Source organism: Meles meles, chromosome 14 (genome assembly GCF_922984935.1).
Source record: "Meles meles chromosome 14, mMelMel3.1 paternal haplotype, whole genome shotgun sequence".
NCBI lineage: Eukaryota > Metazoa > Chordata > Mammalia > Carnivora > Mustelidae > Meles > Meles meles.
In genome coordinates this window covers 84,214,428-84,273,731 of record NC_060079.1, presented here as the reverse complement: position 1 = coordinate 84,273,731, position 59,304 = coordinate 84,214,428, and the positions used below count along the sequence as shown (strand labels likewise).

General features: G+C 54.8%; 1 protein-coding gene and 1 pseudogene across 6 annotated transcripts; both read left to right on the top strand.

The window, feature by feature from the left end:
* The first annotated feature begins 26,454 nt into the window (after positions 1 to 26,454).
* On the top strand, positions 26,455 to 58,370 carry ANKRD10 (ankyrin repeat domain 10). 6 transcript variants are annotated; one of them, XM_045978506.1, is made up of 7 exons: positions 26,455 to 26,799; positions 29,528 to 29,680; positions 33,847 to 33,938; positions 36,196 to 36,309; positions 45,223 to 45,458; positions 53,543 to 53,785; positions 56,858 to 58,370. In XM_045978506.1, the coding sequence occupies exons 1-7, from the start codon at positions 26,590 to 26,592 to the stop codon at positions 57,331 to 57,333; spliced, it is 1,524 nt and encodes a 507-aa protein (XP_045834462.1). In that variant the 5' UTR covers positions 26,455 to 26,589; the 3' UTR covers positions 57,334 to 58,370. The 6 variants fall into 6 exon arrangements, with proteins under 6 accessions (XP_045834462.1, XP_045834464.1, XP_045834459.1 ...); XM_045978503.1 differs by lacking the exon at positions 26,455 to 26,799 and adding an exon at positions 28,187 to 28,872; XM_045978505.1 differs by lacking the exon at positions 26,455 to 26,799 and adding an exon at positions 28,192 to 28,872 and having other exon boundaries at positions 53,543 to 53,638.
* Positions 58,371 to 58,508: 138 nt separating this feature from the next.
* LOC123925419 lies at positions 58,509 to 58,582 on the top strand (annotated as a pseudogene).
* The last annotated feature ends 722 nt before the right edge of the window (positions 58,583 to 59,304 follow it).

Genomic DNA, 59,304 nt, shown 5'->3' with positions numbered 1-59,304 from the left:
TGTGCGCACGGAGAGCCCCGAGGGCACCAGAGCAGGCCGGGCACACCGGCCAACAGAGCCACAGGACGGGGAAAACACAGACGATGCGACATTGAAGAGCTCCGCTGCGAAATCATTTTAGACTCAGAGAATCTGGGGAAGCGGTACAGAAGGTTTTCCGTGTTCCTTCCGCCGAGCTTTTCCCAGCAGTCATGTCACGTAACGAGTGCAGAGTTACTAAAACTGGGACATGACCCTGAGGCAGCCGTGCCGGGTAACCTGCAGACCTGATCCAAATTCTGCCCATCACCTCACCAATGCCCTTCCGGGGGGTGGGAGGGGTCCATCCAGATGCCACACGCCGGTTACCCGCCGCCTCCGTGGTTCCTACCGCAGCTCGGCTTCTGTCCTTCCTGACCTTGGAGCGCCCGGGCCCGCTACGTCACAGCACCTCCCTCCGTTGGGGACTGTCCGAATTCTGCCCACGGCTGGATTCAGGTTTCGCCTGTGGGGCAAGAGCGTTCGAGCCTTGCTGCGAAGCCTCCCTCCACGTGTCCCCCCGAGGACGTGCGTGTCGCAGGCATCGCTCCGTCCTCGTCCTCGGAGCGTTTCCTCCGAGCGAACTCAAGGCCCTGCGCGCCAGCTTCCTCCATAATCAAGCTGACTTTCTCCCCTTGTGAACAATTATCGCTTTCTGGGGAAAGACTCGCAGACTGCCCAAATAGCCTATGTTTCGCCATATTTTCACCACTAATCTCGCATGCATTGCTTCTTACCTGCAAAACTTATAACTGTAGTATTTGCCAAAAGGTGATTTTTTTTCTTTTCCCCCCATTTCTCCTGCACGTGTGAGAAAGAACGGCACCTAATCCTTAGGTCTCTGTTTCCTGGTTTCTTCTGGATCAGGCAAACGTACAGGGCGGTTTATCGGCTGCTGCGGGTTATTCCGTGGGTTACAAACCACCACGACAACGTCTTCCGTTTGTCCGATTTTGTTGTCTGAAGGGCAGCCCATTGCCACGGCTTTTGAGGCTGCATCCGTTCTTACGTGGGCAGGTGTTCCGGTGCCCCCGCCCCGTACACTCTCCCTGCCCCGGGCTTGGGGGCAGCCAGGTCGGCTCAGAGCCCCTCCCGGAGAGCGGCGGTGAGAAGCCAAGGTCAGGGCTGCACGTGTTTGCGGCTCTGTGGTGTTTCCGGCCCTCTGGGGGCACAGAGCCGGGAAAGACGTGTGTGGGCCCGGATCCGTGTTTCGACAGCTCCCTGCTCAGGGCTTGGGCACCGTGAGCAAGAACCGATCCCACAGACCTGTAGCTCCTCCCTTTGACCTGCGAGAAAGCCCGCTCTCACACACCGCGTCACGCATCGGCTCATCGTGGACACACGGAAGCAACCGAGGAATTATCGGCAACGACCACCCCGTGAGAAGAGAGGCAGTAACTCGCCGGCCAGGCGTGTGCACAGACTTCCATTTTCAGCCCCACAACACACGGTCAGATGCTTGTTTCCAAAGCTCCTTTTCGGTTCTTTTCTTCCCACACTCTGCTGTGGTGGTTATTTACTTGTTCTAGTCCCTTTTGGGTCCCTTTTCATCAAGGTTGATTTTACGTCCATATTTCAGAGAATACGAAACACGGCCATGATTCTCATACAAAAAATCATGAACCCCAGAGCACCGTCTCCCCGGTTCCTGGACCACGTGCCGCGGCCCCTTCTGTCCACCTGCCGCCTCACCTCCTGTAGTGACCAGCTCATCCTCTCCTGGTGTGTCCTTCCCACACTTCCTTGAGCATCGACAAGCAGGTCCGCGTGCGTGCGCCTTTCTTTGCAGATCACACTGTTCACCGTTCTATGTCATGCGTCTCAGACGCTTCTGAGCCACTCTGGGGGGTGTGATGGCACGTATTTTCCTCTGACCTTGTGTCCGTGTGTGAAGAGTCCCACACCATAGAGATATTTGGCGCTTCTCTTTCTCGACCTAACGCCGCGGATCGTAAGTCACCCGCGTGGGCTTACAGAAGTCTTGCTCGGAGGCGTGTGTACAGCTGCTTAGTTCTGCATGCGCCACGCCCTGCAGCTGTAACGTGTCCCCCCGTCCCGCACGTGGGCCTTCGGCTTTCCTCCCACACTCAGCAAACAGCGCTGTAAGCCGTGACTCTCGCATACGTGTCTCTGTATGTAGGAGGTGTGTCTTCCGGGTGGAAATCCACCGGTGGATTGCCAAGGGGAAGAGGAGTGAGTACGTCGTCGCTTTTGAATGCCCCGATAGCCCGCAGGAGGCTGTGCCCCCTTGGGCTCCCGCCAGCGGTATGTGCGAGGGCCTCCCTCCCCGCGGCCCCGACGACAGAGCGAGTCATTCTACTTTTCCAGCTCTGACAACCCGATAAGTGAGAAACGGTATCTCAGAGTTGTCCTCGTTCCCGTTTCCATAGGTACAAACGAGCTGGAGCATGTTCTCGTGTCGACAGGTCGTTGTAGCACATTTTTGTGAATTATCTGTTAACATCTTTTTCTCACTTTTCTATACCTGAATTTTTAAGAATTCTTTATACGTTACAGATGTTAATCTTTGGTCTGTGATATGTGTTGCTAATATGTTCTTCTAGTTAGTCAAGTGTCTACTGATGTTGCCTGAAACTTTAGAAACGCGGGCCCGTGGGGGCTCCGTCCTTCCCGCAGGCGAGGCTGCCACGTGCCCGCGCGGTGCCCCCAGCCACAGGCCTGCCAGAGGCGAGCCCACCGCTTCCACGCAGAGCACACACCGTGGCTGGGAGTGAAAGCGGTCAGCAATTCACTCCAGAAGGGACAATACGTGAGCTTCCAGACGTCCGCTTCTACTTGGGAAGAAAGCTGCCAAGAGCATCGTTCCCACCCTAACAACGAAAGAAAAAGAACAAAACCACGGCTTCTCTGGAGCCCCACACAGAGCTGAAGTCCCAAGGCCACCGGGGGGGCTGTCCATGGAGGGACAGCTTTGACAGAGCTCGGTGGTACCGTGCAAAGGAAGAAACCAGTTAAGTTTTCGCTGATCCTTAAAGCGTGGACTGCACATCGGCGTGGCTGGGATCTCACCCCGTCCCCCAGCTCCTTCCCACAGGCCTCTCCTGGGAAGGGCAGGGCAGGAGGCCCGAGAACAAGATGACTGGGTAGCACGGAGGCCGTGCCAGAAGCCTGTCCACCTCCGGGATTCTTCTACGCTAGCTGCTGGGGAAGGGCTGCAAGGCTCTGAACCCCGTCTCAGACTCACACCCTCAGGACTCAAGCAAAGAGCCTCCACTGTTGGAGTTCTCCAGCCCTGGAGAACTAAAACTCTCCGCCTCCCAGAAATGAACTAGAGCCCATCCGGGGGCCCGGACTGCACACGATACTATAGACAGGAGATCTTAAACAGAAGAGCGTGTCCGTTGCTTCTTCCAGGGCTCCGCAGGACGCAGCTTGGTCCTTTATCATGTGGTCTGAGGTTTGGCCACACGTTTCTCTTAGACGTGCTCCATCAGTCTGGAAAGTTCTCCACTATTCTTATTCTACTGAGAGTTTTTATTGTGAATTCTGTCAAAGGCTTTTTCTGTATGTATTGAAATGATTGGACAGTTCCTTTTCTTTATCATGTTAAAATGATGGATTGAGTGGTTTCTGGCTGTTGAACCAACCTTGCATTCCTGCGATAAGGCCCATTGAGTCGTGATGCATTAACTCCCTTAGTTTTGTTTGTTTTATAGTTTTTGCTTTGTTCCTCCTGCAAAGATTTGCTCCACATTTTCCACCGGTTCCAATACTGTTAAGGGTTGAGCATCTGTTTTCCTAAGAAGTATCAGCCTGTCATGCTTTCACGTAATATCGTGGTCGTGACTTGGTGACAGTTTAGCCCCACACAGTGAGTTGGCCGGTGACACCTCTTTGTTTCCTCTAAAAGTCTGAGTAAGGTCCGTATTATTTCTTCCTCAACAGAATTCACCACTAAAACCACCTAGACCTGAAGCTTCATGTATTGGAAAAGTTTCTGATCAATTACAATTATTTCAATACCCATACATTACCACTTGGTTGTTGTTCTTTAGGTATTTTTTCTGCCCCAGTCTTTCTCTTATTCTTCCAGGATGCCAATTACACATACATTACACCTTTTGATATTGTCCCACAGGTCTCTGAGACTCTGCTCACTCTCTCTGCATTTTACTCTCCAGGTCCATTCCCGTAATTTCTGTTGCTCGGTCCTCGGTTCCTAGAGCCTCCATCTGCTGTGGACCCCGTCAGTAAAATTTTCGCCTCTGACATCTGTTTCTTAGCTCTGTGATTTCCTTTCAGTTCTGTAGCACAGCCATTCCCCCGCTGCGCTCAGAGAACCTCTTCATGTTCTTCCTCACCTCGTGGGGCGTGTTTGTAACAGCTGCTCTAAAGTCTTTGCTAGATGATTCCACATCTGTGTCATCCTGAGGCTGGTATTGTCAATTACATCCCCCCCCCGAAATTTGGTGCTAACACCCTGGTTCTCTCTACATTGAGGAATTGTGTGTTGAGTCCTGGACGTGGTAAGTGTTACGTCGTGTCGACCGAACCCTCTGGAGAATGTTGGTGTTCTGGTTTCAGCATGCCATTCTGTCTCGTTGGCTTTATCCGGCATACTTGATCTCACCAGCTGTGAGTGGTTTGAACCTGTGCTTCTTGGAGAGTCTGCTCGTGCAGTTAGAACGTCCTGTGTATGCAGCAGCTGCAGGGTTGGACTGGTTGGTGCGGGTCCACACACAGAACCAGGAAGTCCATTTCTGCAGGGTTCTCCCTTCCTGAGTTCCCTGGTATGCACACGGGCTTTCAGGGGTTCCTTTTCCTGAGGCCAGAAAGGTGGAGTTTCTCTCCGAGTTTTGGGGCCCATGTCACAGCCCCACAGCACAGTAAGTCTGACCCTCGGAGCAAAGCCAGGAAGGAACCAGGCACAGACGCACGAACTCCTTCCCCTCGTGGGCAACAGCTCCACTCCTGCCCGAGCTCGCTCTCTTTCCAGCAGTCTTAGCCGCTTCCTTCCTGCGTTCTGAGTAGAGGTTTGAGTCGGGATGGGTGAGAGAGCAGACTCAACTAGCAAGCGGACGCCAGAATTCCCACTTAGTGTTTTCAAAAAGTTCTGTGAAATGCCAACATTCCACCTGCAGGAGAATGCTAACAAAAATGCGGACTGAACTAAGACAAAGGGATCTCTCCTCCCCCGATGACCTTCCACCTGACAGCAGCTGTTGCCCTCCTCCTCTGTCCTCATGCCAGGCCATCTGCTTGATTCAAGAAAGCCGCAGGGGGTGTGAGTCAGCCCCCATCCCAGTCGGGAGAGCAGAGGTGGAAGGGGGGAGGCAGCCAGTCTCCTAGGGTTGGCCTGTTCAGGCTGTACCTAGACTCGGGGTGTGCCCACCCCCCGAAACCCGTCATCAGCTCTGGCTACCGTTAACAGTGGCCTTAACGTCCGTTTCCATGTGCGTGTGCCGTGCGTCCCTTAAGACCCACCTTTATCGTTTTCCCAGGTAATGACCTCATTTGTAGGGCTAGATACTTCAAGCCCCGGGATTGAGGGACACGCAGAGCAGTTTGAGTCGGTCATCTGGTCGGTGGTGTATCCCATTTCCTGGGCCAGGGACGGCTGCCATCAGCCTCCAAAATGTCGGAGGCCATTCTGCAGGTGGTTATGAGTGTTTGAGCAGAGAAAGCTTAACAAGGAAACTCTTTCAAAGAAATGCATCTCTAATGGAACTCCAGCCATTTGGGCAGATGGCTGAGACAGGCTTGCGCTTGGGGAGGGGCTGACTGCCTCCCCTCCTCCAGCCACAGTTGGTAGGTCACTTGCCAATCCCAGACGCCGCGCCTCCCAGGAAAGGAACCAACCTCCGGGGCTCTTCCAGTGTGCCTTCCCACACATCCAGAGTCCAGCCCACGGCCGAGGAGCAGAGCAAAAGCCATAGACTGGCTGGGAACGACAGTGCCCTCAGGCCATGCAGGGCTCTGGGTCCCCGTTGTAGAGGACCCGCACAGTAGAGACGTCAAAATTCAGTCCATTTTCTCTCCCATCTTGCAGGAAAGTTCCTTAAGATTTCGGCAGTCAGTGGGACAGAGGGAATGAAGGACAGGGAGGCACTGTGGCACCAGGACGCTGGGCAGGGAAGGCTGAAGGTCAGCGTGATGGTGGGTGAGAGGGAAGCCCCGCCACCCCCTCCTTGGAGGCCAAGAGAAGGGGCTGCTCTGGAAGCTGCCTCCTAATCACAGCAGCGGCACCTGGACAGACCCCTCCAGAAGACTGCTGCGCTCGCTCTGCCTGGGGGTGTCACTGGGACGCACGGAGCTGCAAAGGGGCCAGGAAAGGGGCACCTACCATGGGTTGAGGAGGTGGGGCCTGGGGCAACCCGGGTTCTGCCCGGGGGGGAGCAGGTCGAAGGTCCTTTCCAGAAAGGTTGGGGCATGCCCTGGGACACGTGGCAGGTGGCCTCCGTTAGCCTTAGACCTCGGCCCTGACACACAGGGTTGGGCCATCCAGGAGCACTTGCTACCGTGTCCTGTCAGAACACCTCCCTGAGGACTAATGGATTAGGCCGAGCCATTAGAAAGGACGGTGCAGGTCAAAAATGGTCCGACACTGGTCCCTGGGACGACTTTGGGGGCCCCTGGAGCTCAGCGCAGCTGGGGCACCCCTCAGGCTTCCGTCCTCTCCGTGCTCGGCCCTCAACCTCGGCTCTGCCGCTGAGAGCAGGGGCGCTTCCCGCTCCTGTTGCCACAGGTGGGGACGTCCCCCCCGGAGGGAACCCCTCCTGAGGCGTTCCCCCCTCAGGGAACCCCTGAGCTCCAGCCTCTGCCCCAGACAGACACACGGACAGGCTCGCAGAGGGCTGGTCTTGTGTGCCTTTGTTCCACACGCCGAGCGACCCACACGTTTTGGACTCCTCGTCCGTGGGGTACACTGAGCTCCACCACGGACCTCCCCAAAGACGTAAACGTATAGTCAACGTAACATCGTCCTCCAAGCCATGCCTCGGGATTGTGAGGCAAAGAGGGTTTAGAGTGGGCTCCAAGGAATGAATCTCTAACGTGAAATTCTGGCCCCTCTCGGAAACTCACTGACTCTCCTTCCTGGGCTGGAAGGGTTCTCTCAGGCTGCTGAGCGGCAGGACGGAACTGACCGCCACGCTTCTCCTTTCCCCGTGGCTGACCTTCTCTAGCACGGCCTTACATTTGGCTTCTTAGTGCCAGCTGTCCCACCCTGACGGTGCTGCCTGGAGAGGGGGCAGAAGGCAGAGGGAAAGAGGAGTGCACGCAGCCCTGTTGTGTACTTGTTCACAAGCCAAGTGTGTGCGGACAAAGGCAGCCCCATTGACCGACCCACCACCTTTCTGAATGGACGGGAAGGAAGGAAAGCTTCGTGGTGGGCCACAGGCCGCAGGGACTGGGGAGACAGTGCAGGGGGGAGGCCAAGAGCCTTGGCGGAACCCCGGACAGCTGGTTGGAGGGACAAACCGAGTTTGGAATTAGACCACAACTTGTGCGTCACATCTTGATCATTGTGCTTCATTTTTCCCACAGAAGAGGAGGAAGAAACAATGTTTCAGATTAAAAGCCTAGCAGCTCTGGAAAAAATCATTGACAGCCTTCGAAGAACTTTAGGTAAACGGAACTTGGGATCGTCTTGGTGACAGATAAGTGTGGAGGACGCCTGCTCCTGCTGGGACGCCCCCCGCTGTGAAGAGAAGTAAACCGTCTGCTCCAGGGAACCGCTCTCGGGAGGGGCAGGTGACTTGTCCCTGGGCAGACCGGCAGGGAGCTCCCAGTGGGTTTCCTGTGTTGTCACTGCGGGGCTCCTGGCGCCCCCGAGTCCAGACCCGAGGAGTCAAGGGCCACGTCCCGGGCGTGCGGGGCTGCCGACCTATACCCCACGGCCAGGCCTGGGAAGGTCCCCAAATCTCACTGCAGGCGGCCTCCCATCTGGGGCTGAGCCCCACACCACTGGGCATCCCTGACCCCTTCCCTTTCAGACAACTTCCTAGCTGCTGGAGTTGGTCCACGAATTTCCCCTGATGGCTTCTGCCCAGGCCCCATGCTTCTCCCTGGAACTTTCCAGAACACCTCTGAGCCTCTTCTCCAGGCCAGTCCCCTCCTCTCCTCCCAGCCTCTCCCAGGTCGACCCTGTCGTCACGTAGATGGTTCGAATCAACCCCTCCAGCCTTCCAACCACCACACACCCGTGATGCACCCAAGACTGGCTGGTCTGGGGACGCATCACACCCTAACTTCAAGCTAGTGTTCACGAAGACCTACGAGGGTTCGTAAATGTGGCTGCTAAGCCACACGCATCGGCTCCTCGTAGATCCAAGCACAGGACCAAACGTTTCAACCTGGCCAGCTTCGTGCACCTTCCCTAGTGTTTGCTGAGCACCCGCCACGGGCTGGGTGCTGGTCGGGGGGCTCGGGATGGCACAAGGCAGACACACGCAGCCCCGCCCTCGCGGAGCCCACATTCCAGGGACGGTTAGATGGCCTCTCCGCTCCAGCCTGTCGGGACAGTGCTCGGTCTCCCCCCTTTCCTCGGCTCCTCCTCCAAGCCCCCGATCATGGTCCCTGTGGCCAGCCCGCCCTCTCGCCCTCCGTGTCGATGCCGCCAGGACGGAGTCCCAGACGCATCCCTAGAGACCTCCCGGTTGGGCGAGTGGTCACCAAGCTCAGCAGGAGCCACCCTGACGCTGCGGGGCCGGAGCCAGCCCTGGGGCCTCGAGACCCCGGGCCCACAGTCTGCACCTCCCCGCGGCAGCCCTCAGTGCCGGCAGAGGCAGAACGGGCGTTCGCGGTTGCTCCACTCACGGTGGAGTCGCCGACTGGGACTGACACCCGGCCAGTTTGTGCTGCTGGGACAGATCTCTGGGAGACTTTGCCGAACTCGCAGTTCCGGGGACTGGAGAGTTCTGTCGTGAGGACACAAAGTCTCCGAGGCCCCAGATGTCTCAGCCAGGGCCCTTCCCCCCGACGAAGCCCTGCAGGCCGGCCCCGCGCCTGGATGCCTGGGGGATGGGCAGTGACGCTCCCCCAGGGCCAGGGCTCCTCCCCGCAGTGCGTGGACAGGAGGGACCAAGGTCCTTGGCCTCTGGGAGCCTGATGTCACAGGCGTGGGCCCACAGCGGGCTGCCCCCAGGGGGAGGAGGGCCCTGCCCCACCCCGCCCAGCAGCCGAGCTCCGAGGAGCCCCCCCCCGCCCCGCTTTGGGGGCAGAAGGCAGTGGCAGTGAGGCGTTAAAGGGGGCAGTCTGGCCCCCCAACTCGTCCTCCTCTCTCTGCGCTGCTCCCCCGTCAGGGTCACGGCCTCGTGTTCCCCAAGATCCTGCCAATTCTCTCCACCACCCGGCTCACTGCCGACCCCACCTGAACCCACACCTTCCTGCTCCCTCCGGCTGTGTTCCCCTGACCTCTCCAGCTCCGTCTCGTCCCTTACCATCCTCTGCGGGTCTGCAGGTTGCTGTCCATCCCACAAACTCACTGCCCCCTTCCCCCACCCCGCCCAGGACCCTCTCCACTCGCGGCTCCTTTGGGAAACTGAAGGGCTGCCACTGGGTGAACTTTCATCCAGGCACAGCCCCAGAGTCCCAGGCTCACGTCAGGGGGCTGGGCGGCAGCCTGACCTGCATTCAGATCCCCGCCTGACAGCTGTGTCAGCCTGGGGTGACCTTGGGCAGCAGAGAGCACGTCCCAAGCCTCAGGGCTTCATCCTTAAAGTGGGATCCTCAGAGCACCTGCCTCCAGGGCTGCGGGGGACAGTATGAGGTTCCCACGCACACCCACCCGCCTGGACCTGTGGGAGGGCCACACCTAGGACGCCCCGGGAGGAATGTTTGTCGTGGGCCAGGGACCACAAGGTGGGGGGTCTACCACCATGTCTGCCCGCCCCCCTCAGTCTCGCAGCCCAGGGCGGGGCCCAGTACACACGGATGGGAACAAAGACAGGCGGGTGTGAAACCGGCTTCCTAGGAACACCTAGGATTTCTCAAGAAGATCTGCTCTTTCCAAACAGGCAAAACTCTCAAGCAAAAAATAAAGAAGCACAAATATTTGTTCAGAAAAATCAAAGAGCTCAAGTGGAAGTAGGGCCTGAACTGAGAAGCCAAGACTGCCTCAGGGGACAGCCACTCATCCCCACCAGTAGGAAGAAAAGTAAAATGTAATCACTATTTTGTATTCAAGGAGTGCCAAATAAAATGAACATATTTAGATACTAAATTAGAGGCAATGTGGTTTTTTCCCTTAAATAACAACAAAAATAAAACAAAATAAAAAATAAAACAAAAATAAAAATGTATTGAGCTTGAAAAATAAGAGACTGTCTAACAGGACGAACTTTGAAGAAACGTGACCTCAGAACCTGCCTACCGTCGGGATTTCCCAAAGGCTGGGAAAGACCGAGGTCCCAGCTGAAAGGCCATCCAGCAGAAGGAATCCCTTTCAGTCGGGAGGGTGGCTCTTTGGTCTGGTCTGGCCTTCGACGCATCGGGCGTGGTCGACCCACACCAGGGAGGGCAATCTGCTTTATTCAGATTAAGTGTCCAAAATAAGAAACACCCACAATAACATTTGATCGAGTCTCTAGGCACCTCACATATTTGACCACACAAATTGTGTGACCAAACAGGTATGTTTTTGATCTAAGTGACAGTGAGTGCTGGGTCCCTGGCAGACGGCCAAGCCTTCCTTCCGTAGAGATGTTTGTACAGTGAGGTACACACTTTGTGTTTCTGGCTGATGCACAGAAAACCAGGGCCGACATCCCGTCTCGGCATGCCAGGCTGTTCACAGCCAGCGTCCTGCCTCGACGGTGATAAATATTTAGAATATCGCCCCGATGGAAACCAAGATCTCTACAGAGAAAAAAGCTTTCCAAGCCGCAGGAAATGACCCAATGTGAAGTCATTTCAATGCGCTGAGACTGCGCCTTCTCCGAACGGAGGAGGTGCCGCTCGGAGGGGACGGGAGCGCTTCAGGAGGCAGCCCAGCCTGCTGGCAAGGGACTGGAGTCCCCAGCGTGTTCTGGGAAGGGACAGGACCTGTCAGCAACCGTCAGTCTCCTCCAAGCTGTCTTTGTCCAAATGGGCTCCGGCTGCCGCCCAGGCCTACCCCCGTCTGGCAGCCTGCGGACCCCGGGCTGGAAAGCGCTGGCCGGGTTACAAGGTCAGGTGCCCCGTGGCTCCAGAAGGGCAGGCTGGCCGACGGGCGTGAATCTTGTCTTCGAGGCAGCTCTGCTTGCTTCGCCTGGTCTTAACCATGGACTGGATTCTCCCTAAAACACCATTTCTTAAAGGCAGTGTGGCTGGGACTAAACTAGGCCCTTTTGTGAGCTGCTGGCCGTCCGCTCCCGAGACGAGAGACAGAACTCAGATCCGTTCTGTCCCTGACGCCAGGACAGCCGTAGTGCGGGGGCTGGAGGGTGGGAATCCGGGCGCTGTGTGCCGGGCAGGCTCTCCGAGAGCTTTCGTCCCACCCCGCGAGCCCGGGGACCTGAGGTGGACAGAAGACACGTGACTCCCGGGTCGCCCAGCCGGCGGCAGAGCAGGACGCTGCTGCCCCTGACTGCCAAGCCCTTCCCGGTCCCGCACCGTCCCCCGCCGCGGCTGCAGCACGCGGCTCTCCGGGGCGGCCGCTGTCCGGTCCGACTCCCGCCTGACTCATCTGCTCGGTGGGGGGAGCATCTTGCCCTCAGGGCGGCTCGAGCCGCAGAAATGCTGCGTCTCACCGCTCCGGAGTCTGGAAGTCCGGGCTCAAGGGCAGGGTGGTTTCTGCGGAGGCCTGTCCCCTTCGCGTGGCGACGGCCGCCGCCTCCCTTTGTCCTCACACGTCCCCATCGCCTCTCCTGAAAGGACACTTATCAGGCCTCACCCAACAACCTTATTGTAACTTAATCACGTCCTTCAGACTCTACAAATAGCCACGTTCGGAGGCACTTGGGTCAGTGCCTCAACATCTGGACTTTGAGGAGACACAGTTTGGGCCAACATGCCCTCAAGTGTTCTTAGAGCTTTCTGTGACGTGTACATCGTTCCCACACACGTAAGGCCAGTGCAAACCCTCGGCACAGTGCCTGGGAGGCGGACGTCCCCTCCCCAGGTCTCCACTCAGAGGTGTCGGGGTTTCCCTCCTCACACGATCACGTGGCCCCGGGGGGTGGGCTCGGTCCTTCCGCCCCACACAGCAACCACCGATGGCCAGACCGACGGGCCCAGCTTGCACAGCAGGCCTGCCCCCGGACACGACAACGCGTTGAAAAATTCCTCTCCTCACTTCGCCGGAGGTTGAACAGATAGCCTTGAAATTCGCCTTTAATTTAATTTAATTTAATAACATCTCCCCTTACAGCCATTTTCAAACCCTGGAAGTGTGATGATTGAATGCCGTGACCCCACAAAAATGTTTCAAGCGCCCAGTGCCGCAGACTCGACGTGCCGGGTCCCTGGCTGACAGCGAATTTCCGTTCCTGGAGACGTGCTGTACGGCAGCAGAGATAGGCTCGACCCAGCCAGACGAGGCCGTACAGCTGGCTCAGGCAGCGAGTTCGGTGCCAGTTTTCTACCCACAATAAAGACAACGGAATTCCTTTAAACATACGTGTACGGCTACAGCGTGAGGATGTGAAGAGAATCCACAAGAGAAGAGAAATTCCTTGCGCTCCTCTACCTGAGAAGGGACTTGTGTCCAGCTCATAAAAAGATCTATTTCGGTTCAAAAATAGACGACCCCGTAAAAAGAGGCAGAAGTTCTGAACAGAGTGTTCTCCAAGTTAGACACATGGACAGCCAATGAGCACGTGGAGAGATGCCGCACGCCATGAGCCCTCGGAGAAATGCACATCAAAGTCACGAGATGCCGCTGCCCACCGGCGAGGACGGCCGTCGCTGAGACGTGCTGGGTGGGGACGTGCGCTGGCGAGCACGTGGAGAGCCTGGAGTCCTCAGATGCGGCAGATGCAGCGAAAGACCGCGCCTCTGCTGGGGATGAGCCGGACCGGCCCTCCAGCAGCCTCAGGGCGCCTTGCGGGGGGACCAGCAACCCCGCAGCAGGTTTCCGTCCTCACGAACACCTCTGCACTTCTGTTCACAGTGGCATTATGCTTAACAACCAAAAAAGTAGAAACAACCCCCATGTCCGTCAGTTGCGGAGTAGTAAACGGGCGTCCTGCATGCGTCGACGAACGTCACCAGGCCAGGAAGGCAGGGAGGCACGGGCGCACAGCGGCATGGACGAACACTGTAAGCCACAAGGGACACCGGAGGCTACGGCGTCCACGATTGCACTGGCACACGGCGTGTTCACCAGGCCCGTCCGTGGGGACAGTGAGTCCGTGGTTGCCTGTGGCCAGAGCGGGGAGGCCGGGGCATCGACGGGCGGCTGCTAAGTCAGGCGGCATTTCTTTTGGGGAGGGTCACTGAAATGTCCTAAAATTGTTTGCGGGCACGGGTGACATCTGCCGCACGCTGTGAATACACTGCCCTGTACCCTGAAGCTGGAGTCGGTGCTGCGTGACGGATCTCAACAAGGTGGTTTAAAACAAAACCCCACAGCTGACGTCATCGTCCCCGTTGAAAGATGGAACACCGTGCCTCTGGAATCGAAAGGCTCCAGCCGCCTGAAGGGTGGTGTCGCGGAGGGGCAGACACGCGGAGAGGCGGAACAGAAGGAGCCAACGCACGGACACGCACAGAAATCCCTTGGACAATGACGCAAGCCACTCGGTGAAGGCAGACAGTCTTTCAACACAGGCCCGGGACAGTCGCACGGCCGTGAACGGCACCCAACCGTGACCCACGTTGCCCACGGAGTGACATGTCCCTTCACAGGGAGTGATGGATTTAATTGTAAAATGGAAAACTAAAAACCCTTCAGAAGAGAACGCAGACGAGAACACAGAGATCCCGAGACCTCCGGGGGGGAAGGGCTCTTCCCCCGCAGCAGCTGAGCCAGGGAAGGGGTCCGCGGGCGGCATCAGGGCCTCCTCTACCGAATCTGGGGCTTCGGGCGGTGACGCCCTCTATGACGATGACGGAAAGGAAAGCTACAGACCAGGAGAAAAGCTTTGCCAACGACATATTTGAAAAAAGTCGTGTCTTGTAGCTGTACGTTGTCTTGATGTCCACTGGTGGTCACTCGGAAGTGACAGGATGCTCCACTCCCACGTCTGTCCGTACCCCCCACCCTTCTTCCCCCGGGGGCTGTCACCTGGCGGCGGAAGGGGCCGCAGACTCGAGAAAAGACCCGCTCTCTGCCCCGCACGCAGCGCCACCAGCCCCCTGTCCCAGGGCAGGTCTCCCCCCAAACACATGGCACCCGAGGTCGAAAGCCCCGTGCGGGCCGGTTCGTCCCGGCCGGAGGGGAAGGCAGGCCATCTTCCGAGGAATCGAGTGACCGGCGAAGGCAGAGAGCAGGGAGACGCAGGACTCTCGAGGAGGACGCGCGGTCCGGGGTGGAATGCCAGAACCGGCCTCCGCTCCGTCGCCCCCCTCGTCCTCCGCGGGGCACCGGGCGCTGCTCCTGGCCTCCGCAGCAGCCGTCCTGGGTCTTAGGTGTGAAAGCGCCCGCATACTGCAGTTGCGCGGACTGAAATATGTCACGGTCATGTGGGTTCTGGGGATGAGAGTCCTGGTTTGGGGAGATGCACGACACCTCCCAGGTCGCAGAGAGCGGGCTCCGGCGGTAACCCGAACTACGGCGAGACCTCGCTTCCTCCTCTCTGCTCCCCGGAAACAGGAGGACTCGCGGCTCCCAAAACGGCAGCCTGTCCTAGGGCTCCCTGAAAACGTCAGTGCGGACACAGGCCATCCAGTATCGGGGGGACAGGGACTGAGCGCTGGTCACAGAGATTTCCTCCTGGGACGCGAACATGAAGGGAGTCGGGCGAGCACATTACGAAGCCACTGGGACGCCCACAAGACGGCGAGGCTCAGCCACACTCAGAGCCTCGGAGGGATGGAGCGAGGCGGCCGGACCCTCGGAGTCGCGGTGTTGGGCGCACGACACGCGGCCCTCCTCGTGGTGCGCGGCAGGAGTGGGGCAGCGCGTGAGCCTACGGGAAAGCACGGATCAGCGCCTCCACGCACGCCACACCCGAGAACCGAACCGGCAGAGGCGAGTTAAAGATTTAAACATCAAGGACCCCAGCCTCACGATGCCCAAAAGAAAACAGAAGGGAATTGGGGTCAGTCCGGGCCCAGTCAGTAAAGCAGACAGAGGGACTGGAACATGGGGAGCGAGGTGTGGTCAGGGGAGTAGGTAGGGGTGGGGCGGAGAGGGAAGAGGGGAGGGGCCGCAGGGCGGAGGGACAGGCCCAAGGACAAACTCAGAGGGGCCTGTCCCTGAGGCCAGGGTCCAGGCTTGGCCGGGGAGACGCCCAGTCAGAGATGCCCCAGACGCAAGGCAGCAGGGAACAGCCCCTGGGAAGATGGTCCCGAGCTGTGAGGGGCCACAAAGCCACGTAGTCCCCCGCCTGTCCCAGCACGCCCCGTCCCCGCCACAGACCCCAAGGAGGGAGGGAGAAGGAGCAACGACAGCCACTCCCAGACCCGGAGCGGGAGTGTCCTCCTGCCACACCCCAGCGTGCCCACCACTGAAGCTCCAGGCCCGGTGACAGAAACGTCAGAAGGCCCCGTCCCTCATGGCAGAGTGCGTGTCAGAGCGGAAGCCCAGACGCGGTAAACCGATCGCGAGCACAGAAGTCATTTTATAATCTCAGCGGACTTCTCCCCGCGCGGCTCCAAGGACGGGCACTGTGAAGAAAAACATGACGTCACACTGAGTCCGTAGAACAGACAAGTGTGGCGAAATGCAGGGAGGCACGGACACACCTAGGACAGCCTGCAACGGGACGGAGCCGCGCGGCCAACTGTCCGGTGCCCGCAAGTCAGCAACGCATGCGCGGATGCCCCAGACATGCCAACTGGCGAGCGCGGCAGGAAAGCGCGGCGTCCGGGACGTGAAACACACAGACTTGGGGACCGTCTCGCAGTGATCCCAGAACTGCAGGGTGACGAGGGCGCCCAGCGGTGCTTGGTACAGATTCGCTGAATGAGTCGTTTCTGCACGTCAGGTTTCCTAAGTTCACGTAACTGGTGGACACCTGGTATCGGCCACAGTGGGAGGAAGGGGGTAGTGTTCAAGCATCACGGCTGGGAGTGAGAATCAGCCCAAAGTCTCTGGCTGGTCACTTGGAAATGCGTATAAAGCCATTAAACTGTCCAAAAACTGACCCAGAGAGTGCATCTCAGGAAACTGGGCAAGTGGGCCAAAAACTGTATATAAATATGCTCGTTGCAATATTGCTTCTGACTACGGGGAAAAGACGCAGTTTTCTATAAAGGATGGGAAGATCGGTCACGCCTCAGGTGCGCATTGCCACACCACACAGCTCGCCGAAAGGACAGTGGAGATGCCCACTGCCTGCTCGGAAGCTGCGCAAAACTTGCCACGGGCTCCCGTGTGTCCTCGTGTGTCCCGTGGGCAGTGTGTTTCCACTTTACCTGAAACATCGTGAGGAGGTTAGTATGTAGCAATCCTCAGATCTGTGTGTGTGAACCTACAACTCGTGTGACCGTCCCTGGGACTTCTGTCTCGCTTTCTACACTATTTCACTATTTCTGTGGGGTCCCAACTTCATTATAAGATCCGTTACTTTTGGGGGCGCCTGGGTGGTTCAGTGGTTTAAGCCGCTGCCTTCGGCTCAGGTCATGATCTCAGGGTCCTGGGATCGAGTCCCGCATCGGGCTCTCTGCTCGGCAGGGAGCCTGCTTCCCTCTCACTCTCTCTGCCTGCCTCTCTGCCTACTTGTGATCTCTCTCTGTCATAAATAAATAAAATCTTTAAAAAAAAATCTTTAAAAAAAAAAAAAAGATCCGTTACTTTTAACCCCCACCCCTGCAAAAATAATGCTCATTTAAAATATCCAGTACTCGGGCGCCTGGGTGGCTCAGTGGGTTAAGCATCTGCCTTCCGCTCAGGTCATGATCTCAGGGTCCTGGGATCAAGTCCCATATCGGGCTCTCTGCTCAGCAGGGAGCCTGCTTCCTCCTCTCTCTCTGCCCGCCTCTCCATCTACCTGACATCTCTGTCACATAAATAAATAAAATCTTTTTTTAAAAAAGATTTTCCACTAGCCACATTAAAAAAAGTTAAAAAAAATTGAGATTAATTTGAATAATAGATTTTATTTAACCTAATGTATCTAATATTACAAATTGAATATGCACTCCATATTAAAAATCATTCGTGAGATATTGCACATTATTTTATTGTCACTAAGCCTTGGCAGTTCAGGACAGCATGTCTCGATCGGAGCACTGAATTTCCCTGGGGAATATTTGACTGGCGTTTATACTTCACAACAGTTATAGCCCAAAGAGCAGCTACCTGTACCCACATTGTTTTTAAGTTGCTCAGACATGCTTACATTTTTGCCAATAACTGAGTCAAGTGTAAGTTTTTAAATCCAAATCTAAATAACTTAAAATTAAATAAAGTGTGGAATTCAGTTCCGCAGTTTTGCCAAGCACATTCCCACCCGTGCCAGCTGGGTTTTCTTTAAGCGCTGCTGGAGCGGCACCAGCGGGTTCTGAGTCAGGCGTGTCGAGGCACTGACGTCTTTGGAGCATCCTCTGGCCGCGGGCAGGGAAAGCCGAGAGGTGGTCACACTGGTTTAAGCAGGAGAGCGTGGCCGGGGTGGAAGGGGCGGAAAGCTGTGTATGCACCAAAGACACATTTACGGTAGAGCCACTGGGATCTGCCTGTGGGAGTGAGCTGCCCCTGGGTGCTGGACTTGAGCCACAGCGTCGCCCCTGGGTGCTGGACTTGAGCCCTGGGGTAGACACCTCTGGGTCCTTTACAGAGATGGGGAGCAGGCAGGGGCAGCAAGTGGGCAGGTGTGGGGCTGACTTGGGAATTTTATTTGGGGTAAATGAAGATGCCTAGTAGAGATCCTAACAGAGGTGGGGACTAAGTGTCTGGGTTTACAAGTCTGAGCTTCAGGAGAGGTCAGGGCCAGAGACATGAATTTAGGAATCATCGGCACATAAATACTATTTGGAGGCATGGCAGTTGTTGTGGTTGCCTGGGAAGGAAGCACAGAGAGCAGAGGGTCTAGGACCCAGGCCTGGGGCCCTCAAGCATTCGGAGGTGGCACAGGAGAGGGCAGAGCCGCAGAAGCCAGAACGCTGTGTTCCCGGGAGGAGCCAGCAGCCGGCGGGGGCACACCCTGGCACACAAGACTAGCAGAGACTGTGGGTTGGCAAACACAAAGGCTGCGGAGAGTTGGGGAGGAGCTGCTCCAAGGGAGCGCTGGGGACTGACGCCCAGCTGGAGTTCGAGGCGACAAGCACAGCTGCCACTTGAACCTGGAACCACCAGCCGCGCCGACACACAGGGTCTTGTACAGCATGCCCTGTAAGTGTATTTCCTCTTCCTTAGGATTGTCTTAGTCACATTTTCTTTTCTGCGGCTTGTTTTATTCTAAGAATGAAGCATATGACACATACGGCCTACAAAATCCCTGCCAGTCCTCTGTTGGTGTCACTGGTTAAGCTTCTAATCAACAGCAGGCTGTGGGTAGTTAACGTTTGGGGGGAGTCAACATTACGTGTGGATTTTCCATTGTGGTGGTCAGCGTCCCAGACCCCAGCGTTGTTCAAGGATCAACCGTATACAAATTCTTTGATGTTAGGCCATGAAGGAAACAAAGATGCATGGTAGCTGGAAAGGTACGTAAAGGAAAGAGAGTTTGTCAAACCTTTTTCCCATGAACAGGATTAGTCCATCCAGTAGGAAAGGAGAAATCACTGGTTACTGAGGGTCCTGCTTATTGGATATTCGTATCTCCTTCCAGTGAATTGCCTGTTCATATCTTCGCCCATTTCTTGTTGGTGTGTAGAAGTTCTTCGTATATGCTGAATATGGATCCTTTATTTGTCAATTGACTTACAGGCTATTTCCTTTGGTCTGTAGTTTATCTTTCACTTTATTTCTGGAGCTTTTTGTCTAAATGAAGTTACTAATTATAATATCAAATCTGTCTGTTTTTTTTTCTTTTATGGTTGGGCTTCATGTGTCTCGTTCAGAACCCTTCACTGCTCTAAGGTCATAAAGATGGTCTGTGTTTCCTTCCAAATCTTTTTCACTCTTGTTTTCACATTTATGTCTAATCCATGCAGAGCAGATTTGTGAGTATGGTATGAGCCAGAGTGCTGATTTATCCTCGTTTTCTTGCCCCAGCTCCATGGAGACAGGCGGGGAGTGGAGCAAGGCCAATCAGATCAATGACGAGGACAGCCCTTGGTCTCTGCTCCCTGTGCTGGTTCCCCATTATTCCCTGTAGGGTGGTAAGTCCTTGCTGGTAGACCCAAACCTTTGATAAAGGGACAGCCTGCTCGCTGCTGTGCTCTGAGTTAACAGGAAAGGGCCACCCTACATTTGGGACGAAGGGACCAATGGACGGCAGTGTCTCCTGGCCACAGGTCAGTGTTCTGTCACACCAGCTGCCCTGTGGCCTGCAGCACGTGGGAGGGGTGATCCCCTGAGGGGCCATGGACCGCAGGGCAGGACGAGTTCCTGGGGATGCGTACGGCAGCTGGCATGTACTCCGAGTGACCGGTTTCTGACCGGTTAAAGCCCTGGAGGCTTTAACTTTCAAGAGAAACAAAACATCTAACAGTAGCACGTTCCCCAGGAAGAACTGGTGACTGAAATGTTTACAAATCACTGCTTGGGGGGCAGGGGGTGTGGTAAATCATAAAGATACTTTGGAGAACAATTAGTAAGCTACATCTAACACCTGCACTCTCCTCTGACCATGACAATGACCCTCTTGCCAAGCCTGGGGAATGTCTTCCTTTAATGAATGAGGAGCTGAAGCCGGAGACAGGGAAATGCCACCCCCCACCCCGGCTAGGGAGACCCTGATGCCTGTCCAGTCCCTAGAGATAGAGCAAGGGGGAAAGGAGGTCCCCAGAGACACGGACCCCACATTAGAAGGGGCTAAAATCAGGGCACAGGGTTCCAGCAAGAGCAGTCAGAGAAGGCACTCACCCATCTGTCTCCCAGGCAAAGACCATACTGGGACCCAAGGGATGGGAATCTTTTCACTCCCGGATCACCTCCTGATAGGCCTGTGTGTTCCTTGCTCCCAACCTGGCCTTTCCAGAAGACCTCAGTGCCACAGGATTCCCTCACGAGGGGTCTGTCTTGTCTGTTAGACAGTGATGAGCGACAGTAGTTTTATTTTTTTTATGTAAGATTGTATTTATTTTTTTTTTTTTGAGAGAGAGAGGACAGAGGAGAGTGAGAGGGAGAAGCAGGCTTCCCAAGGGGTAGGGAGCCCAATGTGGGGCTTGATCCCAGGACCCTGAGATCCTGACCTGAGCCGAAGGCAGATGCTTAACCCATTGCACCACCCAGGTGCCCCTTGACTACAAAGATTATGTTACCCTGTCAGACTTCCAGATCAGAGAGAGGCCGCCTCTGAAGACAAAGTTCCTTTAATAAACTGGGAAGAGTTTCCTTGGGTTCTGTGAGCTACTCTAGCAAATTAGCCCAAGGAGGAGCTTGTGGGAGCCTCCAGTCTCGGGGGTCATCAGACGCACAGGAGACAACGGGGCTGGCGTCTGGAGTCTGAAGTGACGGCGGGGGGGCAGCTGGCGGGACTGAGCCCGTCACCTGTGGGGTCTGCGGGTAGATGGTGTCAGGTTCGAGCTAACTGGTAGGACCCCAGCGGGTGTCACAGAGAATTGCCTGAGAGACACTGCCACACATTCAGTGACCACAAGTGTCAGAAGTGAAGTGTTCTCTGTGCAGGCGAAGGCGATACACAGGGAGGAAACACAGTGGGAAAGAATTGGCTTTTTTGTATGAAAAATCTGAGTTAACTTTTTTCACAAGACACAAGTAAGATACAGGATAATCAGTAAGATTCCAGAATCTTGATCCTCTTAATTTTTTAAAAAATATTTTATTTATGTATTGGGGGGGGGGGGCACAAGCAGGGGGAGGGGCAGAGGGAGAAGAGAAGCAGGCTCCCCGCTGAGCAGGGAGTCCACCGTGGGGCTGGACCCCAGGACCCGGGGATCATGACCCGAGCAGAGGCAGACGCTCAACGACTGAGCCCCCCAGGCACCCCGTATGCTCTTTGGAACGGAAGTGCCCGGTCCGTAGCAGGTCCCCCTTTGCTGAGAAGGGGCTGCCGGCCGATCCCGTTCAGCCTCCAGTCTCGTGCTTGTCAACAGTTTGTGTGGTAGGCTCGGCGCGGGCCGGGCTCTGTCCTCCTGCCGGGGTACGGTGAAAACGGATGGTGAGAGACAAGGACGGAGATGGAGATACAGAGGCAGGCAGACAGAGGGAGGCACAGACAGAGGTGGGGAGACACCCGGTGTCCTTTATTCAAGAGAGCACCCGTCTGCGAGCGAGCTCTTGGCCCTGCCGGGGGCTCCCTTTCGGATCAGACAGAGGCCACCTCTGCCGACAAAGGGCCACCTCCCTCCTGGAGCCTCCAGAAGCATGTCTGGGCATGTTCGTACTGGTCAGGAGGTCCGCTGGACGCACAGAGGCCACCTCAGGGCACCTGCTTCACAATCAAGGTTTCATGATTAAAAACAAAGTAACGTTCACGTGCCAGGCTTCTTCTTTCATTTAAGGGTGAGAGGAAAGGAAAATGCTAGAAAACTGGGAACTCCCGCAGAGCAGAGGGGAAGGAAGCTCCTGGGGAGGCTTTGGGAAGGAGAAGCTCTGGAGTCTGGTGCTTTCCTGGCAGCGTGCACAGGGCCCGCGGGGGAGCTTCCCCAGCCCAGCCGGGCCAGTGTTCCGGGGCCGCCGGGACCAAGCCCAGCAAATAGGGCAGAGGCCGCCGGCGTCTCTCGCCGGTCGGGGCAGGCCTGGGAGGGAGGGCCGGCTCCAGGCCCCCCAGCCTCTGCTGCTGCTGGCCATGCTCAGTGTTGTTTGGGTTCTAAACTGTACCAGCTGGGTCTCTGCCTCCCCCTTCCTGTGGTGTTCTCCCGACGAGTGCACCTGCGTCCAAACGTCCCTTCTTCAGAAGGACAGCAGTCCACTGGTTAGGGCCTGTCCTGCCCAATCACTATGACTGCATCTTAGCTAGTTACATGGACAATGACCGCCTTTCCAAATAAGGTCACGTTCCGAAGCCCTCGGGAGTGAGGCCTGTAACACATGACGGGGGCGGGGGGCGGTGGTGGTGGTAATTCAGCCACAAGAGAGGAAGTAAGTGGTGGGGACGGGGTGGGAGAAGCCTCCAGCAGAAACATCCTTGGTTTCAAGGGCTGAGTGGACAGCCGTGGGCAGGCCCTGGCAGGAGGGTGTCAACAGGCCAAGGGACAGATTCAGGACTTGGCTCCCGGGTAGAGTTTCCAAAGCGCAGTGTGGCACCCCCAGCCATGGCAACCGACGTGGGAAGCACGTGAACTCACGTTATTTTGTGGTGCGTTTGTTCCCAGGCGTAGGGAGAAGATGTAATTGGCACCACAAACTCACTGATGTTTTCTTTATGAGAACATGAATAAAGTTGGTAATTTTATTTATTTTTTTTAATATTTTATTTGACAGAGATGAATCACAATTAGGCAGAGAGGCAGGCAGAGAGAGAGGAGGAAGCAGGCTCCCTGAGGAGCACAGAGCCCGATGTGGGGCTCGATCCCAGGACCCTGAGATCATGACCTGAGCTGAATGCAGAGGCTTTAACCCACTGAGCCACCCAGGCACCCCAAGTTGGTAATTTTAAAAAGTGAACCTATTTTAAGAAAATTATTAACAGCCCAGATCCTGTGGGATACGAAAATCCACCTCGATGTGGTGAGAATCCCTGCGGGGTGGCATCTGAATCATGGTCGTCCGGGAAACTGCTATGGACCGAATGTCTGTGTCTCCCCGAAATTCCTGCCGACAGGATGCTGTCGGGAGGCGGGGCCTTTGGGAGCTGATCAGGGTTGGATGAGGTCAGGGGGGTGAAGCCCCCGTGATGGGATTAGTGACCGCAGGAGAAGAAACACCAGAGATGTGGCTCCCTCTGCACCAGGTGAGGTCACAGCAAGAAGATGCCTCGTGTGAGCCAGGAAGAGCCCCCCACTGCCCCCCAAAACCGGCCATGCAGGCTCCCTGATGGCAGACTTCTGGTCTTCAGAACTGTGAGAAATTCATTTTTGTTGCTTAAACCCGCCAATCGGTGCTAGTGTGTGACGGAGGCCAGAACAGACCAAGACCCTGCTCTCGTGTCCAGTTTTAAGTAGACTGGCCTTCTCAAAAGATGGGTCTGGCCACGTGGACGAAGGGGTGGGGGGGCAGGGGAGAGAAGCCGTATGTCATCCGGCCCGAGAGCCCGGTCGGAGTGGGCTGCCCACGCAGAGCCAGCTGCAGGTGGGGCGGGGGTCTCCCTTAGAGCCCGCACCCCCACCTGGTGTCCCAGCAAAGCCCCTCCCGAGTCCCGTGCAGCTCCCAGCGTGGCGCGTAGCCTGGGTCCTTCCTTCTTCTCCAGGCTCAGGTCTGGCGACACAGTGTTGACTGTGTCCTGCTCCACGTGTGACAACAGCCCTGCTGATGTCCACGCAACGCGTGGGCCCCTCTGTGCCTCTCGGCCTGGGACATGCCTGCGCCTGCACTGCCGCATTCGAGCCACTCCTCACGCGACGCCACCCTCAATGCCGAGGGTTCCACAGGTTTTGATACATTGAGTTTTGAGTCTTCCCATTTCCATGTCTCTGAATCATATCTTCAAATACCAAAGTCTGCTTATGTTAAAGAAAAAGACTATTATTCAAAAACCTTGTTCAAGGACGCCTGGGCGGTTCAGTCCATTGAGTGTCTGCCTTCAGCTCGGGTCATGATCCCAGGGTCCTGGGAGTGAGTTCTGTGTCAGGCTCCCTGCTCAGCGCGGGGCCTGCCTCCCCTGCCTGCCACTCTGCTTGCTTCTTTGCTCTCTTTCTCACACACAAATAAATAAAACCTTTAGACACAAATAAACATAGCTTCATGAGAAGTGAAAGCACAGTAGAGCGGACTCTACTCAGAGACTACGGCAGTGGGATCAGAAAAGGCACTTGTCCTTGCAGTGGGGAGAGAGATGGGACTTGGCTGTAAGTGCCACACGGACAACTTCTTTACCCTGGGCTGGGCTGGGCTGGGCTGGGGGTGACCCAGGGTGGAATGTTACTAAGACAAAACACCAGGGCCCGTGAACCAGCTAGATCTGGCTAAGCCCACGTGGCACGGGTCTTCCCTGATACTTGATCAGATACCAAGGACTGTGGGGTACTGGGGATAGCCATCGTAGCTAAACCAAGTTAGCAGGAACCTTACTAAAATTGGACAATGCAGAGACAAACACCCAAGGCCTAAAGTCTAAGCCTAGCTGAAATTCAGGGAAACCAGAGTAGAGTTTGGTGAAGGAGAGAATGTTCTCTCCATACTTATGGTTGTTTGGTCAAATAAATCGAAGCATGTAAGTAATGAATCTAGCTCCCCCCGCCCTTTCCCCAGAGATTTTTAGGAACAAGAATCCCAAAGAAAATCTGTAATTGGGGGGCGCCTGTGTGGCTCAGTGGGTTAAGCCTCTGCCTTCGGCTCAGGTCATGATCTCGGGGTCCTGGGATTGAGCCCCGCATCGGGCTCTCTGCTCAGCAGGGAGCCTGCTTCTCCTTCTCTCTCTGCCTGCCTCTGCCTACTTGTGATCTCTCTCTGTCAAATAAATAAATAAAATCTTAAAAAAAAAAGAAAATCTCTAATTGGTAATAATAATGAATTGGGCAGAACTTGGGACCAACCCACTAGAACACTGGCATTTGGAAGCCCTTATAATCCTCATGTCCAGAGTTATCATGCAGGGACCCACCATGGTATCTGCGTTGATCTACTTCAGCTACCTAAGTGCCTGCTCGGCCCTAGTACGCAGAACACCAGAAAGTCCCGGCGTTCTGCATATGGTGCACTCTAACCTAGTTTATTTCGCTAAGCCTTAAGGCTCTTGACGCAAACTAAATTCCAAGGGTAAAAAAACCTAACAGGTTTGGAAACGAGGTCTGGCTAGGCAGCAGGTTTGGGGCAGCTCTGTCCCAGGCAGCAGGTCTGTCCTTGTGCAAGCGCTCAGCTTCCCTGTGTCTCGGTTTGTCAGCCTCAGCCCGCACAGTAAAGCGAGGCCGACCCTCCCCGTCCACCTGACAGAGGACAAGGCATGCTCACGTCCTTTCCAAAACGGGGGGCTCTTTCCCAGGAGGGACGGAAGCCATCATCAGGGTATACACCTACGGGTAAGCAGATGGAAATCAGCGTGGTCGGTGCGAGAAAACGGCCGGCTTCCGGAGTGGGCCCGGCTCGCCCGCCGCACACCACCGTTCCACCTTCCCGGTCCGGAGGAAGAGGGCCTTGCTTCAACTGTTGAAACAACGTCCTTCGAAGTTTCTGTCTTTCTCGCCTCTCTAATCGCCTGTGACCCCCGGGTCGGAGTCTGTCTCATTCACACCTGCCACGCGCGAGTGAGCGCTCCCGCACTGACCCACTTCCCGCGTTTGCTCGCTGGGGGCCGGGAGCACCAGCCCGGGCGCCGCCGTCGCACGGTCGTCAGCACGTTTGGGGGCGACTGGGGGGCGCTGGGCGCTTGCACCGAGCATCGCAGTTTCCTCTGCGGCACCAGGCCGTCCGCTTCCGCCGCACCGGCCAGCGCTGCCCGGGGGAGCCGGAGCTCCGGCTGCCTGCGGTTACGGGATCGCGAATCCCGGGACAGGCGGAGGGAGGCGGTGCAGGAGGAAAGCACGGACCGGGTGACGCCGCACGGGAGGAAACCCCCGCGCGCGGACGGGTTCTTCCTCGACAGGGCACGACCGGTTCCACGGACGACGCTGCCCGTCCGAAAGTCCGACAGAAGACGGACCTCCGGCCGCCGACCGAGGATGCTCCCCCGTCCGGCCGGCTGCTCCCGCCGCGCGCCCGACAGGCAGGCGCCCCGCGAGGGCGGAGCCGGGCGGGACTCCGGCCTCCCTGCAGCGTCCCCGCGGGCCGGTCGGGACAGGGCGCGGCGGGGGTCTGGACGGCGCGCGCGGCCGAGAGCCCACCCCACTGGCTGGGCTCGGGGTCGGGCGCCGCAGCTCCAGGATCCCCCGGATCCCCGAGCTTCCCCCGCTCCCGCGGCTCCCCGCGCTGCGGCCCGCCTCCTAGGCCGGGCCCCGCCTCCTGCCCCGGCCCCGCCTCCTGCCCGGGCCCCGCCTCCTGCCTCGGGCCCCGCCTCCCGCTCCAGGCGTCCGTCGCATCCCCGCCGCGCTAGGCCCGAGCTCTGGCCCAGACCCCGCCTCCTACTCCAGGCGCCGGCGCCGGCCCCCCGGCCCCGCTAGGCCCCGCCTCTGGCCCAGGCCCCGCCCCCCGACGCTCTAGGCCCCGCCCGCAGCCGGCGTCCACGGGCGCCGGCCGGAGACCGGCGCGCGGCAGGCCCCGCCCCGCCCCGCCCCTTGCGCGCGCTGCGCTCGGCTCCGCTCACCAGCCGGCTGGACGCGGCAGCGGCACTCGCGCTCCTTTGTGCTTCGGCGGCGGCCGCTCGGGTGCTCACCGCGCGTCCTCTCCCTCTCGGTGGCGTAGCCCGAGCTCTCCGGTGGCGGACCATGTCGACGGCAGGAACGGGCGCAGGCGTGGAGGCGGGCTTCTCCAGCGAGGAGCTGCTGTCGCTCCGCTTCCCGCTGCACCGCGCCTGCCGCGACGGGGACCTTGCCGCGCTCTGCTCGCTGTTGCAGCAGACGCCGCGCGCCCACCTGGCCGCCGAGGACTCCTTCTACGGCTGGACGCCCGTGCACTGGGCCGCACACTTCGGCAAGGTGGGCGCGGGCGCTTTAAGGCGCCATTTTCCGCGGCTTTCCCGTGGGGGGCCGCGGAGGGCGGGGGCCGAGGCGCGGGGGGGCGCGGGGCCTGCCGGGAGCGCGGGGCGGAAGCGAGGTCGGCGGCCCTGGCGCCCCGAGCGAGGGGCCCGGGGCGCATGTGCGGCGACGCGGACGGCCGGGGGGCCCGCGGGGGGCGCGGGGCGTGCCGGGAGCGCCGGGCGGAAGCGGGCCCCGGGGCGCATGTGCGGCGGCGCAGGTTTCAAACCGCCGGCCCCGCGGGTGCGCCGGCCCTGGTCGAGGCGGGTGGCGCCTGCGGCGGCCGGGCTCCCGGGGCGGACGCGTGGCCCCTCGGGGCGGCGGCGGGTGCGAGGCGGGGCGCTGCGGGCGGGGGAGCGGCCGCGGCCGGAGTCGGGCGGCCCTCGCGTGCAGGCTGCCGCGTCTGAGGAGTGCGGGATTCAGGGCCGACGGGCTTCGGGAGCGCGGTCCTCCTCGGGCGGCCGTTCCCAGCGGCCCCCGCGGCTCCGAGCGCAGTGCGCGCCCTGGGGGACCGTGCGGCCGCGGCGCCGGCAGGAAGGGGCTGCCTGGCCGCCGCTGCCCTGCGCTCAGTCGGGGAGGCCGCGTGTCTCGGGAAGCCGCGGGAGAGGGCCGGGGTCTCCCCCAGCCCCCGAGGCGGGGTGTTCGTCCCCCAGGTCGCGGCGACCCAGCGTCTGCGGTCCCGTGCTGACAGCCTCCCGACAGGCAGGCCCGCACTTTGCCTTCGGTCCTCCCTTGGAGCGCGACACGGTGCGGCAGGACGGTGCGGCCCGGCGCTCGCAGCCTCACTGCAGTGTTCCCTCTGGGTGTTCGCGGCCGGGGGCCCGCGGGTCCCGCCGGGGTTGGAGCCGCAACCGGCGTGAACGCGCTTGCCGGGTGCGGTGCGACAGTAAGGCGAGCCCCGCGAATTCAGGGTGGCGGGTCTACCTCTGTGGGTCACCAGGAGTGGGTCAGCCGTGGGCACCCCGGAGGCTGTTCGGGATTGGGCCTGGAGTGGGGCTCCAAGGTCTCGGACAGCCCCTCCCACCCGGGGCCCAGCTCCCCTGTTTGTACCCGCGGGAGGCCTGCCCTGTGCTGGGGCCTGGGCGGGAGCCCAGCTGGCGTGGGGCCCCTCATGAACCGTTCCCGTCTTCCAGGCGTTCCTGGAATGTGCCGGCCGCACCTCGCCTGACCCTTCACGGGAGCGAGCCATTGTTTAGAGTGTCTAGTCCCACTTGCTGTTCCAAGCTGTGGTGCGGAGCAGTGTCCCCCAGTTTCCTAAAGCAAGCCCACGGGCACCAGATCGAGGTCTGGGGAGCTCTTGCTGGCTCCTAGTAAGTAGGCTTTGGCAAGCCCCTGATTTTGATCCCGTGTCATTTATTTTGGACTTGCAACCGTTGGCCTTGTCCTTACCGTGGGCACTTACTGCCCCCCAGTACAGGAGTCACGGCGATATGCAAAAGCACACAGAAGGTGTGTCTCCGGATCAGCCGTCCCTCCCAGATTCTATTCCTGAAGCTGGAGATGGCGCTGAACCTGCGTGCTCCTGGAGCCACAGTCCGTCTCCCACAAGCGCCGGGGGCGGTGACCTGTCCCTTGCAAGGAAAGGCGTGCATTGTGGAAAGGATAAGAGATGCCGGGTGACATCAGGGTGTGGCCATCTGTTCTACCTCCATGCTCTGTCCTCTGGAAGAGGACTGTTGCCCCGGAGGGGAAATGGGCCGCAAGCCGTGGGAGGCCGCGTGGTTGGAGCCCTGTCAGTCTGCGGACAGCGGGCCTCATGGGACAGCTCCTGTCCTGCAGTGGGCACTTGCAGAGTGTGCCGAGCTCCTCCAGCCGGAGGCCGGCTTCTCGTCCGTGCCTGGCTCCAGACTGTCATCTTACCACATGCATGGTCCCCTTCGGTCCCCTGGGCAGCCACAGCGTCGATGTGCTGTACGCCTTTTTCTCCCCAGGCAGGGGGTGTTCAGGGCCAGGGGTGGGGGCCGTGCACCCCCACTCTGCACGTGGGAACTGGAGGCCTCCGCAGAGCTCTCCTTGAACGTGGCCTGTGTAAAGGTACGCGGAGCGCCCTCGTGTGCGGCGAGAACGGGCTTTCCTGTGAGGTGTTCACTGCGTCTGCACTGCTTTCAACGACCAGTCACTGGTTTTGTCCTGTGGCACGGCGCGTGAACGTGGCAAGACCCAGTTTTGGGTTTTTTTTAACATTTTGTTTATTTATTTGATAGAGATCACAAGTAGGCAGAGAGGCAGGCAGAGAGAGAGGAGGAAGCAGGCTCCCTGCGGAGCAGAGAGCCCGATGCGGGGCTCGATCCCAGGACCCTGAGATCATGACCTGAGCTGAAGGCAGAGGCTTAACCCACTGAGCCACCCAGGTGCTCCAAGACCCAGTTTTGATGGAAGTCTTGGAATTTCAGTCTTTGGTTTTTCAGTGGTAGGAAAAACAGTGTTTAAACATCTGTGGCATCAGTATTTTTGACTCTCTATTCCTGTGTACCAACTTTTTTTTTTAACTAGAATAAGGAAAAATATTTTTTCTTAATGCTTTTTTAAAATTTGTATTGGGAAGGAATGACTTCTGTTGTTCCCTTAAGCAGAGAAAATGCTGGGTAAAAAAATGCCACTTACCTTCATCACAGACTTCCAACCGTCGGGGTAGCCTGTGCAAGTGTACGACACTGACGCGAGTCGCCCCCTCCTGCCGTTTTCACAGCTGGAGTGCCTGATCCAGCTGGTGAGAGCCGGGGCCACGCTGGACGTTTCCACTACGCGCTACGCGCAGACCCCTGCCCACATCGCTGCTTTCGGGGGACACCCCCAGTGCCTCCTCTGGCTGATCCACGCCGGAGCCAGCATTAACAAACCGGTAAGGGCGTGCCGAGGACTAATGTGGTCTTTATTTTCTGTTTCCAGTTATAATTACATGGTGTCGAGTTTTAAACAGAGGCCGTAATTAGAGTTTGATATGTTAACCTCTGGGCTAGCTGGGATTCGTGTGCACGGACTCACTCTTGGCCAGGAGGCCCTTCCGCAGCCGTGCTCTCGGCTCCAAGAGCCCTTTGGCCCGTTCCGAGACTTAGCGAGACCCGCGGCGACCTGAAGTGGTTTGCCTGTGTTCCTGCTGGGGACTGAAGGCGTCTGGCCCGGAGCCCAGATTTCCTGGCTCCCCTGCTCACGCAGCGGCTCCGCTTCCCTTGCACACGCAGCCGTGAGATGCCCGGATGCCGGCAGAAGGGTCGGGCCGCCGTGTGCCTGCCTCGCTTAGCACAGCAGCTCCTGGCGTGGAAGTGCGGCCCGGGCGTGCGCCAGCTTCTCGCGGGCGGGTCACTGTTGCTTTCACTTCCCTGAAAAAACCTCAAGGAGAGAGTTTCACTTCCTGGGGACTCTTGTGTGGACACGTGTGTGGGTGTGGATGACTCGGGAATGTGTGGGCGGTGTGCCCCGAGGAGACCCCGCCCCGAGGGTGGACTTGTGTAGGGGCTTGTGCCTGGGCTCTGCAGGGCCGCGCCCTCAGGCCGTCCCTCTTCCCTCTTCCCTCTCCTCTCAGTAATCCTCAGGGGCCTGCCCTGTGCAGAATAGCGTGTGTTTCCTCTCTGCTTCGCCGTCTTTCCCAAGATTGACCCCTTGCTGCTGACCGGCCCCCTCCCCGACGGGTCACTCAGCGGCCACCTGCAGGGCAGGGCCAGGCACATGTCACCGTGATCTGTGTGTGAATTCCGGGGCTACGGGCTGTCGGCCCCACGCCATCCCTGCGCCAGGCACGCCCGTCCCCACCTGCCCCTTCCTGGCGCTGCCTCCTCTGTGCCCCGTCCTCCTAGCAGAGCGCCTGGGGCCCCCGGGGTGCCGTGCCCACCTGACTCTGCTCCCTGGCTTGGGGCAAGTCCTTGCGCTCAGTGTGCTTGTTGACGACGTAGGGATGACCCACGAATGGTAGGGATAGAGGATATGGACCTTTAGAATATTCTGTTGGTTTTCTTTTTCTTTTTTTTAAAGATTTTATTGATTTATTTGTTTGTTTGAGAGAGAGTATGAGCAGGTGCAGTGAGGGATGGAGCCGAGGGAGAAGCGATTCCCCGCTGAGCCCAGGCGCACGGGGCTCCATCCCAGGACCCTGAGATTAGGACCTGAGCCCGAGGCAGACACTTCACCTCCTGAGCCCCCCGGTACCGCTCTGGTGGTTCTGCCTTTCAGAGCATCTAAATCTAGAAGCTTTTTCTCACGTGCCCTGGGACAGCAGCCCAGTCTCTGCTCTGGACCAGGGGCTGCCGCTCCGGGTAGTCCGTGCAGGGCCCTCTGCACTCTGCTCCGGGCACAGGAGTCCCCAGACCTCACCCCTCCCAGCACCCCCAAGCCCTCTGGCATCCGAGGCTGTCACCCGGGGTCACTGGGCACCCGGGCACGGCTGCCGACAGGGTCTCGGCTGCCGACAGGGTCTCGGCTGCGGTGTGCGCGTCAGCTGTCTCCGAGTGTGGGGCGTGGCGGCCGGCCTGCTGGGACAGGCCCCCGCTGACCTCGGAGGTCACAGCAGCCCTCGTGTTAGCTCCCCGCACCCCAGTGTTGACTCAGCCTGAGGTGGACGGTTTCTCGTCTCCCACGCAGACTGTTCCAGAACCCGATCCAGGATTTCCTAAACCCGTCTCCGTGCGTGCTGTTTCTCTGGACCTGCCCTGGCATTTCTTCTCCTGTTTCAGTTGCCACCCACCTTCCCGTCTCCATCTTCTGGCCCAGTGGTTAATGCCATCAGTTCGTTGTTCTCGGGTCTGACAGAGACTGTTTGCGGCCTCCAGACCTGGCGCTAGGGGTCGCTGAGACACGGCCTGTGCCGCCTGGAGCCTCCGTTTACCCCCAGAGAAAGGAAGTCCGTCTCCAGGTGACTTATTCTCGGGGGGTCTGTGGCCACGACCCACGGGCCACAGTCCCGCAAGGATTACAAGCTATCAGCGCTTTACTCCCATTCTAGAGTTCTAGAGTTTTGGGGACACTGTTCCCTCCTCTAGCTTCTGGGAGCCAATAGAAGTACGTTTCTGTAGCCGCGGCTCAAGGTGACCTGCCCGTCTTCAGACTCGCTTCCCCTGTTACTCACTTTGCCCGCAGCAGTTCTGGAATCACACTCCAAATAGTTGGTATTTTTGGAATGTGACTTGTCTGGGCTGGAGAAGTGCGTAATTGAAACGGCTCCTGGTCTCGCCGTCTGGGCCGCGTTTTTCGGTGCTGGTCCCTCCCCTCCCGGCCTGATGGTGTTCTTGGAGGGCGCGAGAGCAGGTTTGGTTTCCTCCTCTGTCCTCTCTTACTGTCCCACCGTCTTCCTGAAGCGATAGAGAGACTTTGACGTTCCTTTCTTGCTCCAAAGGTAGCTTTAAAACCCTTTTCTGTTTCTGGGGGGCGGGGGAGGCCGCTGCCAGCTCCCGTCAGTGTCCTCGCCACTCCTCCTGGCGGTTCTTGGGTACAAGTGTCACATGTCCTGGTTATATTCCTCCTGTCCCCTCTGCCCCTGTTTGGGAGGATGGGGTAGGTCTTTGCTTTGTTAAGAAGCTGAGGGGCACCTGGGGGCCCAGTCGGTTGAGCGTCTGCCTTCGGCTCAGGTCATATCCCAGGGTCCCGGGATCGGGTCCCGCATCAGCTTCTTGCTCCACGGGGCACCGTTTCTCCCTCTGCCCCTCTCCCCGCTCATGCTCTCTGGCTTTCACCGCCCCCTCTAATAAATAAATAAGCCTTAAAAAAAGAATCTGAGTTCATTCATTGGATGGCTCCCTGGGTAGCCCCGTGGAGTTCTGTTTGTTTCTTCAGAAATGGGCTCATTCTTACTCTGAGCGCACGTCCGGTCGGGGCTCACACTTTCTGTCCACGGCGCGCTGGAGCGTGAGGTGACGGCTGCTGGAGAAGCAGCTAGCTCGCTTCTCCTGGCCTGGCTCCCTGCGACCTGCCCGAGCTCCGGTGTGCTGGTTTATGAGGGAACTGTCCTCGGTGCCGTGCACGGGCCGCTGCCCCGCACTTTGTTACAGGCCGGGGGGGGGCTGCTCTGCTGCCGGGCTCGCCTTCCAGGGACCGGGCGGTGTGATGACTCGGGAGCGGTGCTGCGGGGCCAGGCGGGAGGTCCTGCCTCCGTGTTCCCGACAGGAACGACTTCCTCCTTGGTGGCTGCATCCCTCTCCTGCTTACAAACCAGAGCGCCTGTGACAGGCAGCGTGTTTCGGACGTTGTCCTGCTCATACAGCGCGAACTAATCCGTCTTTGCGGTCCTTCCCAGCACCGCTCGCCTGCCCTGCCCTCCCGCGGTGTTCCGGAGCATCAGTACCGCTTTGCTGCAGCCTTCCTTGGGGTCTTTGGGTGGCGCTGGCTGGGTGTGGCCCCAAGTCCTCTTCCTCCTCATTCGTGGTCCCTTGACCTCAACCCTCCTTGTCTAAAGTGTCGGCGTAATTAGGACGTGAGGTGCAGGGGGGGCACCCCGTGTGGGTAGACCAGACACTGGATAGTGTGTGCTGGTCCTTGGCCTTGGTTCCTTTTTTTTTTTTTAAGATTTTATTTATTTATTTGACAGAGAGAGATCACAAGTAGGCAGAGAGAGGAGGAAGCAGACTCCCTGCTGAGCAGAGAGCCCGATGCAGGACTCGATCCCAGGACCCTGAGATCGTGACCTGAGCCGAAGGCAGAGGCTTTAACCCACTGAGCCACCCAGGCGCCCTCGGTTCCCTTTTTTAACCTATTAGAGGATCGTTGTTCTGGGTTTTGTCTACAACTCATTTGTGCTGAGAGCCACCGTAAGATGATTTCCCGCCTTCCCTGTGGCGTGTCCGTGCTGTCCCCGCTGGAGAGGCCCCATGACTCTTCAGTCTTGACGCTGGGATTCAGAAGAACGCGCCCCTTCTGTGGCCGACGTTGATTTTCTGCCCCGTGTCTCTCGCCACGTCAGATCTGACTTGCGTGGTGTTTGGTCTCCAGGACGGATGAGGTACTCGGTCTGTGTCCGTTATCTTACTTGAAAACGTCCGACTCCTGTTGGATCTGATGCGGTGTGTCCTTCTGTTGTTGCAGGACTGTGAGGGCGAGACCCCCATTCACAAGGCGGCTCGCTCCGGGAGCCTGGACTGCGTCAGTGCCCTGGTGGCCAACGGGGCCCACATCGAGTAAGTGCCTTCGCGTATCCGTCCCGCAGAGACGCGGTCGGGGCGCTGTGCTCACAGGCGGCTCGTCCTGAGCAAGCGGCAGCCCTCCCCCGGTGTCTCCGTTAGCGGGACAGCCCCGCATGGTAGGTCCGCTGGCGCGGGTGCAGGCTCTGGTGCGGGCTCTGGTGCGGGCTGACGGCTGGCGGGGGGAGCTGCTTCTCAGCACCCCGGGCTTGTTGCCGCGACAGCGTGCGACGAGGGAGAGAGCAGTGAGCTAAGTACGGCGGAACCTGGCACTGTTGACTCGGCCACTAACTAGTTGTGTCACCGCGGGCAAGTCGTCAGACTTACTCTTGCCAGTGTTCGTTTGGAAGCGAGGCCCTTGCGCTGGATGAGCATATCTTGTCGGCCTCTCTGGCCCCCGCCTGGCAGACAGTTAGCTTCACTGAGTTGCGATTCTCTCATCTCCTAGCAGATGTGAGAACCCTACGTTTTAGAGCCGATTTTGACTCTTAATGATTTATCGCTACTTGTAAAACAGAGCCAGATACATTAGAGACGTCAGACTCCCTCTGAGCCCTTGAGGCCGGTGACATTATTATGGTCTCGTTTTACCCAGTTTACGGGAGCTCGTTGTGCGTGGCCCGATGGAAGAGTGTTAATGCTTCAGTGCGTTAGTTTAAAGACGTGGGCCTCTGCGCAGAAGTCACTAGCTAGCCGTGGCGTTGAACGTTTATTTTAGGTATTAAATTCGTTTGTATTAACTTTATCTGAAAGATTGATATTGTAAACATTTTTCTCCTGCAGTTCACGGCATTAACACAGTGGATGCGGTTTTTACCCTTAAATGTTGATGTAAGCTCTAGAGCTGTGATAACCTGAGTAACTATGACGTCAGCTTTTCTGTTTTGAGTGTCTTGAATATTTCTTAAAGATTAATTACAGACCACGCTATTCTGATTGGAAATGTGAAAATCTAGACTTTGGGAGAAGTAAAGCCCCAGAACTAACCTAGTTTAACCCTTTGGTTTCCACTGCATTGTTTTGACTCTGTTACAACAGAGTCACTGAAAACGGATCCTGGTAGCAAACCATATGTAGCCTAACTAATGCCATGCTCAGTGCCAGGGGCCGTCTTCGGCTCCTCGGATCTTAGCTTCTGTTTCATTTAAGTATTACATTGTTCAGTCATTAGTTTGGGCTTGGATCTTTTATTTCCATAGAAATCCGGTACTTAAGTACGCCCTGTGTTAACTGTTACGTTGCAGGGCACCTCGTGATTTCCTATAGCTCTGACGTCAGGTAATGTAAAAACGCTGGAGAATACGAGTATGTATTATGCAATTTGAGATGATTCTCAATGGATTGCTTCAAAGTGAAGTTATATGTGCATTTTTTTAGCTGTGTTTAAATTAAAAACTCAGATCTTTAATTTTAATAACAGAAGCTTTGATTATGAAATAATGTCATATAAGATCAATAATTAAATCGCTTGTCATTTGTTGAAATAATAATTAGAAATTGACCTTTTTAATGACTTATTTTTCTAAACAATAGTCTAATTGGTCCTGAACATTTTACTACTACATATTAGCTCTCTTCATTTCAATGACTAGCTTAATCCTTTGAGCCAATAAATATTTATCTGTATCCTTTTTTTAATAGGTGTCTTTCTAAAATAAGAACCTTTTATTTACAATTCTGTCCTTGGTTACAGGACCCTCGAGTGTCTCTTTTCCACCAAGTGTGACTGAGCCTGGCCTCGAGTGCCGGGCTGGTTTTCCTTCTCACTATGAGAGCCACTCCCTCGAGACCCTGCACTATGGTGATTTCCCTTGCCTGAACCTTCAGATGTTTTTTAGAAGAAATATTTAGCCTGAGCCACCTAGCCAAAAGCGATTCTTAAAATTCTGTCTTTGGCCTGGAGTCAGAGCACAAAGAATCCATTGTATATGTGCTTACTTAGTGGTTACTTAGTTTTAACATCTGGAGAAATTGCCAGTTTTGCTGGGAAGCTAATTGGTAAATTGCTTTTTGATGTCTGTTCTGTACATTTTTATAGTTTAACACTTTCAGCCTACCTACAGGTGATAGTTTGAGTCCCCCGAATTACGAATTACGATACTTAGTTGTACTGCTCACATGGTAAAGAGTAGTCCTAGCAAATACAATGCCTTTTTGTTTTGTTCTGTTTTGTGTCTTAAGAGGATCGAGGGGCACAGTTTATTTAATTAATTTATTTAATTTACTTACCTAAAGTGATTTATGTTTTTTCCAGTTCACAATGGGCCAGATTATTAATTCTTCATATTACATGCTATAATGTGAACCTTTCCTTTTGCTGTGAAGAGATCGAAAGCTGTCTCCTATCAGTGTTTTGTCACACTTGGTGGTGATTATTAATTTTGTTATTAATTCCTGCTTTTTTTTTTTTTTTTTAATGTATCAGCTTCATAAAGTGGCCAGAATCTTAAGTTGCTGCTTTTTTGGTCACTGGGTAGATGACGACGAGGGCGAGCGTGCCCCGCGTCTGTGGTTAGAGTGGTCTGTTGTGTAACTCACTTGTCGATATAGGCCGCATCTGTACGGTGAGGCATGTCAGCCGCTGGGCACCATGTGTCACATTTTCTAGCACCACACGTGAGTATGTTGATGGAGTTTTTTTTTTTTCCTTCTCTTATTTTACATCTCGAGTTTTGGTGCCAAGTTTTCTTTTTGTCGTGAGGTTTTGTTTCTGGCTTCTGCGACGGTCATTGTCGTTTGCCATCATTGCCATCCCACAGTAAAGCTCTGTAGGACGGAGTGGTACTTCTGTGACCGGGTTCAGTGTTTGCATACTTTAAACTGCCGGAACCTCCGCAGACGCTTGTCGTTCTCGTGCTTCTCAAGCACAGCCGGCACCTTTCCAGTTCTTGAAAGCGAGGTTGTCCCCATCCTTCATTTGGCTCGTGTGACGGTTCCGTCTGTCCCTGCAGCCCCTGCCGAGTGCTGCCCCCTCTCGGGTTTGCGTCAGAGGAGAGGCACGGGCTAACCTGTAAACCGCCATTGCCTCTTTTTGATGATTAAATGAGTAGCAGTGTAAGAGTCTGCCTGTGATTTTGGAGAAAGCAAGAAGACTTGCTATCTGTCTGCTGAGAATTGAGACAATCAGGTACCGACCTGGTAAACTGCAGATTCCAAGCCTCAGATTATCTTTATTCTCAGTGTCTGGGCACCAGTTAATTTCGGTTACTCTGTTTTCTTGACGGTGAAGTGAATGTATCCCTATCAACCAGGTATTGAAATTGCCTTTTTTAAGCCTCTGAGAAGAAATACAGGGACCCGTGGGATTTAGAGAGAAACCACCGTTGGCTGGGCTTTCAGGCAGATCTGCTGGCCCGTTTCGTGCCCCGCCACACGCGTGCTGCTGTTGAATGAGGCCGTGGCAGAGTCTCGGAGCAGCCGGTAGGGGAGCGTTTCCGTGGAAGCCACCAATTCCATGGCGACCGGCTCTTGAGACGGGCGGCTACTGCATTCCCGCTGAACCGGTCTGACCCCCGAAGAGCTCCCCCGCGGTCATCAGATAACGGAGAAGCATCAGTAGCCTGACGTAAGCCAGTTCAGTGACTCGCTCTGGAAGCATCCTTCTTGCCTAATTTAGAAAACAGGCACAGTTGGCTGGAGTCACAAACGTCTAAAATGTGATCTTAATGGATTTTGTTTTAATGTCGCAAAAACATCTGCACTACTGAACTTTGAGCCATTCTCAATGGAAATTGAGTAGGTTTAGATCGGTTTGTCACTGGTGGTCACGTTCACGACCCAGCCCCGTGCGCTTACCCAGAGAGCCCTCTGGAGGCAGAATCCCTTGAGGGCACTGCCTGCCTCGAGCACCTGTCATGTCCCCTCGGGAGTTTGTTCGGAGCTCCTGCCCAAGGCCAGATGTAGCGCACGCTCCCTGTGGTAGCCCTTTCTTCACTTGTGTTTGGAACTTGGGGTTTCTTTTCATTGGTTCACATATTTGCCCCTGAGAAGAAGAGTCCGTGGATTTTATTAGAATTGTAACTCTGAACTCGTTTCTGACTTTGGGCTTCTGCGTTCGCACCCTCCTCCCCCTAGTCTTGCCTCCCTTACCTTGGTGTCTCTCCAGCAGACGCGTCCCGTCTTGCTGGTTCCTGGCTCTTCCCCTTGTGCCGGAGAAGCTACCGGCCCGGGGCAGGAGGGGCTCCCCCAGACAGCTCCGAAGCGCTTTCCGCCCACCCAGCGCCCCTGGAGCTGTTGACGCGTGTGGGGTTTTGATTTGTTTCATAACACCTCGAGTAACATGGACTTGGATAATTGTTTAATCATGGCTTTCTAAACAGTGCTTTCAAGTAGCCAGTGATTTCCAAATCTCTTTTTCCTCCGCTGAGTTCTCGTGGAGCTCATGAAGCCTTTATCAGCGCCCCCCCACACCCCCCCCCCAACGACACTCTTGTTCTGTTTAACGTGTGCAAACATGATTGGGGTTCACTTGCCCTCCACGATGTTGACCTTGAAATGAAAACTTGGCACCAAATGTATGCAGGTAAATACTTTAAAAAATGGTTTTTTCCTCTTGTTATCTGAAGACTGTACTTAAAGTCTTCGTAATTTAAGAATTTGGATACCAAAGGGTTAAAAATACATGGTTTTTTTTTTACTGAAGAAATTTTAGATGTTTGCTAATGTTGTCTGTACAAATGGACATTTAGTGATTTTTTTTATCTTTTTTTTTTTTTAATGATTCCATGTATCTGCTTATTTCCATCTAGGAATAGTTACTAATGTATTTGAGATTCAGCAAACCAAATTTTAAAGTACCCAGAATCGTGAGTGAATGGTTTTTAGTCCATACTGTGAAACTTGTGTTGAAATATTGACATATTTAAATGGGTTTCCTGCCGGAAGCGGCTGCAGGTGGAAAGGCAGCGGCGTGGAGCCACGGCTCCCGGTCCAGGCGGTCCCGTGACAGCGGCCCCGCGCACCGACCGCGCCTCCGCACCCCGTGTGTGTCTGTGTACTTTTAATCCAAATGTTGCCTGCGAATATGTGATCCCTTATTATTTCAGTGTCCTGTGTCATGAACCATTGCCCGTTTTAAATCACAGAGAAGATTCTGAATCTGTAAAACCTACACGTGTCAATGTCTTACAGCTACGTAATTCGAATTGACTTGATTTTTTCAAGTAATCCTAGAAAGGGGGAGCATTCCATATAGAAACCGCTGAGAACTGCCACAGGTGCTTCTCCGAAAACCTTACGGTTGTGGCATTGAGTGCTCAGTATGGCTTCCTCTCTCCACACGGTTGAGGTATTTGTTGCGGTGATTGGTTTTAATGCTAATCTAGGAATTCAGATATAGAGTCTAGACTTGCATGCTTTGCTTACCCTAATTTATGATACCTGCCTTTTATTTGTAACTAACAATAGTTAAGTTGAGATCAGAGTTTTAACAGAAATACTATTTATAGAAAAATTGTGGTTATCTTTTCATTGTCCCATGGCATTAACAAAAAGAAAACATCCTGAAGGAGATGTGACGGCTCAGATGCTAAACATGATATTTCGGTGATTGCCTGATCCGTGGTTTCACGCAAATTAAAGAAAAAACTGTTCCTCCCAGAACGGCTTCTTGTCTCTTCCAGGGACGTGACACTGTAAGTGGAGAGCGAAGGACTAGCTGGCCACCGAGGGACGTTTGTCTCCGGGTGCTCTAGGGAGGGCCCCTCAGTACAAGACACTTGAATTGTCTGTTCAGAACGTCACTGCAGAAAGCACAGTATCTCAGCATTTGTGCGTTAGTTTCAGGAAAGCTTAAAAAAGTAACGTTTCTTTGCCAGTTATGCAGCGGAAGATGGACACTCGAACTCACAGTGACGATTGTTCTCTATCTTCCGTGTTTCCACACTGTGCTTCGAGGACAAGGCTAGGCGCCCCGGGAGGACATGGGTGGCTTGCTCTGAGATCACTTTCATAGTCTCTGTGAGTGTCCCAGGAGCTTCAGCCCACAGGTGCCAGCGCTGCGGCAGAGTGACCCCAGCCCGCCCCACCCCCCAGAAACTGGATCCTGTCAACTCTTTTTTCTTTTTCTTTAAGACCGTTGACTTTGGAAATTCAACACACTAGACCCACTTTGCACATCAAGGTGATCGATGTCTAATTTTAAAAATCTCTGCCCAGTTTCAAAGATTTTTCAGCTGGATATCAGAGCGGGTGAATGGAGAGCTTTTAGAAACGACCTCACAGCGCGTCCACGGGGTCCTCGTCTTCCGAAATGGACAGAGGTGAATTTCGGATCACACGTAGTCTGCGCTCCCCCAGGTGCATCACCCTGAAGATGCGACATTCAAAACCATACGCTTTTTTAAAAGATTTGGCCAGAAATGTGTGTGCTGCTGCCGTTACCACCCCGGTTTCCGTGTAAAGTCTAGGTTTGGAGAGTATTTCTGAATATTTCTTCCAGACACTTTAGAGCGTTCCCTTTGGACTAGCGTGTGTAGACTAGTTGAGACTGACCCCAGCCCCGCGCCTGACCTTGGGAGGAGCGCTCAGGGGCGAGTGCGGCCAGGCATGCCGCGCGGGGGCAGTGCGGTCGGGTGAGCGGCCAGGCTCTTGGTTTCGGCTCAGCTTGAAGCTGAGCCCCCACAGGCTCCTCACTCAGCCAGCGGGGTGGGGGGGATCTGCTTGGGATTCTCTCTCTCCTGTCCCTCCCCCTGCTTGCACACACTCTGTCTTCCTCTCTCGAAAATGAATGAAGTAAAAAGTACTGTTCCAGACCTAGCGCAGCACGGGGATGGGGAGCCGTCCTGCCCCTTCCAGGTTGCGGTCAGAGCCCCTGACCGTCAGGAAGATGAGGGAGGGAGCTGAGTTTTCATTTCTGTTTCAACTCTGAACACCAAAGTTCAGTTTGATAAATTGATGGTACATTGTCACCAGGGACACCGTTTCAGCTCTTACAACAACAGAATTGAAACACTCTGGAACAAGGTGGAAAAGCATATGTGGAAAACAGATTGAAAAAGCTGAGCCTCTCTTGAGTTTTGAGAACGATTCCATTTAATGATTGCTTATTCTAGTCCTGGATGTGGAAACCCACATGATTTTCAGACTGAGGCACGTTGGAAAGTCCCCTCTGCTTACTGAGCTGTGAAAAGGCGGCTTGAGGGCGTCTGGCTGGTGAAGGCCATTTTCACCTCCCTCATTGCAAGCACATGGCCTGATCGTAAGACACCAGAACTTGTTAAAATTTTATTTATTTATTTGACAGAGAGAGAAAGATCACAAGTAGGCAGAGAGGCAGGCAGAGAGAGAGGGGGAAGAAAGCTCCCCGCTGAGCAGAGAGCCCGATGCGGGGCTCGATCCCAGGACACTGGGATCATGACCTGAGCCGAAGGCAGAGGCTTAACCCACTGAGCCACCCAGGTGCCCCGACACCAGAACTTTTAACAGAAAACACACAAGTGGAATAGGGATGATTGTCCTGCTGCTTTCCGTGTGCTCTCGGTGGCTTATAGTTTCCCTCTGGATATTTTTCTTGGTACTTAGCATTCTGTGATTTAACTGATTTGGCAGCTTTTTAAAAGTTGTTTGTTTGAATTGAGTAGTACATAAAATTTCTAGAAAGAGAACTTTGAGGAACCCATGGATAGGTACGGTTCATAACAAGAGAGGACCAGTTAGCAGGATCCTCTGCCGGCCACCGTTACTCAGCAGACCCCGTCTGCTGTTGGTTTCTGTGTGCCCCATAAACTAAGAATGATCTGTACCCTTTTAAGTGGTTGAACGAAAATCAAAAGAATAATTATTTTGTGACAAGTTAAAATTATATGAAATTCTTGTGTTAATGTCCACAAATGAAATTTCATTAGAACCTAGCCTTGCTCTGTTGCTCTGTATCGTCCATGGCCACCTTGAGGCCAAAAGGACAGACCTGAGTGGTTGTGAGCGGGGATGGCCAGGAGGGCCAGTGGTCGGTACTTGCAGCCGTCAGAAGGGGAAGCACCCGCCTCGGGATCAGCATGCCCCAGCGCTCCTGTCCAGGCAGTGTCTTAGCGTGCGCTCTGCAGTGTAAGCAGAACAGAATCCGGGGGTCAGACGTTTGGCAGGGTAGACGATGGGAGGGTAGCGGTACGTAAGTGGGGGGGCCTGTTGGTATGTGACCGAATCCGGTGTTCGGAGACCCTTTGGCTGGAGAGGAGCGTGAACCGGGTGTCGTGTGCATTCGGTGCTCGGGGATAAGGGAAGGAATATACAGTTGATCCTTGCACAACGGGGGCCTGAGCTGTGCACGTCCTTTCACGTGTGGATTTTTTCTTTATAAATGCGGTGCATACTGTAAATATATTTTCCTTGTGATTTCCTTAATAACAGTTTCTTTTCTCTGGCTTACTGTATTGTAAGTATATAGTATATAACACGTATGACGTATAAAATATGTACTCATCAGCTCTGTGTTATCGGTAGCTGTTCTGGACGACAGTAGGCTCTCAGTGGTAAAGTTTTGGGGAGTCAGAAGCTACGGGTGGGTTTGCGGCTGCACAGGGGTCCGTACGCCCAGCCCCTCCTTGTTCAAGGGTCTTCTCAGGTCGCTGGAAGTCTGTAGCTTACTGGGAGCAGAGAGAAGATAGTGTGCGTCCCTGTTTCTGATAATCCTGTAGGGACAGGGCCAAAATGATTAGCTCCTGATTAGTTGTTCACAGTCATCTTATGTCCCAGATTCTGCTCCTTTGTCTTCTAGAATGTCTTGATCTCCCTTTTGGATCCCTCTGACTTCTCGTCCCACCAGGGTGTGTGCGGACCAGCGTCCGTCAGGTCTGAGCAGTGAGCGTTCCTTCTTGCCTGCTCGGTCAACACACGGGGTGCACATGGTGTGGGTTGGCCGCAGCCCTTCTGTTGAGTTTTGAAGTCAGTAACTCATGTGTGCGAGTGTTCGACGGTCGGGGGGGGGCCTTGCCTTCCTGTCCCAGGTCCCGGCACACGCCCCCACCCAAACGCGGGCCATCCCCAGAGTCCCCGGCGGTCGGTGCCGGTCGGTGCTTGTTTTTCTCTAAGGCTGTATTTCCTTGGGAAAACAGTCAACTTGCTATTCTGACCTAAGTCCAGTCTGGTGTTCTGTTTCTGAATGGAAAGTGAAGGCTTTCAGTGTGTTTTGGAAATTCTTCTCCACAGCTTGAGCCTGTCGGCTGCTCTGTCAACGGCTCTGTTTTCCTCCGTGAGGTCGTGGCAGCAGATGCCGCTTCAGACCGTGTGTGCTGCTCCCCGTCATCCTCTGGGCTGCCCGAGAGTCCTCCCTCCCGTCAGCCTGGCTCCGTGTTCTCGGATGCTGGAGAGCAAGTCCCTTTTTCTGTGTGGAAGCAATCATTTAATAAACTTTGCGTATGTTCCAGGTCTTCTTTTTTCCAAATTTTGAAGAATTAGACTTTTTTTTTTCATGTGGCTACCTGTTACCCTATTCACATTCTTTTTTTTTTTTTTTTTTTTTTTTTTTTTTAGATTTTATTTATTTATTTATTTGACAGAGATCACAAGTAGGGCGAGAGGCAGGGAGAGAGAGAGGAGGAAGCTGGCTCCCCGCTGAGCAGAGAGCCGGATGCAGGGCTCGATCCCAGGACCCTGGGATCATGACCTGAGCCGAAGGCAGAGGCTTAACCCACTGAGCCCCCCAGGCGCCCCCACATTCTTGACAGTAGACCTTTCTGGACAATGGCCCTGGGGGCGGCCCCCGAAAATTAACACACTCACTCGGCTAAACGCCCGGCTTACTGTTACTGATCAGGAGCGTGACAGCTTCGGAAACTAAGTGTGTGGTCACTTTATGTACGAGGAAGTGACGGAGTTCATGCTGTCCTGATGTCGGCGTTGCCTTTCCGCTTAGCTTCTCCATCCGCATCAGAGCAATCCCCCGCTGGAGAATACTCGTTCAGGTTCCTAGCCTCGGACTCAGTGGCAGGTCTGGGCCACAGTGGTTCTGCGCTCAAGTAGGAAACTTGCTGGGTTTCCGCGATTCTCAGGTCTTGTCTTTATTACATCTGATCAAACCGAGTTTGGGCTTTGGCCTGTCTCCGACACGTAGGATACATTTCTTTATCTCGGGCTTTAAAGAGCAGAGACATGTTAGCGATTATCTAAAACTGCACAGGTTTTTCATTTCTGAGTTGGAGCGTTAGGCGCACGAGGGCTGGAAAGGCTTGTTGTTCTCTTCACCGTGAGAACCCCTGTCTGTCCCTGCCTGGCGGTCGTTACTCCACGTTCACGTCCGCACCGGGAGCAGGCCTCGCCGTGCTACGTGGATCACTTGGTGAGACCACAGGCCGGTGGCCCGCTCAGCCGAGCAGACGTGGGAGCCGGGCCCCGTCTGGTGCTCACACTCTCACTCCATCGGCCTATCTGTCTCCCTGGCTCGCACTTGACCTCACGGGGCAGGGTGTTTTTCTTGTCTTGCGTTAGTATTTAGCATTTCCTAGTGGAGGTTTACAGGTGGCTCTTTCGTATTTGTGGGATTGAGGTGGTTTCCTTTGCCTTCCGCCACACCTCCTGCTTTAGTCTGGGTCGTGGCTGCTGTAGGGGACCCTGACCTGCATCTGTTGGCGTGGCCGGCCACGTCAGCTGCCGCGGTGTGCACTCGGAGCAGTGATAGGACTCCCCCCGCCCCGGGACGGGACCCCGGGAATCCCCTGCTCAGTGCTCTCGATGCCAGCGTCCTCCCACCGCAGGCTTTCCGGCACAGGCCAGAGAGCCGCGTCAGACACACAGACCCGGCCTCTCGCACCTCCCCCAGTGGTAAGTTCTGGTCGCCAGGACCTCCTTCCGGACCTCCACTTACAGTGTCACGGGCTAGCATCAAATCTGGCTTGTCGGAGCGCTGTTTTGAGGAAGCCGATCGTTACGAATGCCATGGACAATTGCAGTACATGTTTGTTTGTTACGATTTTACTCGAGCTAAAGGAATGGATTATTACAGTTATGCAGATAATGTAGAATTCAGTTCCAGGTTAAGTCTGAAGTTAGCATAAATTTAGGTTCTTCAGACTGACCAAAGAAATGATTTTGAGAAGTTGAATAGGAAGATGCCTTTTTTAAAGTTGAGCGTGTTGATTTTTAAATGCCTATCTCCCGACCTCGCTTAGCGATCCGATGTGCGCAAGAGTCCCGTTAGCACGGCAGCAGGACCCGAGCTCCCCCGTAAGGGAGGCTCGCGGTACCTCCGTGTCCTCTTGCCGCCCCTCGAGCTAGTCAGTCAGGTCAGCAGGAGCAGAGACAGGTGAGCGCTCGGCGGGGTGTAACTCGCTGTTTTTGTGTCACACAGCCTGAGGAACGCCAGTGGCCTGACCGCAGCAGACATTGCTCAAACCCAGGGTTTCCAGGAGTGCACCCAGTTTCTCTTGAACCTGCAGAATTGCCACCTGGGCCGCTTCTGTGATAACGGCCCCATAAACGGGGGCCAGCAGAGCCGATTCCCTAATCATACTAGTGCGGGAGCCAATCGCAAGAGATGCTTGGAAGATCCGGAGCCCTTTGGAGTGAAGAAGGCTCGAACCGAAGGTGAGACCCCTTGGTGGACGGGAGGGGGGCATTCTTTCCCGTAACGTGTGCTCTTTTTTATGGCTGGAAGCGCCCTGGAGAGGAGACCTTCGCTTGAGGGTCCTGTACCCGGAGGAGCCTGGTGCGGTGGTGGTGTTTCCCCCTGTGGCCCCTGGAAGATTGGCCCTTTAGCCGAAGGGGAGCGGTGAGAGGGCGATGTTACAGCTCAGATGGAGGTGGGGGTGTACCTTTGTGCACACCCAGGGCTTTCTGCCGCGGATTAGAAAGATTTTTCTCTTTCCTGTACCTGTTTGAAATATAACTATTAAAGAAATCCGCCACCGTGCCTGATTTTTTTTTTGTTTGTTTCCTGTCAATGTCCCTGAGCTTATGAATAACATGGCTGGTCTGGTAGCAAAACACGGTCTCACGTCTGGGCAGGGAGAGGTTTGCCTCGGCTGGTCTCCGCACCCGCAGTGCGGTGTGTGTGTCGTGGCAAGACCCGAGGATACTCCTGGAAGGTAAGTGAGTTGTAGGTGAATTATAAGCGTTTTCCCGCCTTTTTATCTTCAGACGACGTTGGAGTTCACGGTGAAGCAGTCACTGGTCAGTCTCAGAGGAGAACACCTCCCCTTCACCTAGAGAAAATGCGTGTGTGCTCCTGTCTGTACGGGATCTCACAAGACAGACCGGGCAAGAGTATTGAACAAAGTGACACAGAGAGGGATGCGTAGAGGTGGCAGTGAAAAGTCATCACGTTGAAATTAGCGGGTCGGGTAAGAGCTGAGCATAAGGACAAAGTTGTGCCCTCTGATTAAAAGAATAAAAAACTGCAAGGAGAGCAGGAGGAAGACCTGGGCGGCTGACGGCCTCCGTTGCCTACACCCCACGTGGGTCCATGTGATCCTCTTTCCCACGCTGCACGTTTTCAGTCTGGCTGGAGTGCTTAGATGAAAACGATTTCTTTTGCTATAAAGTTGATAAAATTGTATTATCTGCTTTTAAATACTTAGTGACTATAGAAACTTCGGACTTTTTTGTGTGGAAATGAATGTATGAACTTGAGGGGGTGGTTTACGAAACTCCTGGTTTCTGTGAGTTACAGAACTCTCTAAGGCCGGAAGGGCATAGGCACGAACGACACGAACGGGTGTCCGCCCTCGCGGGGGCCTGAACAGGGAGCTGTCGTCCAGCACGGTCACTGATGTCTCCGTGTTCCGGCCGAGTCTTTCCTAACATATTCTAAAAGCCCTTTAGGAGCGTCCACTTTTTTAAAATAGTCTTTTCCCGTCCGCTTCATGCCTGGTTTCGTATTTTGGATGGACGTGAAGTGTCAGCCTCGTGGGCCCTCGGGCAGCAGACGGTGTGTGTCCGTGTGCACGGGTGCTGGTCCACGGCAGGAGTCCCGGATTCTGCGGGGCGGCTAGGACGGATGTCCCCGGACGTTCTAACGAGACTCAGACACGGGCCGAGTTTCTCCAGCGGGCTTTGCCAGCGGCTCCTTGCTGACGCCCCTGAGGAGACCTGAGCGTGCGTTTCCTAGACCTTGTCACCACGCGGACGGACCCGAAGAATCGGGCGGGTGGGTAGAAGTGGAGGGGGTTATTTCCCTCCTCCAGGCGGGTTTGTTTTGGTCGACGGTGGAAGATGCCCGTTTTGCCCCTGAGACTCCCTGAGCAGCCCGTTCCCGCTGCTCGGCCGGGGCACCGGCTTGGAAGAAGATGGGCCGGAGCCTGGGCTTTAGAGCACAAGGCCCCAAGGCTGGACTCTGCTGCCTGCCCCCGCGGCGGTCCCGTCCGTCAGCCAGCGCGGGAGACATCTGAGCCGGACCGTCCTCGCTCCCGTCCCCCAGGCAGTGCTGGTCCCGGGCAGCGTCTCCCACGTCCCTGAGCGTGTGCGTGTGTCTCCGGTCCTGGCTGTGGGAGCACGGACAGGCCTGCAGCCTTTGGCTCTTTCCTCGGGGCGGGGGGGCGAGTGGCCGTGACCGCTTTCATTTGATCATTACTGGGGGCCAGGGTGTGGGTCTCACGACTCGGCCCCAGCTGCCTGGTTTTCGGAAGGAAGTTGTGTTTGCCTGTGTGAGCACTTCCGCCCCAGGCTCGGGTTCCAGTAGGTGATTCAAGATACGTTGTAGTTCATTTTCCCTTAATATCTGGCCTCTCGTTTTGATTTGCATTTAAATGTCTGAGCTTCAGGTTCTGCTCGTTCTGAATTATTCATTTTGCAAATAAGTTTTTGGCTCTCACACCAGAGTAAAAATAAGCATTTTTTCCTTATACAATACATGCATGTAAAATACTTCTGAATGACCCCATGTCAACATATTTAAGAGAGTTAAAATTTCTGTCTCCCTTCCTTCTTCCCCAGTACAAGTTGGGCTTTTCTTTTAAGTGCCCGCAGCGCTGTCTGGGCCGTATGAAGGCCGAGCTTAGACCTTATCAGTGGGACTCAGGCCAGTCTTTCTGCAACTTAAAAGTCACGCACACTCGTGTTTTTAGTGTGCACTTTATGTTCATAAAGTTATTTCCAGAAGTTTCTCTGGTTAAACCAACTTTTTAAAGTGTGCCTTGTGAATTTATTTTTTTTAACTTTTTCCTCTGGTTTTTTTTTTTTTTTTTTTTTTTACTTTGGAATCCTGAGACTGAAAGTTCCCTACTCTTCTCCATAGAAAGTGGCCTCTGTCCCTGCTTCCACTAAACTATTTTCAGATGTTTTAATGTCTTTGGTGTGATTTTCCCTTGGAAACTGTGGATGGAAAAGAACTTGAAGGATTAATGATGCCACGGCCTGTCCATGTGGCTTGACCGTCTGCTGCCCCGGGGGCGTGGGCTGAACCTCCCCGGGGTCCTCCGGGAAATGCCCCCGCCCGACCATGCACACCAGGATCCCCTCCACCCTGCTCAGAGCACAGACCTAGTCCGTGGGGCCATGAACTCGAGCGTAAAGTCCAAAGTCGTTTCAACGGTTGATTCTGTTAAAAAGTATTTTGGCATTCATTTGGGGTGGCACAAGGAGGCACGAGTGTGTAAGTGGGTTTGGGGGTGTTTCCCCCCATTTATCGACCATTGGCTCGAGGTGGGATGACATGTCCTTCAGTGACAGCTGCTCCGTAACGGTTCTGTTAGTGTTTCTGTTCACCTTCAGGAGCAGCAGTACCGTTCCCCGTGTGTGTGGTCCTTGGAAAGCCGCCCAGACACCAGGGAGACTGGTTGGGAGAGAATGCCCGTCCTGTCCATGGGAGAGACTTCCCCCTTGTTTTAATCGGGAGTTGCTTTGGGTGCAGCTCCGGCGTCGGGGGCGGGGGGGGGGCAGTGTGATTTGCAGACTGAGCCAGCCAGCGGCTGCAGTTTTGCGACTGGGAACAGTTGCCATAGGAAGGAGCCTGTGTTGATACCAGATCTTGTTAGATCGGTTTTTAATTCAATGGATATAGTCCTGATCTTAGGATTTCATACGTAATGTGTAGGTATTGAACTTACAAAAGCACCTTTTAAGAAAACTACAGCATTATGGTTCTGTTTAAAATCAGCAGTGAGAAGTTTCACTTTCCCCCGGGATAAACTTCACATTCAGCAGTCTGCACTCCGGTCTTCGGTATCCGTCCGGACCACACGCGGAGACGAGTCGGGGAGCAGGACACGTCTGCCTGCTCAGAGCCGGAGCCTCAGCAGATCCACTGCCTTCCCAGCTAAAACTGTGGCTCCCTCGGGTTTGAGCCCATATGCTACAGACGCACATGACTGACTGAAGGTGTAGAGTCTAAGTTGTTTGACCAGAGTAAGAGAACAGTGCAGTTGGAATAACAAAGGATTGTTTTGTCTTAATCCCTGAAGAGGAAGCATCCAGTAACAATGATCTGAATGACACTTGAGAACCAAGCACTCTGTGATTTGCTCGGTGTCCGTCTTGAATTCCAGCCTCCGGAGGCTCCTCTGTTTCCAGAGCCATTAGCGGCTGTGGCCGGAGTCAGCCGTCCCGTGCACCTTCCCTCCTGCGCCCTTTCACAGAACCCCAAGGCCCCCCGTGGTGTTTCCAGAACTCCCACTGCTGCACTTGGGGCCGTGGTAGGAGCTTAGAGTCTGTGAAACATTCCCCCACGGTAGAACCGGCTTCATTCCGGCCTCAGGTCCTGCTTTGATTTAAACAGAACCTTTCTTTAAAAAGTAGTTATGCAGGTAAAATGTGCTAAGTGGATAAGAAATCGTTCGATTAATTAAGGCTGGTGGGAAGCCCCCAGGGGAGACTTTCTTTCCCGACGCCTTTAAAGGGGACGTGAGGGCTTGCCATTGGTCGGGGCTGCTGGTTCCGCGGGGAGACCATGGGCGTGCATCCTGGGGCTCCTGGCCAACTCCCCTTGGGGGCTGACCACACCTGGGACCCCCACACACTGACACCCTGAAGATGCACAACGGGGGATCACGAGTCCATGTCACGAGCCCAGCCTCACTGAGGTCTGTCGTGCAAACCTGCTTGGCAGTGTTTGTGTGCCCGACGGCTCCCTTGTGCTGGGTCCAGGGGTTCGCGCCCTGCTAGCCAGCCAGAGCACCGGCACCTCACAAGGGTGTGACCATAGAGATTGAATTTTGCTTTTTAAGAGATGTTTCTGCCTTGAGTGTTAAAATAAGCCTGAGTGGGCATTCTTCAGGAGCCCTAAGTAAGCTTGCAGGTGTCCTTGGCAATCGGAGTCTTGTGTTTGGGGGGTGCCGGGCTGGCTCACGAGCCTGTGGTCATGAGTTCAAGCCCCACGCTGGGCATAGAGTTCACTACTAGAAAGTGAAACATAACTCGTTTTTGTCCTGCACATGCTCCTTCCCGGCCGTACCGAGCCAGCTCCGGAATCCGCTTCCCGGCAGCACCCTCCAGTGTTCCCTGCCTTCCCAAAGCCCAGGGACACCTGCCCCCGGGCTTTCAGGCCGCTCAGGTGTAAAGCAAACACAAGGCTGTAGAATCTGAGAGCCGGCCGCGGGCTTCTGACGGCCGTACCAGTGACCCAGTTCTGCATTCGGACCGTGGTCCGTCATGCTCGCAAAGTCGCCGGTGCAGGAAGGAGGCCGGGAGGTTTTGTTGGGCCGCCGCTAGGCCGTGTCCTGCCGCGGCTAATGTGTGCTAGAATCTTGTGTCCTCGACAAATGCCTCCTGCGGCCGAGTGGGAGGTAAGGACTTCTTTTAACTAGGTGTGTCGTCTTTGCTCTTTCCTGTGGAGGGAGGGAGGGAGGTGGGAAGAGAAGGTGCTGCCGCGCCGAACCCCAGAGAGCATCAAAACCGACGGCTTGGGGGGAGAGACCTCGCTTTCTGTCTGCGAGGCGGCCTTTCTCAGACGCAGCGTGGCACGTCTCCGTGGCTCCTTTGGCAGAGACGAACGGGTGTGGGAGAGGAGTCCGGTCGGAGCCAATGCTCCGACCGTTCTGAGGGGCCGGCGTCCATCTCGGTTCGTGAAACACTAAATTGCGCCTGTGCTGCTGGTTCATAGATGCTGGAATGACCCAGGGTCCTGGCGCAGCTGGGTTACCTGCCGCCGAGTTTTCAAAAGCCTTGCAGGTGCTTCGCGGCAGCGGTGCTCTACGGAGTCGGCCTGTCTGGAGAACCCTGGCCCGAGTGCGGTGGCGTGTGCCCCCCGTGGAAGAGTTTCTTGACTACGGATAGGAGAGCCTTCGGTGGGTTTCATTTTTGTCCCGTTCTGTTACGAGGAGCCGTCGGCACTGACGGCGTGCCTGCGAGATGGGCCCCGTGCTCTGCGTGGGTCTCGTTCCCAGAGTCATTTCCACGCCAGATGGGCCTTGTCCCCTGGCTCCTCTTCGTTTGACCTCGGATGTCCCCAGACTCCTCTGCCTGCGGCCCCGCCGGCCCCCCAGTGGCAGGTCCGCGGGGGCCGCTGCTCTTCATGGCCGGCCTTTCCGGGAGCTCAGTCTCCTGCTTCTGTTACCGGTCGCTCCGGGATGAGTCGTTTTGTTTGCTCTCTGTGTTTGTGCCTCTTCAGGCTGGAGAGTGGGCTTCGTTCGCGGGTACGGTCCCCCTTCTGGGCACTGGGCTTAAGGGATGAGACGATAAGTACCTCTGCTCTCAGGAAGCACTTTCGGGTAACCTGCTTTCCTTTTCAGACTTGAGAAATGGCACACTTAGCTCAGGGCTCACCGTCCCCAGGAACCCTGGCCCCCGAATCCTAAAGAGCAGACACTGAGCACTGTGCTGTAGCCCCGTGCAGGCCCCCCCCCCCCCCCGCCATTCGCAGAGGCGTCCGGCTGTGGCTTTGCTGGGCTGGCGTGCGCCCGTTCTCTGCGGACCACCGGATTCCCAGGGCGGCTTTTACCAGGCATAGGAGAGGAGGGAGCAGGACGTGAGCCCACGCAGAGCTCAGGTTCCTCGTCTCTGAAATGACTGGCTGAGGCCTCCCCGAAGGTCCTGAACACCCCCCGACCCTCTTGAAGGCAGCCAGTTTGCCATGGACTTGTTGAAAGCACCTGCTCCCCAGGGGGGTGGCAGCTTGCCTGTCGCTGATGGGGACCCGTGGAGGAAGGAGGAGAGCCTTGAGTGGGAAAGCCGGAAATCTGTGGCTTAATGCCTTGGGCTTAAAAGCGCCTATGATGTGAGTGCCCTTGGCCTCCTGCCTGTGCAGACCAGCTACGCAGGTCACACTGCTCCGTTTCTCCCACGTGCTGGTCGTCCGGGACTTGGCGTTCGTCTTTGTGAAGACCGTACGTTATTCCCGGTCTCCGCAGTTTGGCTTAGGGTTAGTGGCAGTCTGGAGCTGGTACGCTCGCTCCTTCCTTTTACATCTATAAAAAACGACTCCTGCCTCCAAATCAGAGTAATTGAAGCTGCAGAGTTCATGTCTGTTTTTAAATGTTTATTGGAAAGATTTAGCACCGAAAGTTGTTTATTGTATATATACTTTGACCCAGAAATTTATCTGATTAAAAACCCAGAAGTACACACAAAGGTGCTGTGATGAGGATGTCGATGGTGGATTGTGGTGCTCATGACGGGACAGCCGGGGAGCTGCGGGGGTTATAATGCGACCCCACAGCGGATCACTAGTTGACTTTAAAAGGTGTTTTGGACTTTGCTCACGAGCTGCATTCATGCCATGGTAGATGAAGAAAAGCAAGGCATGAAGGCGATTTGGTTGCTGAGATTTGCTTGCTGAGACCAGAAAGCCACATAATCACGGGAACGCGGCCACTGGGCGTGGGGGCGCCCCGGGAAAGTGCCCAGGGAAGTGTTTCCACACAATGAGTGTGATTCTTGCAGGAAACATGATTAAATAGTGCATGTTCTTTTTCCTCCAAGATCCAGAGAATGATCCTTTTTTGAGAAATGTGCATAACTTCAGCTCCAAAGATCTTGGAACTAAGACTCTAATGTTCGTTTCCGGTGTTACTGTGTCTTGGTGCACGGGCCCACACCCCAGGACAGTATTCAATCTTGGCTTTTACTTTACTTTCTACTACTGAAATTAGTGAATTTTTTTTAATTTAGGATATTTTTAATGGTTTTTACGTTATTCAAGAATTCATATTTTTTTTTTAAGATTTTATTTATTTATTTGACAGAGATCACAAGCAGGCAGAGAGGCAGGCAGAGAGAGCAGGGCAGGAAGCAGGCTCCCTGCTGAGCAGAGAGCCCGATGCCAGGCTCGATCCCAGGACCCTGAGATCATGACCTGAGCCGAAGGCAGAGGCTTTGAGCCACCCAGGCGCCCCAGTCTTCATATTTCTTTATGAAAAATAACTGAAGGAACATTTCGGGGCATAATACAGAGTATGCTGAACTTAGGAACATCTTTAGAAACCTCTGTGGGTTGTAGAACTGCTTTATTTCCTCCAGGGACCAGCCATGAAGGAGAATTTGTGCCATCGGGGACAGGTAGACTAAGTGTCCGAAACTCCATGACTTTTCCTTGGAGCTACACAGTTCGGGAAGTGTTTTTCTGCCGCGGAAGAATCAGTTTCCAGTCGTGCTCTAGGCTCCTTGCGAATCCCTGGATTATTCCATTGTTTTCACAGATCTGGAGCATTCAGGGCTCTTAGAGGAAAAAAGGAGGGAGAAACCATTGTCTTAAAAGCTTTGGGTGCAGAGATCTAAAACTGCCTTTGTGTTCTGTGCAGCTCGGAGCTCGGGTCCCTGCACACCACTGGGAAACAGCGACGCGGACGACGAAGCTGACAAAATGCTGGTCGACAGAGATCTCGCGGCTGTCACAGGTGGGAGTGGACAGTTCCCTGTTAGCTGCGGCAGCAGCCCCATGGTCGAAGACACCAGACAGCAGGAGGGTGGTTCTGTCGGACCCAGAGAAATAGAAGTATACACGGTCTCAGCGATGCAAACGCCTTGTCGCTGCAGGAACCAGTGTGCGTACTATTTCTGACCCGAGTCTCCTCCCCAGCGTTGCACTTTGTTGTCCGGCGTTTTAAAGAATGTTACACTACAGTTTGCGTATCTTGGGCGAGTTTGTAGATACGAGGATAAGTGTTTCGGGTGCATTCTGTAGATGTGAGACGTTTAAGTGCAATCCTCCTATTTGGTTTGAAGCTTCTGCTTAACGTGCCTTGTTTAATTTCAAAGAGGTTTCGCATGCTTACTTTCCTGACATGTGACCTTTGGGTGAACATACCAGACATCTGTTGCTAGTAGGTTCCGCCTGGTGCGCAGCGAGAAGGATGACTTGCTGTGGACATGGAGGACGGGTGGATGGTTTTGACTTGTGACTGGGCTCGCCAGCGTGGGGCCTCCCGCTCGCCTCTGCCGGTTGCTGTGGTTTCTGGGGCAGCAACTCCAAGTCTAGCCAAGTGCTGAGCGCCACGGCCATCAGACACGTACCCGCTACAGGTGTTAATGTTTCCGCACGGTCGGTAGTTAAAGGCTGTTTCTTTCAGCATTCAGAATCTCTCAAGACTTTTCCTTGGAGTTAATACTTTTCTCTGCCAATTTTCTCTTTAGGTGACCGTGAAAACATCTTAGCCGTCTTCTTACTGTGTTAATATATATAGAAATAGATACTGGTTTGTTTAAGGTTTTATTATGTCTCTATGCTAAATTCTTCACTGGGGTAAGAGATTATGCATTATGCTTCCCAGACATACACGAAAAATCATTTCTGTGACTAAAAATGGAAGGAAAATGTGTACATCTTTCTAGAAGCTACAGGATTGCAGATGGAATCACCTTTTTGCCAGATAATTAAATGCGTAGATTTTCTATGGAAAATTCTAATATGTTAATAATTTAAAGACCTTGGCTAACGACAAGTAACAAAACTCAAAGCTTTTCAAAACAAATGACATGGCTACATGCTTTAAAAGGCAGAAGTAACCTCTAAACTTCAAGCGTTAATATCCTGCATTTTCAGGCCAAATCTAATAGCCACTGTGGGTGTTGCATTGGAAAGGCCACACTTTTATTTCAAGCCCAGCTCGTCCTGTGTGATGGGCGCCTTGCTTCCGGTCACCTCGCGTACAGCACCGTCCGCCCACGTGCACAAAACGGGCTGAACTCCTGGCGGCCGGGCCGTGGGCGGGCAGGTGGTGTGCGGGAGTGCGGGCCCAGAAAGGCGTGAGGGGCAAGGAGCTAGGCCGGTGCTGGAGGCGGCCAGGCTGGGTCACGAATAGCCAGTCTCTGGGATGCCTGCCATTCTCTTTCTCAGCAGGATTAGATTGTCCGCAAGGACATGAGGTCATCGAGTAGCCTTGGTGTTGACGTTGCGTCCAGCGTTCGTCCTCGCAGCCCCCCCACCCCCACCCCCCGTGCTAGAGGAGACGCGTGCGCATGGAGCTCAAACGGAGAACTGAGTCGAGGCGACTCCGGTGTCTGAGCCCATGCTCCTGGACCTTTTCAGGGCTGGCCCCCCAGAAACCTCATGTCCGTGTCTGTTACTCAGACAGGGTTATTTGTCTTAGTGACCGTCAAGGTCACCATCATACTCATGCATTTCACCCCCCAGGAACACTGATAAAAGTTCTCTGGGATTAGCTCATTTTACTTCTTTTTATTCTACTTCATGTTCAGTTCTTGAAATACTTCTTTTCTAGCCTTGAGTTTTAACTAAGTAAAAGAGCTGTCCTTTAATTCGAAGGAAAAAAAAAGTCCCTTATCCTCTGAAGAATTTATAGCAGTTATAAAGTATGATTATCACTTAAACTGCCAGGAAAATGATTAACGGAATGTGTAGAAGGTGTTTTTGTTCATTGAACAAGCCATGATTTTTTGTTGGCAGGAAGATTTGCGGGACACACAGAAACCTATGTCCAAGTGCAAATCAGAGGCACCTGGCTGGTGAGGCGGAAAGTCGGCCCTTCTGGGGGACCGCCACGCCGTGTGTCGGGGGCCTGTGGGTGCGGAAATGTGTCCTCGTTCCAACGGTCGTGGGACTCCGCTCGGGTGTTTAATACCATACCTTGCTTTAACAGCTCAGAACATTGAGATAAAATGTCCTATTACCAAGCAAGACCTAATTCTCAGTCATTCTTTATACTGTTCTGTGAGCTCCTCTGAACGTGAATATTGAATCCTGGGTGTCCTTGTACAGAGAAGTACCTGGTAATTGCTGTCCCCTTGAGCCCGGGTGTTTTGGGATCGACTCTGTCGTTTCCCTAAGACATCTCCTCTTGGTGGATGTCTGCCAAGCAACATTTTCCCAACCGAAGCGTTTTTTACCATAGCCTCATTAGATGAAGGCTTGGACATCGGAGTCCACTCACCTGGCGAACTCGGAAGGCCCTGCCAGGGCTCGCGCTGCTGCACCGTGGGTCCCAGACCGCACACGTGAGAGCGCGTCGTGTCCCGTCCTCGCCGGCCACTCTGCCAAGCCACACAGGTGCCACGCGGACGCAAGGGTCGCTAAGATCTGAGCTCCCGTGTCCGAGCGCCGGGCCTGAGCAGTGGGCCGTGTCCCCAGAGCTTGCGTGGCGCTGCCTCGCCCGGTCCCAGGAGCCCCCAGGCCCCCGTTTCAGCGGCCGCCTTTCTTTCTCCCTTTCCTTAAGAGCTGGAGAGGGATGGGGCTTTATTTTAACTCTGTGGGAAACCTCCCACTCCGATCTGCTGGACTGTCTCGCAGGTGATTTTTAAAACGTCTTCCTGAAAGTAGTCTTCACACGAGCACTTTTTCGATCCTGGGCGTTACGGGCGGCTTTCCGGCGCTGCTGGTCGTTAGCATGCCGCGGGTCTGTCGGCTCAGGAGTTTGCACTCAGTCGCTTGGTGCAGCCGGAAGCCAGAGATGTGTCCTGTCTTACCGGGAACATGCTGCTGTGGGTTCTGTTTTTAAGTCTGCCTGTGCGGTTTTTTACTTCCGGAAAAGGAACTGGTTTGTTTTAAAGAAAAAAAAAGAAGCTAAATGAATCCTTTAGCGTTGTGGCAGCAGCGAAGCTGTTCTAGTTCCTCCTCCCCCCGTTCGGAGTTTTGGTGACAGGTGTATTTCTCGATGCAGATACGAAACCCAGTAGCCCCGCGTCGGATACACTGACAAATGGATGTGTCATCAATGGACATTTGGACTTCCCCTCCACGACACAGCTCAATGGGACGGAGAGCAGGAGTGACCAGAGCTTATCGGGAGCTAATGGTGTTAGCAGTGGCGTAGTTCAAGGACGGCCTTTTCCAAGTAGCCAGGGTTCGCTTTGTGTCAATGGGACCGAGGAGCCAGAAAAGACCATGAGCGCTAACGCCGAGATGTGCGGCTCTCTGCACCTGAATGGGAGCCCGAGTAGCTGCGTGGCTAATAGACCTTCCTGGGTGGAGGGCATTGAGGAGAACCTGCACTACGGGCATTACCACGGGTTTGGGGACACCGCTGAAAGCATCCCCGAGCTTAGTAGCATGGCAGAGCACCCCAGCTCCGCAAAGGGGGCAGAGAGACATGGCGGTGCCGCCCTGGGGGCCATGCACCTGTACCACGGCTCGTAGAGACCAGCCGTGCGGACGCGCCCATCCCTCCTAGTAGCCAAACTCACGCAGCGCCCTTTGAGGGAATGTCGCGACTTGTACCATTTTTGTATACTTCGGCTTTCTGACAAAGTCAGCTTGTATTGGAGAGGTTCCTCGTGAGTCCTATTGTATGCACGAGGACGGCTGACTTAGCGCCCAGGTGTTTCCTCCGCGGGGTGGCGGGCCTCTTTCCGAGTCTGATTTTTCAGCTGCCAGCCTCCGTGTTCTCCTTTGAACGCCGTCACCGATGAATGCCGTCCTTCCAGACTCCTGGCCCACAGTCCTCTTGAAAAGCTTGCTTCTGCTCTTCCCTGTAGAATCTGCGACAGGAGACGGCTCGTTCCCTATGCAAAGTACAGCCTTACAAAGATTTCTTGAAAAAAAGAACAGTTGTCTTTTTCAAAGTCTTTTCATTGAAACTTTGCAACTTGCCGTGGGGTGGGGTCTTCTTCCAGGCACGCATGGTGGTTTGGGGGCGGACGCGGCCCCTTTGTCAACGACGTGGCTCCCTGCCCCGCGTTTCACTGAAAACACCTGCAGTCCGTGACTGACTTCTGCCCTGTCGTGGTTTTATTCCACATTTCTTGCTTTGTCTCTACGGTTTGTACCACAGATAACGGTTTCCTTCACATGCAGTGGAAAAACTGCCAGGCCAGGATGTTTATAACTGACTGTTTTGACTTGTATTTTCTTTTTTCTTGTTTTTTTTTGGGGGGGGGGGAGTGGTTTCTGCTTTAAAATGTATACCACTGTATATCCTGTCTACTGAGAGAATTTTGGGTCTCTCTTAATAAAAGTGCACTAAGTTTATGGTTTTATAGAAATTAGCTTTTGTTTAAGCAGCTAGTGGTCACACTGTGCAAACATTGTAATGAATTTTTACTTTTCTGATTTTTGTAATGAAAACTGGTGAAGTTAGAGAAGATGTCCACCGAACAAGCCGATGTCCTAAGAGTGTTACTAACATCTTGTTTTTAAACTGTGCTTTACAGATTGAATAAAAAACTCACACGTGAGCCATGCCTGGGGTGTGCTTTCTTTCTAGGGTGGAGGAGGGGTGTGGGGAGTGTCCACGCGGGGGACAGGAAGGGAGGGACGGGTGGAGTGTCCCCTTTTATTTTGCTTGTAAGATCTTACTTTACTCCTCTGGTCCTAAGACTATACTTTCAGGGATCATTTCTATAGTCTGTTACTAGAGAAGTTTCTCTGAATGTGTGGGGTACTCCTCTGGTCCTGCCCATGTAATTTCGGGCCACTTTTGGTTTCTTGATGTATATGCTCTAGTCTTAGGACCCTTTTCTCCCGGAGCCTCTTGGGGGGTATCCGTTGCTCTCGGCTAGCAGTATTGTCCCTGCGTGCGTATTCTCATAAAGGACAACGACCATAATTTACTGAACGTTGGGCCAGCAGACATTTATGAACAAAAGCCTTTTAAAACTACAAATTACAGTTAGTAAATGCCAACAAAATAATCTTTCTGGCCTGCCCTGTATGTTGTTTAGAGCACTGGTTTCTTTGTGCATATTATTGTAAATTTAACATACCAGAGTGAGGGTGCATTAGCCTTTGGAAGTGCCACAAAAATTACTGGAGGCTGAGAACAGAAGCAAGAACACACTTGTCCTGTCACTGGCGCCCAATCCCGTGCCCACAGCAGGCATCAGTAATCGAGCTCTGATGCCGCCCAATCCCGTGCCCGCGGCAGGCATCAGTAATCAAGCCCTGAGCCCAGATGGCGGCTGCCCCCTTCTAAGTGACTGCTCTGAGAAGCCACCCGGTTGCTTCAGAATGACACAGGAGTGGTAGTGTGCAGAAGGAACAAAGCTCACACAAGACGGGGTAGGAGCCCATGTGGACTCTGGGTACATGAAGGTGTTTTGTTCTACTTTGTATATATTTGGGGAAGTTTTTCATACTTAGGACCTGACAAAGAAAAACAAAGTTCTAGTC

Coding starts and splice junctions, on each gene's coding strand:
- ANKRD10 (XM_045978503.1), top strand. CDS start 28,489: ATGCTCTGTCCTCTGGAAGAGGACTGTTGCCCCGGAGGGGAAATGGGC. Junction 33,939..36,195: donor GCCAACGGGGCCCACATCGA/GTAAGTGCCTTC, acceptor TGTTTTTTCCAG/TTCACAATGGGCCAGATTAT. Junction 53,786..56,857: donor TTGTCGCTGCAGGAACCAGT/GTGCGTACTATT, acceptor TTCTCGATGCAG/ATACGAAACCCAGTAGCCCC.